Here is a 67492-nt window from a genome sequence, read left to right on the forward strand (position 1 = left end):
CACTAACTTTAATAGTTTTGTCACACTAAAACAAACACATGCATAAACAGACAAATGCATATAAACACTTGAATTACACAAAACAACACTTATACAATAATGTTAGGCTTACTTAATTCTCTTCAACAGGGGCACATAGGGAACACAGGGACCACATGGACCACGTTGGAAACCACAAAAAAAAACACATGTAGACAGGGACTAACAAACAGTCAAAAGTCTAAACATACAAAAATAGTGTGGCCCCTACTACTAGTTCCAACCAACAAGCATAATGTAAAGCTATAAATAAGGACATAGAGACATAGAAGGAGAGAGAGTTAATACCTTTACTTTTACTTTTCTCTGCAATTACAAGAAAAATGGATATTTGGCTTTAGGAACGGAGAGAAGTTTGGGTATTTGGCTCTAGGAACGGAGAGAAGTTTGGGCAGAGATGTGTTTTGGGAAATGTTTGATGATGGTGGCTTCGCAAGAGACAGGCTGATGGTTTCACATTTTTTATGATCGTGGCTTCGCGAGCGAGGGGCTGGAGGGTATGGGAGAGAGGGGCTGGTAGGTATGCAAGAGGGGCTGATTGCGAGGCGAGGCTGGTGGGTACGCGAGAGACGAGCTGCTGGCTCTCGCGAGGCTAGTGGCTACACAAGAGAAAGGGGCTGATGGCTTCGCATGAGAGACTGGCTAGGGTTCAATAGTGAGGATTTGGGGATTTTCAGAATCACGCGCCAGAGGTAGTTGAGAAGCAGTCACGTGATGGTCACATGACAATGTTTGGGGCGGGAATCCACGTGTCGAGCTTCACTATGCCACGTAGTATTATTTTAATTCTCTGTTAGCCACGCCAGCTTTTCCCGTTAGTGGAGTGACGGAAATGACTAAAATAGAACGCATAAATTGTTTTAGGGAATAAAAATGGTAAAAATAAAATGTAGGGACCAAAATAGAAAAACGTCCAAAATGTAAGAAATAAAAGTGCATTTACGCCAACATTTATTGATGATTTCTCTAGATTTACATGTGTAATTAATGAGAAATAAAAATGAATTCTTTGACATGTTCAAATGCTATCAAACTAAAGTAGAAAATCAAGAGGATAGGAAAATAAAAATCCTACGAAGTGATAGAGGTGGTGAATATTTTCCTAATGATTTTTCTACGTTTTGTGAGGAACATGGTATAATCCACCAAAGTTTAGCTCCTTATACACCCCAACAAAATGGTTTGGCTGAAAGATTAAAATAAGACTCTTGTAGACATGGTAAATGCCATGATCTTAAGTGCAGAACTCCCATTTAATTTATGGGGAAAGGCATTGCTTACAGTATGTCATGTGCACAATAGAGTACCTTCCAAGAAAATTAAAGTATCTCCATATGAGTTATGGAATGGAGGGAAACCAATCCTTGATTATATCAAAGTGTGGGAGTGTTTAGCCTTTTATAGTCTGGTTGATCCAAAAATAACAAAGATAGGACTGAGAGCTAAGAAAGTGTGTTTGTAGGTTATACTGAAAATTCAAAGGCATATAGATTATTAGACTAAAGCTCTAATACAATGGTGGAATCAAGAGATGTTGAGTTTATCGAGGATAAATTCAATAAAGATTCCATGGATTCCTTCATACCTACTCAAACACAACAAGGTGACTCTAATCCTAATACTACTTTGGGTGGTAATAAAAGGATTGAAAGTGGTTCACCAAGTGAATAAAGAAAGAGTCAAAGGATAACAAAAGTAAAGGACTTTGGTCTAGATTTCATTTCTTATCAAGCTCAATTGTACCTTGTTGAAGGTAATAGACAAGTGGTCTTAAATAAAATACCGATAGTCTAGAGATTCAGCTTTCTGGAAAGAAGCTGTAAATGATGAAATAGACTTAATATTATCCAATAATACTTGGGTCTTAGTGGATCTACCTACTGGCTCTAAACCAATTGGTTGTAAATGGGTATTTAGAAGAAAATATAATACTAATGGACCAATACAAACCTTAAAAGCAAGGTTAGTGGCAAAAAGGCTTTAAACAAAGGGAAGGAGTAGATTATTTTGATACCTATGCACCGGTGGCTAGGATCACGTCTATTCGTTTGTTGTTAGCACTTGCATCCATATATAAGTTGATTGTACATCAAATGTATGTTAAGACAACTTTCCTAAATGGTGATCTTGATGAGGAAGTTTACATGGAATAACCTAAGGGTTTTGTTCTTCCTAGAAATGAAAAGAAAGTTTGCAAGTTAGTCAAATCTTTGTATGGCTTGAAACAAGCTCCAAAACAGTGGCATGAGAAGTTTGACTCAACAATTTTGTTGGATGGCTTTATGCACAATAGTTCTGACAAATGTATGTATTCTAAATTCTCAAAGGAATATGGAGTCATTGTATGCTTTTATGCGGATGATATGCTCATATTTGGTACGAATATGAAAGGTGTATGTGAAACAAAAAAGTATCTTTCTTCTAAGTTTCAAATGAAAGATTTAAATGAAGTAGATACTATTTTGGGAATAAAAATTAAAAGACATGGTGAGGGATTTGCACTATGTCAATCTCATTATGTTGAGAAAGTGCTTCAAAGATTTGAACATCTTAATAAAAAGGAAGTAAATACACCTTTCGATTGGAGCATAAAGTTGGGTGAAAATACTAGAAGACCAATAGCGCAGCTCGAGTATGCTAGTGTTATTGGTAGCATAATGTATGCTATGCATTATACAAGACCAGAAATATCATTTTCAGTGGACAAACTTTCTAGATTTACAAGTAATTCAAATGTGGATCACTGGAAAGCAATTGGTAGAGTTCTTGGTTATTTAAAGAAAACCATAAGTTTGAGACGCTTTTATACTGAATTTCTAGCTATGTTGGAAGGTTATTCAAATGCTAGTTGGATTACTAGTGTGAGTGATAAAAAATCCATGTCTGGTTGAATATTCACTCTTGGTGGGGGTGCCATCTCTTGGACATCAAAGAAACACACGTGTATTTCTCACTCCACCATGGAATTAGAATTTATAGCCTTGGCGGCAGCAGGCAGGCAAGGAAATGGAATAGTTAAGAAATATGTTGTTAGACATAGAGTTGTGGCCACAACCAATACCAACCATTTCGGTGTATTGTGATAGTGAAGCCACCTTGGGTAGAGTATATAGTAAAATGTATAATGGTTAGTCTAGAAATATAGGTCTAAGACATGATTACATAAGACAATTAATATAATTTGGTGCCATTTCAATTGTCTATGTAAGGTCAAATAATAATTTGGTAGACCCTTTAACCAAAGCAGTGTCTCGAGACATGGTTGGGGAAACATCCATTGGAATGGGACTAAAACCCTTATTTTAAGAGAATCACCAATAGTGGGAACCCAACCTTAAATTGATTTATTCTAAAGAGGTTTAAAGGGGAACAATAAGTTATTGATACGTGGTTAGTAAGAGCACAAATCTTGCGTCTCATTCAGGATGAACTAGTGCAGACTGTTATGATGTAATTGAGGATGAGTTTTACACTCTTAATGAAGTTCATAAAGTATAAATGTCTGTGTAACAAAGACATAAGAAGGAACTCCACCTTTGTGAACATAGAAGTGGTGCCACTTCTAGCAATAGTAAAGGGTTTCTCTTATAAATGTTCACTAAACTGGGAAGAGCACAAGGCCATAATAGTGCTAACAACAGTGGATTTCTAAATGTGTTGTGGATGTATGTGTATGTTGTTTCTGATTTCAACACATAAGAGTTTTGGTTTAAGCACCAAGCCACCATTAACTCAAAACTATGTTGATTTCTTAAACAATTACACTAAGGGAAGGTTTAAGTTGAAAACACCTTCCATTATGCATGATAGAATATCAATCAAGTGAGACATATTATTACAACCTAGTGGGGGATTTTTGTATATATAGGTATATACATGGGTAGGTTGTAATAATGATGTTTTAGTTTGGAGAATATTGTTTCATAAAGTGAAATTCAAGTTCTAGAATTTTCTAAGTGAAAGTTCGAAATTCAGCATTTTCGATCCCTCGAAGCTTTGGCTCGATTGATCGAAAATGGTAAGAAAAAATCCTAGAGTTTCTAGATGTCTCAATCACTGTTTGATTCATGTTTGACCGATCGAAAGTAATTTTCGACCGATCAAAAATTATGTAACAAGATTTTCTGTAGAATTTTCTGGTAATTGTTATAAAGGTTGAAGAGGTTTCAAGCCTTGTTAAAGGTTTTATGAAACATTTTAACTATTCATACATGCCTTTTGATGAGATATAACCCTATGGGTATAAATAGAAGCTTATGTTCACTTAAAAAATAGTAAGTTCAAGAGAACCACAAAAAATCTTGTGGTCCTTCTATAGAATTGCTATCTGTAGAGCCCAACATTTGGTTGTATCCTGATGACAAATTTGCGATAACCCTTTAGCAACAATAGTGTAGGGGCAAATATTGTTTAAGGAAAACGATATAGTGCCTCCAAGTTATCTATTTTCCGTTTGTCTTTTGTGTTAACCTTGCATAATATCCCCAACAGAATTCATTCCAAACCAAGTTTTTATGCAGAAAACCTTTCCTTCCATAATTTCTAGAACTCGAGCATGTGCACGCATGCACATGTATGTGTATGCATGCATGAAGCATGCGTAAACAAAGCTTGAACATGCATGTGCATACGCTATGCTACACATGCCCTAGGGTTTCCATGGTCTTTCTTTTACAAAAATAATTTATTTGGTCCAAAAATAGGTTATATTTTCCATAAACAATTTTCTCAAATCAATTTTCATATGATTGGGTCCTAAACCAACCTTAAACTTTAGAATTCTAACTTCATTGGGGAATGGGGGCTCGAATTGTTAGGGATACAAAATGTGGTGTCTACACCTCAAAACTTTAAGGAGTAAAATCTGAACACTCTTAAAATATAGAGGGTAAAATCCAAATTTTGAAACGTTAGGGTGTAAAATCCAAATTTTAAAATTTCAGGTGTGTAAAATCCAGTCACTCCCAAATTTTAGGGGTGTGATTTGCAACTTATAATAATAATAATAATAATAATAATAATGATAATAATAATAATAATAATAATATTATTATTATTATTATTATTATTATTATTATTATTATTATTATTATTATTATCATTATTATTATTATTATTATTATTATTATCATAAATATGAAAATTTTCTTTATATATATTGCCATTTTTGGTAATTAACCTCCAACATCAATTTTGATGGGTTTGGCTTACCTCTAGTAACTTTTTAACTGGAAATCTTCTTTTCTTTTGAATACACAATGACAAGTAATAGTGAGTTTTAATCTCTACATTTTATTTAGTTAGTAGATGATGTGACAGTTTCTTATTAAAATAAAAGGAGATTCCAGTTTAAAAAGTACTAGAGGTAAGTCAAACTAATTTGATAAGTGCTAGATATATTCAGTTTTTTCAAAAAGTACCTTCTAATGGCTTTTACCAAACTCTTACTTAAAAAAAAAAATCATAATTTCATTAAGACCAAAACTTAGGTATAGTATTTAGGTGTTATTCCTTAAATTTCTATCCTAAAATTCAGTCATGTGGCTATATTTAACTAAAAATACACTTCTATCGCATGAGAAAAAAACTACTTGGTTAAATCTTAAGAGATGAATCTAAAGAACAGCACCTAAGTATTGTACCTAAATCTTGTCATTTCATTAAGCACTTTTAAAACCGCCACTTTTTCAAAAAACTGAACTAAACTCATCCTAAATAAGGGAAATCAAGAGATAGTTTTCCTTATCATTGTGCACTTTTAGTGCGGTGGTTACACCATAAGTAAAATGCTTGTGGGGATGGGGGGAAAGAGCCGAGGTTCAACTCTCTAGGAGGGAGTTTCACATGTATACACACTTAAATTAAACTAGAATGCCAACTTGAAGATTCCCAAAGCAACATCACATATGTGTAGATGTTTTTGTAGCATCCAATTATCTCTACTAGACTTCACAAAAGTGGGAGATTTTGTGCATTTGAGCATGACTCTTTTAAGTTTTAATGAAGGATGTATGCCATTGCCAACATCTAAGAAATTTATATTGGGTATCTAACAAATTTATATTGAGCGAGCTAATGTGAATTTTAAATTGATTATCGTCAATTAAAGACTATTTGAGTGCCTCAAGGATTCAGATTTACGTGTTTTTCTAATTATAAATAAATCTAACTGTAAAGATTGTTTGGTCGCAACTAGTCTTTTAGCATTTAACTAGAGAGACCATTATTTTATCATAGAGTTCGTCCATTTTCCTTACTATCTACAAAGTTGATGGATAAATTGACATGTGAACTGAACTAGAGATAAGACATGCGTTGCTTCGTGTTTCATCAAGCTGATAGAACCGCATCTACACTACAGAAAATTTAGCAAGTGCTTGTCTGGGAAAGCTACTTTTACTGTATATAATTTTTCTGCAACATTTTAAAATTTTATTTCTAATAAATCAATGAAAAATAAGCTTTTCGAGACAAACCGTCAATAAAATTTCACAACAGTTAGTTTTTATTTGTTAAGGCATAGGGTGCTTAACACATTTCTTTTTATGTGTATTTGTATTTTTTTTTTTATTTAGCATTATAATTTTTCTCTAATATAATCATTGTAGAAGAGTTTAACAGAAAAATCTTACAATGCATCCTAAGAAGATCAAATATCGTTGAAATGGTTGTAGGCAATGATAAATGTGGCAAAAGAAGTGACATATAACTTTTACATAATAAATTCTTTATTTCTTTTCATCCTTTCGCTGCATTGCGAATTCAGCCTAACTGGATAATATTGGTATCAGCTAGAATATAAAGAAAGTAGACCTTCCATATCATCTGAGCTCAAACCCCTCTTCTTTACTCCTTCTACAATACGGGGATACATAATGGATGATTCAATACGACTATGATCAAGTCCAAGAAGGTGCCCTACCTCATGAAGTGAAACGCCCATAAAGTCAACTTGATTTGGACCTACGTTAGCACCGATAGTCCAATTCTCATCTGCGTCAAAATGTAGCCTGCCATTTGTTGGAGGCATAGCATGAGCTAATTCGCCACCCCTCCCATCGAAAGGCATACCGTCCCCATGATCACCACGGTGGAATCCTATAATCATGTCAGCATCTCTAACATTATCTGTGAATTCAAATTTGAAATCAGAAAATCTTGCCCACTGTCCGAAACCATATGAGCAACCTGCTTTTATTTCGTACAATTTCAAATTAGGTGTAGCAGTGGATTCAAACGCGTATTTGAGGTTACGCATATAATATGGCCATTTTGGTACACCAGGCATAAATGCAAACTCTGGCTGTGTTAGACTACCATTGATAATATCAGGAACTCCACAACGCGGCAATGACATCTCTTTGATGGTGTCGGTGTCAAGCTTTCCAGTAACATTCAAATGAAAAAATGTCTGGTATGTTTTGATGGCGAACTCCAAGGCTTCATCAAACTCATCATCTTCAAAGTTGTTTGAATCTTCGTAGTTTAAGTATCCATACTTGTTGAGATAGTGCTTGACTTCACGTAAGCCTTACACCCTCTGACCCTTTTGGGATTCCTCTACATCTTTCAAGGACTTGAAAAATTCTGGGATCCGTTTGGCATTCGTAAAACTGACTGATTGAATTACAAGAAATTGAATTAAGAGAACAAGGGAAGCTTTTGAGATATAAAGTAGATTCTTAGCCATTTTAAATTGTCTAGGTATGTATTTGTGATGGGAAAATCATAATAATGTAGTTCATCTTTATATAGTACTACTCCCTCCGTAGATGATGACTAAGAGTAGGGACCCGTCCGACCCGACCCAATTTGAAAGTCTTTTAAGTATTTTTTTATAAATTTTTTATTATAAATATATAAAAAAGTTCATATTATAGATATTTCTCTTATTTCCTTTTCCAATTTAAAACTTTGATCCCTTCTAAAAAAAATAAAACTTTAATTAAATCCTTCTCATTTATGACCCAAACATATTTTATTTCTAATACAAATTTAAATTAAACCTTAAAAGGTACTCTTTTGGCATTAATGACCCAAATTATTTGAGTTAGCCTGTCAAATTTTAGTACATTAAACTTCAATTACAAAACATGCAATTAGATAAATGCTATGTCCACATTATTTTGTGCTTCATGATGATGAAAAAATAAAGAATTTATTACTACTGATAAGAAGTTATTAATATTAATGACAAATAATTATGACACTAATAAAAATAATAACTAAGTAAAAAACTATAATTACTATTGTTATTATTAATAAAAAGGTGAAATCATCATAAGTATAAAAATTTCCTTTATATATATTGTCCTTTCTTCAGTTTTATATTATGTTATTTTATTATATATTATATTCAATTTTGATAACACATATCTGCTTATATACTTATAAATTTAAAATTGATAATGGTAAATGAATTTTTTTTTTTTTTTTGCATAATCATTTTGTGCTTCATGATGATGAAAAAATAAAGAAATTATTACTACTAATAAGAAGTCATTAATAGTAATGACAAATAATTATGACACTAATAAAAATAATAACTAGTCAAAAACTATAATAATAATAATAATAATAATAATAATAATTGTAGGGTTAATGTGCCCAGGAATATGTGTTGGGTTGGCCCAAGAGTATTTGTTGGGCTAAAGGCCCAATCTGAGGACACTGAATGGTCCAAGGATGTGAGAATGTCAACCCACAAAATAATACTAATAGGTAAAGAAGTGATATCTGATCAAGTATATCAAGAAAGTGGTCCGAGGAAGAGTATGTCCTCGGCTATATAAAGCTGAGGTAGGAGAAAGGTTGGTTAACGTCCACAGGCAATAGTCTAGAAGTAACTATAGGTAAAGGTAAGTATGGTAGATATAGAAGATAAGAAGAATGGCAGTGAAAATATCTAAGATACAGCTGTTACCACCGCCACCGCATTGAATGCTCTGCAACTGTTTCTCTGGTCGCATTAATGGGGAAGTGATGCCTCAGCATCAGAGTTCAACCTTACAGCTGCCTCCAAGGACTTCAGGGTAGGTGGATAGGACAAGTATCTAAATTAGTAATCTGATCCATACGTGGAAGATGGGGAGAAGAAGGTAGATAATATAAAAGGAAAAGGAAGATGCTCAGAAGGGGGGATCGGAGAAAAACAGAGAGAAAAAACTGTACACATCACCATCCATAGTTGTAATCTATCTTTGAAAGAGATAATACAAATCATTATCGGCTTGTGTCCGAGGATAAAATTCTTTCATATAAACAGTTCTTTGTGTGTAACGTTGTAATCGGGTCCATCATCTTTGTTATCTAACATCACTAGAACCCAGATTTCAAGCTCACTCTCTACAAATTTCATTGTATTGCGGGTGTATCCCCTTCTCACTGTGGGGCTTAGGTGCAAATTATGACCTTACAATTGGCGCCCACCGTGGGGCATCTTGTGTTTTAGGAAGTTTAGCATTATGGTAGGCTTAGTCCACACTGCGCGGAGTCTATAGGGTCCCAGCATAAGGATCACTCCTTACATCTTGAGCAGAAAAGGGATAGAGAGGGCAGTGTGCATACAACACACACTAGTAGGAGTCATTCACGAGGTGGAAGTAGAATTCCTTACGAAGAAAATGCTAAGGCCATGCAGAAGGAGATTGACCACCTGAAGAAAAAGTTGCGCCATGAAAGGCAAAAGCGAACTCCTTCCTTTTCTGATCCTTCTTCTGAGGACACTAGAGATGACAGCTACAGGCCCAGGTCAAGAACTCCCCCAGATGAGACTTTCTCCTATAGAGAGGACAATCTGCATGAGCGTGGGGGTAAAAATTCTTTTTCCAGGGGCTTGGAAAATGATGCTATGAGTAGGGCGTTACATCAAATCTCCAAGTCACCCTTCACACGTAGGGTGGAAAAAAGGTAAGCTTCCTCGTCAGTTCACCCAGCTAACATTCACCATTTATAATGGCCGAACAGATCCTGTAGAGCATGTGAGCCATTTTAATCAAAGGATGGCTGTGCATTCCAAGAATGAGACTTTAATGTGCAAAGTTTTCCCATCTAGCCTAGGACTTGTGGCGATGAGGTGGTTTAATGGCTTGAGGGCAAGCTTCATTGATTCCTTCATGAAGCTTACTCGGGCATTTGGGTCTCGCTTTATTGCATGTAGCAAAGTTCCTCAGCCTCTGGATTCGTTACTATCCATGGCCATGTGAGAAGGGGAAACCTTGAAAACGTACTCTGACAGGTACTGGGAAATGTTTAATGAGATCGATGGTGATTTTAACGATGTAGCAATAAGAACTTTTAAGGTTGGCCTTCCTACTGAGCACGACTTAAGGAAATCTCTGACCAAAAAGCTTGTCAGGAGTGTACGCCGGCTCAAGAATCGCATTGATGAGTACAAACAGGTTAAGGAAGATCAACAGCAAGGTAAGGGAAAGGTAAAGGTCATCCCTCAAGAGAGGAGGGATTTTAGGTCGGACAGATACAACAGCAACAAGCCTCGAAGAGATTATGTCGGGCAATCTGGTCCTACCATTCCTCAAGTGGTTAATACTGTGTTTCGAGAACCTGTGCATCAGGTGTTGGAGAAAATCCAGAATGAACCATACTTCAAATGGCCCAATAAGATGGCAGGGGACCCCATGAGGCGTAATCAGAACCTCCATTGCCACTATCATCGAGAGAGGGGTCACACCACTGAAGATTGTAGGACTCTATCGAATCACTTGGAGCAGTTGGTTAAGAAGGGAAGGTTAAATCAATTTTTGTATCGGCCCAATGGGCAGAGAGACCATTCAGGTTTGGTGAACCAGGGGAACACTTCATCAAGGCCTCCTCTAGGTAAGATCAATGTTATTTTTACGGCTTCTAGGAGGACTGGTTCCCGTCCTTCCAGGGTGATGTCTGTAGCATGAACCCTTGCCAAGGATTCTAATTTTGAGCTGAAGAGGACTAAAAGGAATGTCCCACCAATCATAGGTTTCTCGGAGGAAGACAAGCTTGGGACTATCCAACCGCATGACGATGCTTTAGTGGTTACGCTGAGGATAGAGGGCTACGACATGAAGAGGGTGATGGTTGACCAGGGTAGTGGTGCAGATATTATGTACCCTAACTTGTTCAAGAGGCTAAATTTAAAACTTGAGGATCTTACAGCTTATGATTCGCCATTGATAAGCTTTGAAGGGAAGGTTGTCATACCAAAGGGGCAAATTAGGTTGCCTGTGCAATCAGGCCCATAAGTGGTAGACGTGGATTTCATTGTGGTAGATGCCTACTCTCCCTACACGGCCATTGTGGCAAGACGTTGGTTGCATGCTCTGGGTGTCGTGTCCTCAACTCTACATGTCAAATTCAAGTTTCCATCTGGGGATCAGATCGAGGAACTAATTGGAAGTTAATCTATGGCTAGACAGTGCATGGCTACTGCAATTCTGCAGTAGCCTGGGTCGAAGTCCTCAGCCTCAACTGAGGGGGCCCCATAGCAATCAATGTCTCTGGCCACGCCCAGGGTATCAGCAGTAGAAGAACCTGCATATGAAGAATTAAAGAAGATTCTTATAAACGATGACCCTGAAAAATTCTTTCAGGTGGGAGTTCAGTTGCCACCTTAAGAGAAGGCGGAACTGGTTATGTTTTTAAAGAAGAATGTGGATGTATTTGCATGGAACGCTTATGAGGCCCCCGGGGTTGATCCGAGCTTCATTTATCACCATTTGAATGTCAATCCGACTGTGGTGTTGAGAAGGCAACCACCTTGACACTCATCTAAAGAGCATTCTAAGGCCGTTAAGGAAGAGGTACTCAAGCTCAAAAAGGTTGGTGCTATCAAAGAGGTGTTCTATCCTGAATGGTTGGCTCATACAGTGGTAGTGAAGAAGAAGAATGGGAAGTGGAGAGTATGCGTAGACTTCACAGACTTGAACAAGGCTTGTCCTAAAGATTCTTTCTCAATGTCTCGTATAGATCAGCTAGTGGATGCTATTGTTGGGCATCCTCGGATGAGTTTTTTGGATGTTTTTCAAGGTTATTACCAAATACCTTTGGCTTTGGGTGATCAGGAGAAGACAACCTTTGTCACTCCTACAAGGAATTATCATTATAAGGTGATGCCTTTTGGTTTGAAGAACGCAGGAGCTACCTATCATAGGATGATGACCAAAATGTTTGAGCCACAACTGGAAAAGACTATTGAAATGTATGTGGCTGACATGGTGGTGAAAAGTAAAATGGCTTCTGTGCATGTGGAAGACCTAAATGATACTTTTCAGACGCTAAGGAGGTACAAGTTGCGCCTTAACGCTTTCAAGTGTTTTTTAGTAAGGGACCTGGTAAATTTCTAGGTTATATGGTAATTCATCGGGGAATTAAAGTTAACCCTGTGCAAGTCAAAGCAATTAATGGCTTACAGCAACCTCGGAATCCAAAAGAAGTTCAGAGATTGACAGGGATGACTGCTGCCCTAAACCGGTTTATTTCTCGGTTCGCAGATAGGTGCAGGCCTTTCTTCCAGTTGCTGAATAAGTGGAAGAGATTTGAATGGACCGAGGAGTGTGCTTTAGCTTTTCAACAACTTAAGGAGTATCTTTCACGACCACCTATTATGTCTTGGCCAAAGGTTGATAAAGTTTTGTTCGCGTATATTGCTATGGCTAGTCATGCCGTTAGCTTGGTTCTGGTACAGGTTGATAACAGGGTGCAAAAGCCAGTTTATTACATGAGAAAATCTTTACATAAGGCCGAGATGCATTATTTACCATTGGAAAAGGCGATTCTAGCAGTGGTGCATGCTACGTGTAAACTTCCCCATTACTTCCAATCTCATACAATTGTTATTTTAACTCAACTTCCTCTTAAGTCTATACTTTGGAGTGCTGACTATATAGGAAGGATTGCCAAATAAGGTACCATCTTAGGGGCTTTTGATATCAAGTATATGCCTTGCACCTCCATGAAAGGCCAGGTCCTTGCTGATTTGGTGGCGGAGTTTGTTGAGCCTTCATTGAAAGAGAACGCTAAGAGATTGGATATGGATGAAAAATCAGTTGGCATGATTTCGTGCAAGGAACCTTTGATATGGAAAGTGTATGTTGATGGAGCAGCGAATCAAAGAGGATCTGGTGTGGGGCTAGTTCTGGTGTCCCATGAGGGAATTACTTTTGAGAAATCCTTGAGACTGGGGTTCTTGGCCACCAACAATGAGGCAGAATATGAAGCTTTACTGGTCGGAATGGATATGGTTCAGAAAATGGGTGGAAAAACAGTGCAAATATTCTCTGATTCACAATTAGTGGTGGGCCAGGTGGAAGGAAAGTTAGAGGCTAGAGATCCAAGAATGCAAGAGTATCTAACTCGGGTCAGGTATTTACAATCAAAATTTGAATCTTTTACCTTGTTACATGTCTCCAGGAGTATGAATACCCATGCTGACTCCCTAGCCACCCTTGCGACATCCTCGGCACAAGGCTTACCTTGAGTCATCCTTATTGAAGATTTGTGCAAACTCGCTGGAACGAATAGTGACACCATTTGGATTCATCAAATTGGAGTGGGACCTAGTTGGATAGATCATATAGTGTCATTCCTTAAAAATGATATCTTTCCCGAATAGAAGTTTGAAGCAGATAAAGTACGCAAAAAAGTACCTCGGTTCTAGCTGTCTGAGGACCAGAAGTTGTACAAATGCTCTTTTTCAGGACCATATTTGTTGTGTATACACCCTGAAACAACGGAATTACTTTTGGAAGAGTTACATGAAGAAATTTGTGGAAGTCACACAGGAGGAAGGTCTTTATCTCATAGAGCTCTTACATAGGGGTATTGGTGGCCCAATATGCAGAGAGAGGCACAGGATTATACAAAGTAGTGTGATCAATGTCAGAGATTTGCTCCCAGCATCCATCAACCAAGGGGTGTCCTTAACCCTCTGTCTAGTCCTTGGCCTTTTGCTCAATGGGGCTTGGACATTGTAGGCCTTTTCCTAAAAGCAGCAGGGAATAGGAAGTGGTTGCTCGTTGGCACTGATTATTTCACTAAATGGGTTAAAGTTGAGCCATTGTCAAACATTAGGGATGTGGATGCAAAGAAGTTTGTTTGGAAAAATATTATCACCAGGTTTGGGATTCCTCATACTCTCATTTCAAATAACGGCCTGCAATTTGATAGTAAGGCCTTCGGAAGGAATTGTTGTGATCTAGACATCACGAATAGATATTCCACTTCAGCTTATTCGCAAGGGAATGGGCAAGCCGAGGCTGTCAATAAAGTTATAGTTAATGGGCTCAAGAAAGACTAGATGATGCAAAGGGGAAGTGAGTGGAAGAATTGCAACATGTTTTGTGGACGTATCAAACTACACCTCGAAGATCCACTAGAGAGACACAATTCTCTATGACTTATGGAGCTGAGGTTGTAATCCCTCTGGAAACTGGGTTTTTAACATTGAGGACGAGCTCTTTCGTCCCAAGCAGTAATGACAGTTTATTGGAAAAAGCATAGACCTAGTTGAAGAACAGCGAGAAAATGCCATGGTCCAGTTAGCTTATTATTAGCACAAACTTAAACAAGGATATGATTCCCATATGAAACTAAGGCCACTTGCACCTAGAGATATGCCATTGAGGAAAGTTTTGGGTACTGCTAAGAACCCAGCATGGGGAAAATTGGGACATAATTGGGAAGAACCTTATCGTATCACTTCGGTAGCTGGCAGAGGGGCGTATTATCTTGAAGATTTAGATGAAAAGGTTGTACGACGTCCCTAGAATGTAAATAACCTACGAAGGTATTATTATTAATGAAAAGCATTTCTGTCATCTTCTTTTTGTTGACATTGTGTTACATTGATTACTATTTTTCTAAGTATCAAATTGAAACTAAGTCATGCCTAGCTCCTCGGACCACATACCTTGTAAAAATTTGATATTTTATTAAGTGTTGAACAGAACCTTAGTTATGTCTGGTCCTCGGATCATCTACTTTGGAGAAATTAACACTTCAGTTCTTTTTTCTAAGTATCAAACTGAGACTTGGTCATGCTTGGCTCCTCGGACCACATACTTTGTATAAATTAATATTTTATTAAGTGTTGAACAGAACCTTAGTTATGTCTGGTCCTCAGATCATCTACTTTGGAAAAATTAACACTTCAATTCTTTTTTCTAAGTATCAAACTGAAATTTGGTCAAGCCTGGCTTCTCGGACCACATACCTTGTATAAATTGATATTTTATTAGGTGTTGAACAGAACCTTAGTTATGCTTGGCTTCTCGAACCACATACCTAGTATAAATTGATATTTTATTAAGTGTTGAATAGAACCTTAGCTATGTCTAGTCCTCGAATCATCTACTTTGGAGAAATTAACACTTCAATTCTTTTTTCTAAGTATCAAACTGAGACTTAGTTATGCCTGGCTCCTCGGACCACATACCTTGTATAAATTGATATTTTATTAAGTGTTGAACAGAACTGTAGTTATGTCTAGTCCTCGGATCATCTACTTTGGGGAAATTAACACTTCAATTCTTTTTTTTATGTATCAAACTAAGACTTGGTCATGCTTGGCTCCTTAGACCACATACCTTGTATAAATTGATATTTTATTAAGTGTTGAACAGAACCTTAGTTATGTCGGGTCCTCGGATCATCTATTTTGGGAAAATTAACACTTCAATTCTTTTTTCTAAGTATCAAACTGAGACTTCGTCATGCCTGGCTCCTCGGACCACATACCTTGTATAAATTGATATTTTATTAAATGTTGAACAGAACCTTAGTTATGTATAGTCCTTGGATCATCTACTTGGAGAAAATTAACACTTCAATTCTTTTTTCTAAGTATCAAACTAAGACTTGGTCATGTCTGCCTCCTCGGACCACATACCTTGTATAAATTGATATTTTATTAAGTGTTGAACAGAATCTTAGTTATGTATAGTCCTCGGATCATCTACTTTGGGGAAATTAAAACTTTAGTTCTTTTTTCTAAGTATCAAACTGAGACTTGGTCATGCCTGACTCCTCGAACTGCATACCTTGTATAAATTGATATTTTATTAAGTGTTGAACAGAATTTTAGTTATGTCTGGTTTTCAGATCATCTACTTTGGGGAAATCAACACTTCAATTCTTTTTTCTAAGTATCAAACTGAGACTTGGTCATGCCTGGCTCCTTGGACCCCATACCTTGTATAAATTGATATTTTATTAAGTGTTGAACAAAACTTTAGTTATGTCTGATCCTCGGATCATCTACTTTGCGAAAATTAACACTTCAATTCTTTTTTCTAAGTATCAAACTGAGACTTGGTCATGTTTGGCTCCTCGGACTACATACCTTGTATAAATTGATATTTTATTAAGTGTTGAACAGAACCTTAGTTATGTCTGGTCCTCAGATCATCTACTTTGGAAAAATTAACACTTCAATTCTTTTTTTCTAAGTATCAAGCTGAGACTTGGTCATGTCTGACTCCTCAAACCACATACCTTATATAAAATTTATATTTTATTAAGTGTTAAATAGAACCTTAGTTATGTCTGGTTCTCGGATCATCTACTTTGCGAAAATTAACACTTCAATTCTTTTTTCTAAGTATCAAACTGAGACTTGGCCATGTCTGGCTCCTCGGACCCCATACCTTGTATAAATTGATATTTTATTAAGTGTTGAACAGAACCTTAGTTATGTCTGGTCCTCGGATCATATACTTTAGGGAAATTAACACTTCAATTCTTTTTTCTAAATATCAAACTGAGACTTGGTCATGTCTGACTTCTCAGACCACATACCTTGTATAAATTGATATTTTATTAAGTGTTGAACAGAACTTTAGTTATGTCTGGTCCTCGGATCATCTACTTTGAGGAAATTAACACTTCAATTCTTTTTTCTAAGTATCAAACTAAGACTTGGTTATGCCTGACTCATCGGACCACATACCTTGTATAAATTGATATTTTATTAAGTGTTGAACAAAACCTTAGTTATGTCTGGTTCTCGGATCATCTACTTTGGGGAAATTAATACTTCAATTTTTTTTTCTAAGTATCAAATTAAAACTTGGTCATGCTTGGCTCCTCAGACCCCATACCCTGTATATATCGATGTTTGATTAAATATTGGTTAGAATCTTAATTATGTCTGATCCTCGGACAACCTATTCTTGGATCAACCTGTATCTAACGTGGATTTAGGCACAATTTTGCCGTTCTAATCGCATATCATGAAGACTCCCAAAATAGTGATGAATAGATATAAGTTCATGAGCATCACTTAAAGCATTTGCAACTATATTAAACATATTTGTTGTCTGGATCATGCCTGATTACTTCCTTAGAATTATTAACTGATATGAAAAGTGAGGTGGGTTATTGTACTATTGTGACATATATACTTTTCAGTTACAAGGTGGTTTTGCTAGATTTGGTTGATTAACTAATTTTGATTCATCAGAAAAGAATTATCATTTATGCAGAGGATAAATCTAGGTATATGTCATTGTCTTATTCAATAAGCATCATAGGTGATAAAACAAATATAATGACAATAATATAACAATGGTAAGTCTCAAACACATAAAAGGAACAAGTTGATCTCTTCATTGATTTAAAGTTCTTTGAAAGTACAACTTGCTTGCAAATGCATCAAATAAAAAGAAAGGAAAAAGCTGAAGGGACGAGGATCAATCATGGCTTTAGTTTTAACTTCAGGTTGCCCTTAGGGTCTTTTGGAAGCTGGATTGGAGTAGAGGAGTTAGAAACAATCCTTTTGCCTTCCGGATCTCCCTTTATGGTTATTGGAATTGTCGCCAAGACAAGTTCCAGTGTCTCGTTAGACCCATTTTCCTTGGAAGATTCCTTAGGAGCGTTAGAAGGCTGGGTATCATCATGTCACTCCTTCTGTTGGTTCAGTATGTTCTTTAGTGGCCTTAAATTGCTTAACCTCCTTGGGCTGACCTTCAGTGGAGGCAGGGTCTTCGGCTGTGTTACCTTGTTTGACATCTCTTCCTTGGATGATAGCATCATCCTTGGTACTAGGTGGAGCAGAGGCTCGAATGGCTTCGGGAAAGTAGACATTTTATGTCTTCCAAAGGGCAGAAGAGGCATCAATCCCAGCTCGGGAAAGTGCCTCATTCCATACTTGGAGGCAGTAATGTCTATATACCTCCGAAACTTGAGCTTTGAAGTTTTCCGTAGTCTCCACCACTCTGACCTCGTACCCTTCTTGCTCTGCTTGGTCTATTGCTTTTTCAGCCTCCTCTTTGGCCTTGATAGCTTCATCCTTGGCTTTGTTGGCCTCCTCCTTAGCCTTCTCGATTTCCCTCAGATCTTTTTGGAGGTCCTCTATCAGCTTCTTTGCTACAGCATAGTCCTCGTGCCTGTCTAAGCTGCAGTCTTTGGGTCTCGGCCTGCCTCTCTGCTACTTTTAAAGCAGCCTCTGAGCTCATCTTTTTGCTCTCTACCTTGTTCAGTTTGGCAGTGACCTCTTGTAGTTTTTTGTTTTTTATATCAAGAGTCCTTTGGGCGGTGCTACACTTTATTTCCTCATCCTTAAAGGCTTTGTATGTGCTAATGATGATCTCTTCAGCCCTGTGCGCAGATTGAACTGCCTATATACAATGGTACAATAAAGCAAAAAGTTATAGTTAAAACAAAAATCTAAGTGTAACAGAAAATGAAATGAACAATGATTAAGTGAAATTCTTACCATAGCAAGCTCCTTCTTTAATGTCATGAAGACATTTTGATCCCTCATCTGCCTGAGCTCACTCATGTCATTGGGCAATAGGAGAGCTTGCTCTAATGCATCTGCTACGAAAGAAGCTCTTCCTGCGTCAGAATTCTTGATGGATCCATTGGCGGTAACCGCATGATCATCCATGGTCATTGGGGGAGCCCAAATTGGGGCATATACAGGAGCATGAGTCTCAGTCCATCTTTCTAACCTCGTCTGCATTGTGCGAGCCTGTTTTCCTCTCTTTTTAGGCTCCACATCCTTGGGAAGGAGGTCTTTCCCTCCCTCAGTCACATCCTTCCCCTTATGCTGATCTTTCTTTCTCTTGTGATCAGCTTGGTCAACGCGTTGGGGTTGGGTAGGTGGAGGAGAAGGGAGTTTGAGCTAAGAAGATTTCTCTGGGCCTTTATCCTTTGTCTGGGGAAGTTTGGTTTGAGCTACCTTTTGGAGCTCTTGATTCCCCACCTGGGCGTCCATTACATCTTTAAGGCTTTGCTTAGGCTTACGCTGAATTCCCATTGTGTTAGGGTTGTGAGTTTCTCCTTGTGGATGAGCTGAGAAGGATGTGCCTAGGTCACCAGTTTGACCCTCAGGAGAAAGAGGTTGGTTGAAGACTTCAAATTCGTCATCGGAATCTGAAACTTCAACAATCTCTTCTTCTTCCTTTATGTTGGGTTGAGAGGAGGTTGCTTCACTGGTTGTGTGTTGAGTTGGAAGAGGGATTAGGGGAATATTGTCTGGTATGAGTTGTATGGGTTGTGTGACGAGGGTGCCTTGAGGAATGGGGGTGCCCTCAGGTAAAAGAAAGCCCTCAGCAGCAACACTTATCTGGTGTAAGCGTGGATCTTTCGCTTTCATTATACACTTCGGTGCCTGGAAAGCTGAGGAGATGGGTTTATAGCCAATGATCAAATGCGCTACTCGGAGTTGGTTATCTGTGTGTACGAATACTTCGGCCTTCAATATTTTGTCTAATTTTTCATGATTAACAAGGTCAAAGTGACTAGCGGCTACGTATGGGTCTGCAAAATCGTCGATAAAAACAAGGTTAAGTCAAGTAAATGCTTTTTTATATAAACCTAAGTATAAAAGATAAAACGGTTATGAAGAGTTTATTTGAAGCCAGAACTTCACCTGGTTCCCCTTCTCTCGTCGAACATGGGATGCCATCGTGCCATTCTCCCGACACGATCAAAAAATCTTTTTTCAAACCTTTATTGGAGTCGGGGAGACATTGGATCAACCTAACTTTAGGAAACCTAGATTTTAGGTAATATCCCTGCCCCTTTAATTTGTGAAGATTATAAATCCAGTTCACATCATGATGGGTAAGTCCTAGACCCATCTTTTCGTTTAGTGCATCTATGGAACCCAAAATCCTAAACATATTTGGGGCACACTGGGTAGGAGATAACCTAAAGGCCTTAAGGTAGTCCCTCATAACTGTCCCCATTGGGATTTTCATCCCTCCCTCTATGAAGGCGATCATTGGGATTACTACCTCTCCCTCTCGCCTTTTCAAGTGTCATTCCCCTTCCTTACAGTATGTAAGGGACACTCCCGATGGAATTCTATACTTAGCCTTAAATTTTCTATCTTCTCATCAGAATCTACTAAGGAGGCAAATCTACCCATTTTTGGAGAGGGTTAAAAGTGTTAACGAATAGATAAAGGAAGGCGAGCCAAGGTGAAAGAAATACAGAATAGAGAAAAATATGTAAAAAGGTAATGAGTGAGGAAGTTTGAGAAAACTTATTTTAAGAAGAAACGACCACCTCGGTCTAAATCTTGGGAACTATGAGGGAACGTGTAGACCGAAAAAATTCCCAGGTTCGTTGTATGGATTGTTGAAGTGAGGAGGATGGTTTGACTTGTTGATATTTATATCAACAAGAATTATGAAGTGGGAAAGTTCCCGCCTATGTTCCTATGTAATCCTCAACCATTGGATATGCATCGTGCGGTTGAACATGGGGGACAAGAAGCCGTCATAATTTAATTAGGGGATGCTCCGCATACCGAAAATGTCAAGAACATGCAGTGGGCAGTTCAAGGGACGTCATCATTGTTAGGGAAGCGGTGTGGCAAGTACAAATTAATGAGGATAGATATCGAGATCCTCTTTCCTCTCGAGGTAGCAGAAATGAGAATCTCGAGGGGCTATTGTATCAATGGGCCTAGGAATATGTGTTTGGTTGGCCCAAGAGTATTTGTTGGGCTAAAGACCCAATCCGAGGACACTGAATGGTCTGGGGATGTGAGAATGTCAACCCACGAAGCAATACTAATAGGTAAAGAAGTGATATCTGATCAAGTATATTCAAGAAGGTGGTCCAAGGAAGAGTATGTCCTCGGCTATGTAAAGCCGAGATAGGAGAAGGGTTGGTTAACATCCAGAGGTAATATTCTAGAAGATCCTATAGGTAAGGGTAAGTATGGTAGATATAGAAGATAAGAAGAAAGGCAGTGAAAATATCTAAGATAAAGCTGTTACCACTGCCACCGCATTGAATGCTCTGCAACTGCTTCTCTGGCCATATTAATGGGGAAGTGATGCCTCAGCATTAAAGTTCAGCCTTACAGCTGCCTCCAAGGACTTCGAGGGAGGTGGATGGGACAAGTATCTAAATCAGTAATCTGATCCATACATGGAAGATGGGGAGAAGAAGTTAGGTGATATAAAAGGAAAAGGAAGATGCTCAGAAGGGGGGATCGGAGAAAAATAGAGAGAAAACATTGTACACATCACCATCCATAGTTGTAATCTATCTTTGAAAGAGATAATACAAATCATCCTCAGCTTGTGTCCGAGGATAAAATTCTTTCATATAAACAGTTCTTTGTGTGTGACGTTGTAATCAGGCCCATCATTTTTGTTATCTAACATCACTAGAACCTAGATTTCAAGCCCACTCTCTACAAATTTCATTGTATTAGGCTTTTTGGGCCTATCCCCTTCTCACTGTAGGGTTTGAGTGCAAATTGTGACCTTACAATAATAATAATTGTTATTGTTATTATTAGGCTAAAATCCAAAACTCACCCTTAAGTTTTACCATCTTTCATTTCAGTCATTTAAGTTTAAGTTTGGTCATTTCGGTCCTCTAAGTTTCATTCATTTCTAATTAAGTCTTTATCCGTTAATGTGCTGTTAGTTTCTGCCGTTAACTTCTTCTTTTTTTATTTAATTTTTATATTTTCATTTATTTCTTACTTTTAGAAAAAAAAAAAAAGATAATAATAAAAAATAAAATAAAATAAGCCAAATGAAATCAAGGAGGCATGTTAGAGACAAAGTGAATGACAAAAGGACTTGGCAGACTCCTCAAAATGACCCTCCAAATGCCTTTTTGACCTTCGTTACGGTTAGGTGTAACCGTGTAAGTCACTCTCTCTATCTATCATAGTGAAGCATAATTGATTTTCACTTTGCAAAATTGGCGAATGGAAAGACCCATTTGAGGAAGCACTTGTTGGCAGCCAAATCTGAAGCACTTGAAGAAGAAGAAGAGGCCTCAAGTCTCCAATCTTGTCGCCAGTGGCAAAGGTGGCGTTGTTCTGATTGACGAAGAAGACAAACAGAGTAAGATCTTCAAAGCCTTAGCGTAGGCATTTTCTTTGGCTTCTCTAGACAAAGTTGCTGGGATATTAGTCATGAGCTCGGGTTACAATGTCGATGACCCGTCCATGAGCTCGAGTTCGAGCTCTGGAGAAGGATCAGATCAAAGTTGCGACACTACTGAGCTTGGGAGGTCATCAGATCGATTTGGTGAGGATAAGGATGAAGTGTTGGCGGAGACTTTGTCGAGGCAGTATTGTAGGCCTTTTCCTCTTCCTCTCCATCTTTCCCTCTTTACCCCTCTCGATCTCTCACTCTCTCTCTCTTTTCCTCTCTTTCTCATTCTTGGTTTCTTTGAACATTCCTATAATCAACTTTTTTTTAATTAACATTTTTCTAAAATTAAGAAATAAATAAAAATTAACAATTAAATTAAAAAATATATAAGTTAACAGCAAAAACTAATTGCACATTAATGGAAGACTTAATTGGAGAGGAATGAAACTTAGAGGACTGAAATGACAAAACTTGAACTTATAGGACTGAAATGAAAAATGACGAAACTTAGAGGGTGAGTTTTATATTTTTGATTTATTATTATTATTAAGAAGGTGAAATCATCATAAGCATGAAAAATTCCTTTATATATATTGTCATTTTTGGTAATTTGCCCTCCAACTACAATTTTGATAAGTTCTAATTAAACACTTAACTTTTTCAAAAAGTACTTTCCGTTATGATAATATTTTTATGTAATTATCACATCCTGTGAAAAAACGTATTTTACTTATAATTAGGTAGATCTAAATGGATTCAAGAATATCATGATGTATTTTGAAAAGGTTTTTCAAGTGGTAGTATTGAGGACATGAAAACTACTCAAAGAAATAGGTGATGAAAAGTTAAATCTGCAGGTCCCGATATCTAACTCGACACCTTTGATCTATGGAGATTTCATGGACCTTAATAGTTGTCTCGATCTATCGAGCTAACAGATTTCAGAATATAGCCTGCAACCTTTGGATTCTAATTGACTATTGTTTGTGGGTTTGTATAAACCTAATAAGAAGAGGAGAAGTACCATTATTAAAGAAGAAAGTAGGAAGTTGAATCTAAACAAGTCAAGAAAATTCCCTAAGCCTAACCAACACAAAATCAGACTTGGGAATGGGGGCAATTGATTAGTCCAAAAAAATTATTAAAGTCATCGATTAATATGAACGACCTTGCATCATTAGTAGACCATCATGGAAAAAGATGAGTAACCGCTCAACACATTCATAACGACCATCAAATGTCTTAAACTCTCATCAAGATTATAAAAAATAATAATAATAAAAAAAACTTTACAATCAAAGTAATAATCACCCTAATTTATGTACAACAGCTACCTAAGTCACCTACAAAAACGACAATCTATCTCACTAGCTAAGGTATGTCAAAAACTATTACAAAATATTACAAAACACTCTTTATATACGAAAGATATGGGCTGATACTAACTTAAGCATCAGAGGCTCTCCTACTGGGCACAACCCAATGGTCTCTTCGATCTATCTCTCCTTTATCTTGCAGGTTCTACAAGATCGTCTAATGCTCTATATCGGACGAGTGACCCAATTGACGATTTTGGCATCATCAACTATCATGTTTTGAACCTTTTCAACCTTAATCTTAGTTTTGATGGGAGTGCTTTGACCATGGTCATTTAAGATGAGTCATTTTGATAGAGCTAGCTACATTTGGGAATGACAATTAATGTACAAATAGGCAATTGTCTGTTGCACAATAATGGATGTCATTTGACAATATGTACTCTATATAAATTATAGAGAAGTATTCTATAGTATGCAGAGACTGAAACTGTTGACTATATGCTTCTTTAAAGTATCAAGACAAAAGCAAAAACAATTGATTATTTTGGATACTCAAGGTTCCAAACACGTATCAAACATGATTTTTTAGAGGAAAAATAAACTTTCATAATTGTTATATCACATGCAATAACTATGTGAGATAAAATTTAGGAATTGAGATCAGAACATCATCATAAGCCCAAAAATGTTCAGATTGGTAACTCATTCATTAAATACTAACGGGACAAAACTATTTGGTATGAAGCCTATGTTTGGTTCTTTAATAATATGTGTTTCAAACTATCATATTAAAGTTTACCTGTACCCGTCTTTTTGGGTACTTTCATGGTCATGGCAACATATGGCAGGACTCTTGGTATTAGCCCCAAAATGGAAATTTTCATTAAATTCCATGTTTAATTTATTAGAGAGATCGCCAGACTTATAGAGCAGTCTCAAGTGTCAACTATTATACATGGATAGAGATGTGGTGTCACATACCTTCAATCTCCTTTTTAATAGGATCTTCTTGACGAGTTCTCAATCTAATCCCCGAAAATTTAAGAATATATTAATATATATATATATATAATAAAAACTGGAATTAACATTGTCATTAATATGATTGGGTATGGATACCATAGGGCATTTGTTTGTGCCATTAATGTCTTTATAAAGAAAATATTGCCATTAATTTTCATAACTGGTCATTAATTAATATTCATCTACCGATGTATTTTTTTCCTATTTTGCATTTCGAAATGATGATGCCAAAAGAAAAACTAAAAAAGAGACATTGTTTCATCTCTCTTCATTCCATCATTAATTTTGATTTTAAAATCATATTATATTATATTATGCAAATTTTTCAACTCCTATGCATCTATATAACGTGTATATAGAGAGGTTTAAAACTTGTGTTGTATATCTAAGAGTTAAACTCTTTTGGATATATACCACTGTTAGTTTCTTTAAAACCTTCTCTTCTCTCCCCTTACGTGTGTGTGTATGTTAAAATACTTAATATTCTCAAAAGAAAAAACAGTGGGTTAATCCCATATTGGAAAATGAGTGTGAGTTATAGAGAGGTTTAAAGTCTATCTTGTGTATCCAAGAATTAGGTCATTTTGGATATACGTTACTATTAGTTTCTTTAAACTTTCTCCCCGCCCCCTTCTGTGTGTGCGTTAAAATACTTAATATTCTAATAAAAAAGTCTTTGTAAGGAAAAACTTATTTGTAGGGAAAAAAAAAGTTGGCATGAACAAAATGCATCTTGCAAAATTTGTTAAAACATTTATTATTACTTTATTCAAAAAAGTTGATAAGAACAAATAATTTGTTTCCCCTATCTAGAATAGTATTTTTTATCCAAAAAGTTGCTATAATTTGATAAAGTTACTAGGCGTAATTACAACTTAGAAAAAATTGTTGCAATTTAGTGAAACTATTTGGTGGCTTCTAAACCCTAATTTTATGTTTAAAATTTATTTATTTATATTTTTATAGGGAAGCAAATTTTTTAAAAAAAAAAATTATAGTAGAATTTTAGTATAAATAGAATTTAAATTTGTTAAAATTTAAATGATAAATTTTAATATAAATTAAAATATTTTAAAATTTTATCCGTTAATTTGAAAAAATATATTCTAACAATTAATAAAATTTTTATTTAATAATTAATGAGAGTAGTATATAACTACCAACTACATTCTAGTTTTTCTATCACAAATACAGACCTAGACAACTTAAAATGGCTAAGAAACTACCATATTTTTCAAAAGCTTCCCTTCTTCTCTTAATTCAACTTCTTGCAATTCAATCAGGTAGTTTTACAAATGCCGAACGGATCCCAGAAATTTCCAAGTCCTTAAAAGATCTAGAGGAATCCCAAAAGGGTCAGACGGTGCAAGGCTTACGCGAAGTCAAGCACTATCTCAACAAGTACGGATACTTAAACTACGAATATTCAAACAATTTTGAAGAAGATGAGTTTGATGAAGCCATGGAGATCGCCATCAAAGCATACCAGACATTTTTTCATTTGAAGGTTACGGGAAAGCTTGACATCGACACCATCAAACAGATGTCAATTCCGCGTTGTGGAGTTCCTGATATTATGAATGGTAGTGTAGCACAACCACAGTTTTCATTTATTCCTGGAAAACCAATATGGCCATTTAATAAGCATAACCTCACATACGCGTTTGTATCCAGTACTGGACCTAATGTGAACGTGCACCAAATGAAAGCAGCTGGCTCATATGCTTTCAGAGAGTGGGCTAAAATTTCAAATTTCACATTTGAACTCACAGGTGATGTTGGTAATGCTGACCTTATTTTAGGATTCCACCGCGGTGAACATGGGGATGGTCTTCCTTTCGATGGGCCCGGTGGCCACTTAGCTCATGCGTTGCCTCCAACAAATGGCAGGTTGCATTATGATGCAGATGAGAATTGGACTGTCGGTAACACTGTAAGTCGAAATCAAATTGACCTGAGGGGCGTTTCACTTCATGAGATAGGGCACCTTCTTGGACTTGGTCATAGTCAGAATGAATCATCCATTATGTATCCGTCTATTAAAGAAGGACAAAAGAAGAGGGGTTTGAGCTCAGATGATGTGGACGGTTTACAATCTTTATATTCTAGCTCATAACAAATAATATCATGCAAGGGGAAAATTAAATAAGACAATTAGGTAGAGGTGCAATATGTACTGTGGCTACATTTATGCATGAATTCGCTATGCCGTGACAGGATGAAAAGAATTCAGAATTTATGTACAAGTTATATGTCACTATACTAAACTACGTTAATTCATCATTTTTTACAACCATTTCAAAGATTTTTTTTTATTTTTTTAAACCAGAACCATTTCAAAGATATTTGGTCTTCTTAAGTTGCGCTAGCACTATACGACTTTTCAGATTATTATTATATTCTGCTATGATTATATTAGAGAAAAATTAGAATGCTACATAAACCAAATAAATAATTAATTAAAAAATAAAAATGTGGCAAGGCAAATAGTCTACTGTCGCACTAGCACTAGCACTATACGACTACTGTTGCAACCAAACTTTGTTTACAGTTTTCTTTATATTTAGAAAATCATGTAAATCCGAAACCCCAGGAACTCAAATAGTCTTTAGTTTATGGTAATTAATTTAAAATTCATATCAGCTAGCTCAATATAAATCTCTTAGATAACCAATATAATAAATATGGTAAAAGTGCAAACTATAGCAATGCAATAATACTTTTTGATTTCATCTTTCCTAGTTTAGCAAGACACATTAGGAAAGAGGAGCAATGATAAAGCCTCTCTGTATTTTTCTTTACTAACCAGTATGAAGTTTTCAACTTTGTCTGATATCTAGTGTGGTATTCTTGTGAAATGTACACTGAATATATGTTTAATGGAATTTATCTTTCATCCTTCTCTTGAATGATTTTATATGTATAGGCATTAACGTAAGATTAATGATTTTCCAATCATGGATTTAAACTTGAATTCTTTTTTTTATTATTTATGTGATAGACAAAAACATTTAACTGATTGCTCTAAGTAGCATCACAGGATCCTCAATGTCCATAAAGAAATTTACTGTTGAAAAATATATTCATTACCTTTCTTTAAGCATAAATTTCTTTGAAATATTCCTCAAAATAAATAAATAAATAAATTTCTTTGAAATACTTAAACTTAATTTCAAAATTTTAAAAAGGCAATTGAATAACTTCTGATTTTGAGGCCTAAATTAACTTGAGGTTTTAAATCAGAGGTGTTTAACTTCTGATTTGACTACACCTTTTTTAAGGTCCAAAATTATGATATAAAAATAACTTTTGGGTTATTTTTTGAAAAATGCTAGGATTACAACTTGTTTACGTGACAAGTTGTAAGTGGTAAAGTAAAACTAGTGAGTCTATATGAGTCCACAACTCTATCACTCATAACTCATTATGTGAATAAGTTATGCCGCTGTAGGCTGTTGTGGCAAAAGTCAAGTCCTTAGCATTACTCTTTATTTTTCTTTTAATACTCAAAATTAATATCTTTAAATTTAGCAGAAAAGCAGAAGTCGATAGTTTATTTTTTATTATATATATATATATATATATATATTTCTCTCTCTCTCTCTCTCTCTCTTCAGCAGTTCTCAACGGCAATGCTTAAGGGTTTGTTTGTTTGGAGGTGAAACAGGGAGGATGGAAAACTTTGGAGAGAAAATAGGAGAGAAAACTTTTATGGAGTGTGTTTGGTTGGGTGAGGAAGAAAGAAAATAAATGATGGGGTCCAGGTATTTTCTCCCCTAGCCCACCAAAATATTTTCTCTCCAAAATGGAGAGAAAACTAAGTGAGGATAAATATTTTCTTGATTGACAAAAATGTCCAGTACATATACACACACTTCTTTAAGTTGCCTTTATTATTATTTTTTTTCTCAATAACGTTGCTTTGGCTTATATGTTTTTTTTTTCTTTTTTTCTTTTTTTTGGGCAACTATGTTGCTTTTTTTTTTTTTTTCCTTCTATGGGGCAGTTGCCTTGTCTTTTTTTTCTTTTTTTCCTATTCTTTTTTTCTTCTTTTGATTTTCTAGGCCTGGGCGAGATTTTTTTTTTAACTAGTTGTGATTTTTTTTACATGATTTTTATTTTTTTAATAAATTTGGGTGATTTTTTTTGTGGTTATTTGTCACTTTTTTGTTTTAATTGAGTATCATTCTTTAATAAGGGTATATGAGTAAATTTATTTAAACTCATTTTTTCCATCCCTCTACTTTTTCACCTCAACCAAACAAATAGGAGAGAAAATAAAATATTTTCTATCCTCTCACTTTTCCACTCTCCTACTATTTTCTATCCTCTCACTTTTCCACTCTTCCAATCAAACGGTGTTAGAATATCACCCTAAACCCTAAACCAACAATGTTAACATTAGCATTATAACGTAAGGTTCATGATCATGTAGGGTGGGCAGTAGGTGGATATAGGCGTCATAGAAACTTATTAACAATGTAAAGAATATTTGAGGAATCTTAGTTTTTACTTTTCAACGGAAGCAATATCTCCCTTTTTTTTGGGGGGGGGGGGGGGGGGTTTGTTTGTATAATAGTCAAAGGTTTGTTTAATGATTCCTTTCAATTGACATAAGAGTTAACACGGGGGCATGACAGCATGGGTTGATAGTAAAGCCTAATGGCTTACCACCAACCTGTTATCCACTTCCACTTTAGCCTCATAAGTAACATATGGGCTTCAGGTTTCCCCCATCTTCTAACAGATGGATGGCCAAGACTTGCTAGATAGAGGCAATTGAATTGGGATTATTAGATAACGTACCAGGCACCACACGGGTTTGAAGAGAGCGTTTCCAGCTTCACCATTTTGATACTCTTAGTGATATGAAATGCCCAAGAAGCGTGACTGAAGAAAATTTCAATCCGGATTGGAGGCGGCATTGAGGTGCGGAGCTCATTGTTGTTGTCGCCATTGGTGATGAGTGAGGCTGTTCATGACAGAACGTCCACTACAAGAAACTTGATTTGTTTTGACCCACATTTTTCAAGGGTTCACAAAACACTGGAAATAAATGCTAATTTATGTGCCCGGCCTGATTTAAAGCAACCTTATTTCGTGGGTCACAAATTTTTATAAGAATCCTTGAAATAAACTACTCCATACAACCGATATTTTAAAGAAAAGCGTGCAGTCTTTGCTCTCCTGTGTGAGCTGGCTTCAAATATCTACCTTTTTTCAACGCAACCCTAACCCAACCCTTAAAATAGATATCTAAAATATTTTCATCCCTTGGGATAGATAGAGATATAAACACACATTTTCATTCTCTCTCTCTCACACTATAGTCATTTTCCATTTTCGTTCAGAAAACTCTCTCAAAAACTCAAATATCAGAAAACTCACTCTCTCACAAACTTCCATTGCTTTTGTACTTTGAATATCGGAATCTGAATGAGCTTCCACTACAAGCTTTTCTCTCTCTCAATCACTCTGAGACTTATATCCGATTCTACTAGGTACGATCTTCTACGGCTTTTCATTTCATTGCATTTCTATAGATTTACTCGGAGAAATTGTTTGCAATGAATAGGCTTTGTTTGAGTTTTTGTTTATTTTAAAAGTTATATTTATTTCAATTGCTTTGAAATTCTAGCTCAATTTGTTAGCTTTGTGGTGGAATTTGAGCTTGATTAAATTTCTTTGGACTCGTTTAGAATCTGTTTGGTTGTTGAGAAATTGTAGGAAAATAAATGAGTTTGTATTGTATCGGTTTTGCTAAGAATTTTTTCGTTGAAAATTTTTAGTTTTAGGTTTTTTTCATTTTTATAATTTTATTGTTGGTGTTTTCAATTGGTAAATTTTCTAGCTCAAATCCCTAACCATTAACTTTTGCTGAAATTTGAGTTCTATTAAATTTCTTTGATTCATTAGAGAATATGTTTGGTTGTCTAAAAATTGTAGGAAAAGAATGATGTATTGAAAAGGATTTTGGGATTGAATTGACTTTGTGTGTGTGTGTGTGTGTGTGTGTGTGTGTTTGTATTCAATTGCTTAAATTTCTAGCTTCAATTGTTAATTTGTGCTGGATTTTGAACTCAGTTGTCTTGTACATTCTGGTTTGATTTGAGCTTAAATTATTGGTTGATTTTGCTATTTGGATTTTGGATGAAAAATAGTAAGTAAAGCTTGAATTTTTAGGTTCTATGTGGAATGATTAAGTCCTGGAATTTGATCTAAAACTTGAATTTCTATAGCTAAGGATTTATTGCATTATTTAGATCTACTTGCTCGATGATGATTTTGGGTTTTAATTATAGTTTAGAATGGAAGTATTCAGGGCTTTAGATTGTGAATTTTGAATCTTTTAAGGATGATAAAAAGATGTTTCGATACTGTTCTTTATAGCCAAATTCTTCAGATTAGATTGATGTTATTTATACATCACTGACTTGATGTGAGAATTCGTGTGCTTCGTATTGCCAATGTGCTATTAGTAATGTCTTTGATTGTGTTTGCAAAGCCTTTTTCATGTGGAGGTTCAAACCATTTGTGCAAAAAGAACCTGCGGGGCTTGAAGGCCATTCGCTTGATTGATCATAAAGGACTAAGAGGCATTGGGAGAGGAACAATAACTTACTGCTTGTGTTATAGTAGTAAGAATTCATATTGCACTAGGAATTTAAAAAATACAATATCTATCATGCCTATTGTAGTATATAATGTGTAACTCAGGTTTTTCACTCTGCCATCTTGCACTGGTGATTTGCGCTGAATGAAGTCCTGTTTAATTCATTTAAGTCAATCCATTGGTTTCCAGATGGGAGCATCCAAGCTTGTACAAACCCTCTTGCCTCAAGCACATGGAGGAGGTACTACTTAGTTGGAACCAAATCTATTTCTCATTAAGGATCAGTTGTAATATAGGTTTCCCCAATGGATACATTGATTTCTCATTAAGGAGACAATTCAAATCAGATAATACAGTTACGTAAGCTATTTCAGTGCAAGTAGATTCATATGCATTCTGTTTCTCTTTATAAGTTATTGTGCATGTTTTCTTAAGCTATTTGATTGTACTTATGATATTAAATTATAATTTTGCAATAGAAATGAATAAGCTTTTTCATTAATATGTGAAGTTCCTTTATTTATCATTTACTGTTAATTTTTCTAGGGAGAGTCTGAAGCTCATTCATCATGAGAAATTCTCTTTCACAAAAATATGGCTTTTAGCTACTCAATTTGAGATTCGGCAATTGAATCTCAAGGCTGCACTACAGATCCTATGTAATGCAATTGAGTTTAAGTATGTACTATATCATATTTTTCTGGAATGGAAGATTGCAAAACCAAAATTAGTTTTGAGGGAGTTCTAGAGTGTCTAAATTAGATTATGAGAATGTATTATCATAGTGATGAAATAACAATTCCTTCAAACCTTTGGGGCACATGCAACAAAAACTATTGGAGGTATGTCGTGTCATAAATTTTGGAAAATTGTCCTTTTTCCCTTTTTATCAATGTAAATCTAAAATTTACTCTGTATGGGTTGTCAATTATGATCTGCATCATGGTTGTTGTTTACTCTGTATAGGTGTATTAATCTAGTTAATATGTATAATTTGCGTTTTATGGCCAGCAAAAGGTTATTCCATCTACATAAAAGACCCCCCTTTGACTGTCACACCTTCCCTACTAGAGAATGAGTTCAAGAAGTTTAATACAATGTTTGAATTTTATGCCTCTTGATGTCAATTTTATTACGAATCATGCTTCAAAATTTCTGCGTCTTGGTTCAAGCTTGCCAAACAGTGTAAGATAAGTTTTGGTGGTATTTCACTTGAATGAAACACATAATAGTCCTAATATTAGTTTTGTTTTTTGTTGTGGTATTAGGCAAGATAGTGGTGTCCTTGTCCATTTCATTAATTTCGAAAATGTATATCAAATACTGCTTAATTTCTCCATCATTTTCAAATTCATGTTGTCCTTTAATTTCAGTGCAGATGCCAAGTGTGTTGCTCATGGCAACATTGCCCAATTTTCCTATAGTATGTGTCAATTCTCCGTGCTCCTTCTCCCTTCCTTATTGAATTAGAAACTTTTTTTCTAGGATTTATTGAATCAAAATCTAACTTAAGAAAACTCTTGGTTTCTCTACATTTCTCTAATTTTCCTTTCACACATTTCTCAGAAAACTCAAAGTTTTATGGTGGTACTTGACAGCCAGTCTTTTAGCTACTGAACTAACAGAAGATCATAGTCCAAGTAGAGATGATGAAAGAGCTCGAATTGAAGCAGTTGGTGGTATCGTTGTCACTCTTTGGGGTAAGCCTTGGGTCAATGCTGAACTTCCTACGTCCCAAGCCATTGGTGATGTGTACCAAAAGAGGTGAGGTTGTGATGTACTTTTAATGTTTGATTTTCTCCTTATGGATTGTTTGATGCCTTACTTTTTCCATATGGATTATTTGATGCCTTTTTTTCTCCAATTCTGTCCATTTTTTCCCAGACTGTCAAGTACTTCAACAATGAAGCTTTTGAAGCTAATCAATATGATGAGTACTTAAAGAGTAAGTTATCTGAGTAGTATGGTAGTTATTACATGGACGCGTAATTATCAATTCATATGTACTGGTTTTAAAGGGTTATAGCCCACCTAGTTCTAGGATAGTTAGGAATCAAGAGGCTTAGTTGCTCTGCTGCCTCATGGAGAAAACCTTTATTCCTTCTTCATTGGCTGTATAATGCAGTAAATAATTTGGGCAACCTTCAATTGGATGGGCAATGACCCAACTTGTAGGTTGTCTTTTGTGTGCACAATGCCAGCTAACTGGGTGGGCTGAGTTTGGGTTTCCAAAGTGGAAACCTGTGTTTTTGATGGTTTAGAATAAATTTTTCTCCTGTGGGTTCAGGTTTAAGAAGGGGCTTCCTATCTCAATCCTGGTCTGTTGCCACTCCTACCCTAATTGGGACTTGGTGATCGCTCCTCCTTCATGCTTCTAATAGTTTGAAATGATGATTTTATGTGGCCAACCACCAAATTAATTTTAATATGGTTTAGGTGGTTTTGGATTTCTTTATTATTTATGTTCTTTTTAATCTCTTGCCTTCTTAGTCCCCCCTCCCCCCCCCCCCCCTCTTTCTTCCTGATAGTATGGCAAAAGTGCAAGTTATATCCTTTCATTTAAAGCATTTTCATTACAAATTTACTCTAATTGAATCTTAATGCTGTTCTATTGCTGTTGGTGATTCAATTGCTCAGGGTATGAAGATGCTGCTTTCAAAACACAACGTAGCCTTGCATATTTGAACTTCGGCCAAAATGTAATATTTAGCATAGCTCTTTCAATAGCTATGGTTTTATGTTCAAATGGAATTATGAATGGCGAGATGACAGTTGGTGATTTGGTAAAATATGTTCTTATATGCTTGTAATGAAATTTATATTTTTAGAAAGGATTGGCTGATGGTTACACTAATTATGGATAAATGTCATGGTGCAAGACATGGTGAATGAACTTCTCTTCCAATTATCTCTTCCACTGAATTATCTTGGCAGTGATTACCGTGAGACCATACAAAGACTTGTTGATATGAAGTCCATGTTTCAGTTGCTGGAGGTATTTCTCAAGGAACTTCCTACAATTCTCTTGCAGTTTAATTATCCTAGGTTTTATAGTTTGTTTGTTGTTGCATAATAGGTCTGTTAGTTTGGATTTTCTTTCATCTCAATATGTGTTATTTCCTTGAGAAAATGACTTGTAATTTCTTCATAGGAGATCAAGATTCATTTTTTCATATGGACTTCATTGTATGACAATATTTCAATCAAACACCTCAACCATTTAACAAGTGCATGATTAATTGGTTTGTCTATTTCCTTGTAGTTCTTAATGCAAGGGAAAGTTGGTGGCTATGCATCAGTCTTTCAAAAGTACCAAGAAAAGGCAGAATCCTTTATGTGGGTTTTTATTTTTTTTTAAAAGAGAAAAACCTTATTTTGAGGGTTGGGAGACCCTCAAAAAAAGGTTATTGTTATTTTATCCCTTCTAAATTTTTCAAAGGTTGCCTGTTCTTGATAAAGATGAAACATTTGTTTCGAGGGTCATGTAGACTGTTGAAATTTCGGTTTCAAGGGTCTCCAAGGCCATAGAAATTTCTGTTTCGAGAGAATTTGTTTCAAAGGTCATCAAGGGTCAGTTAAACCCTCAAAATAATATCTTTTGAGGGCTTTTAATACTTCTTTCTAGGGTTTTGACCCTAAAAAAAAATCGACTTTGTTGTAGTGGTCGTTGGCGTGAACCCATCAAGCCGCGGCGGTGGTGATGGCGAGTTTCTCTTCGCTTTCTTTCTCATGTGCTTTTTTCTTGCCATTGTTGGATTTGGATTTGTTAGGGTTTTTTTTGTTACTAGGATTATTGGTGGGTTTTTGTCGCTGTCAAGCCACCGCCATCGAGCTGAAGCAGATCTCTCACCATTGCCGGCAACCTGGAATGAACAAGATGGAAAGGTTTTGTGGGTGATGACACAAAGAGGTTTGGGTTTCAGCAGGTTTATTTGGAATAGGTTTTTGATTTTTGATCGGTGCACTTTGTGTCAGTTTGGGAAGTGCGTTTTGCGCATTTCTTAGTTCACATGTTTTTTTTTTTTGGATTCTGTATACTGTTCACAGGACCTACAAGTACTTTGTTTAGCAAATTTTTCTTTAATATTGATCTTACGGCACTATTTACATATTTAAAAATTATTTTACTACAATATTTTTAATTTTCAGTTTTCAACAATAAGCATTATCCAAAGACACCATTTATTCGTGGTTTTTAACAATTTTGTTTGTGAATTATGGATTTTGGGAGTGCCCACTTGAGTCGCCAATAGGCAATAGCCATGGTGAATCGTCCCACACAACTCACGTGCCACCAAGGCTCCACACGCACCAGTTTGCACTGCTAGCCTAAATCATGTTTCTCCATGCGGTGACATCTCCTCTACTTATGCCATGAGTCATTTGTATCTTGTCAATGACTGTCTGCTAAACTAAGATGGATGAAATTTTATTAGACACGAATTTTAAAGAGTGTCTCTCTGTGTCCTTGCTTCCATTGAGATGTATAATCATGGGATGTCCTATTGAGTGAAACCAGATCAGTAATGATGTAGTTTTGAATTTATTTGGAGATCAACTTAAAACGAAATGATTTTTTTTTTTCTTTATGCCACAAGGATCTACCATGAAAGTTATTTTGGAATGAGTTTTTGATTTTTGGTAATGGGCCGTGTAGCGGATGGTTTTGTGTTTTAAATTTGGGCTAAAGCGTTTTATGAGGTTGATTTGGCAAAAACAATACACATCAGTACTCTACCTCGTCACTTAACAGCTAAAACAAATTGAGAGTGTAAATAGAACTAAATTTCAAGATATAAAATCTATTTTATCAAACATGAGGTGCAAAATCTAAACAACTTCAAACTTACACCTCAGATATGTACTCTGCAATTTATCCTAATAAATTCTTTATGCTAGCCACTGTAATTTTCCCTTTCCACGATAATTTGGTTTCAACTTAAAAACAAATTATAATAGCTGACTCTTCCCCCTAACCGAAGGATATTGTTATCAGCTACCATATAAAGTAAGTAAACCGTCCCTATCATCTAAGCTCAAACTCCTTTTAATTTGTCCTTTAGCAATACCGGGATACATAATGGCTAGTTCATCGCGACTATGATCAAGTCCAAGAAGGTGCCCTATCTCATGCATTGAAATGCCCACCAGGTCAACTTGATTTGAACGTATGCGATAAGAACTGTCAGACCAAATTTCATCTGCATCGAAATGCAGCCTGCCATTTGTGGGAGGAAACGCATGAGCTAAAGCGCCACCAGGCCCATCGAAAGCCTTACCGTCCCCATGATCACCTCTGTGGAATCCTAAAATAAGGTCAGCATGTCCAACATAATCTGTGAATTCAAAACTGAAATCCGAGAAATATGCCCACTCTCCGAAAGCATATTTGACAGCTTTTTTTACTTCGGTCAAATTCACATTAGGTATAGCACTGGATATAATCGCGTATTGGAGGTGATGCTTATAATGTGGCCATTTTGGTTCACCAGGAATAAATGTAAACTGTGGATGAGTTAGACTACCATTGACAATATCAGCAACTCCACAACGCGGCATTGACATCTGTTTGATGGTGTCGGTTTCAAGCTTTCCAGTAGCCTTCAAATGGAAAAATGTCTGGTATGTTTTGATGGCGACCTCCAAGGCTTCATCAAACTCATCTTGTTCAAAGTTGTTTGAATCTTCGTAGTTTAAGTATCCATACTTGTTGAGATAGTGCTTGACTTCACGTAAGCCTTGCACCCTCTGACCCTTTTGGGATTCCTCTACATCTTTCAAGGACTTGGGAAATTCTGGGATCCGTTTGGCATTTGTAAAACTACCTGATTGAATTGCAAGAAGTTGAATTAAGAGAAGAAAGGAAGCTTTCGAAAGATACAGTAGATTCTTAGCCATTTTAAGTTGTGTAGGTCTCTATTTGTTATGGGAAAACTAGAATGTAGTTGGTATGTTTATATAATACTCCCTCCGTAGATGACTATGAGCAGGAACCCGCCCGATCTTGAAATCCTTTTGAATCTTTTTTATTTTCGATTATAAATATAAAAAAGAAAAATCTTTTATATGTTCCATATTTTATTTCTAATTCAAATTTGAATTAAACATTCAAGGAAAATTTATTGGCATTAATGACCCAAATTATTTTGAGTAAGCCTATCAGATTTTAGTGCATTAAACTTGAATTACAAAACATGCAATTAACCCACCAATCAAAGCCAATTTGATTTCTCTACACACATGACTGAATTCAAATGGATTGATTTAACAAAGTTATCAAACTTTAATGAACTTACGACTATAATGAGTGATTGAAAAATAGTTTTTCACCACCGCACATCCTTGGTGTGATGGTTACTTCACAAGTATAAGTGCTTATAGGGTGTAGAGGGTAAGTGCCGGGGTTCAAGTCTCCAGGAGGGAGTTTCACACACATATACACTTAGATTAGGTTAGAACAAAATTTCTATCTTGTATAAAAAAAAAAATACTTTTTCACTATAACAAGTGAACTTACCACTATTCGTATGAGTGAAAGAATATTTTTCACTCATACAAATTTCATGTTTTAGAACTTAAAGACTAAGAACATGTTTGGTAAATTGTAATAGGCACTATACTGTAATAGTATTCCTATATATGGTTTAGCTACTCTTTAGTTTGATAATGTTTATTACAATGAATAATCATTTCTTATGAATAATTATTCTTCAAAATAAGGAATAAATATGCCTCTATAAAAGGACTGTAATATCTATTCTTTTGTAGATGCAATAATTTCTAAAATCAATATATTTCCAAATTAACAAACTTTCCATATATACGTAATAATTATAAAAATAAAAAATAACTCATCTCTTTCTCAAATTTAAAAAATATAATTTTTAAGAAAATATAATTGTATGAGTAAGATATTTCCTAAATAAATCTTTAAGTTGAATTCTAATGTTACAATGCACAACCAAACTTATGAATAAGTTTAGTTATTCCATTACAACGCATTTTATTCCATGTAATAAAGATTACAATTCCTATTGTAATCCTCATTTAGAGTTTGTTTGGTACACTGAATTTAGATTACATTAAGAATAGTAATTTTTATTACTGGGAATAAAAGAAATTGTAATAGAATAACTATTACTATTCATAAGTTTTGTTGTTACATATGAAAAGCTTGTAAAAAATTATGTATAAGGAAACTTTATATTTTTGGAAATATATTAATTTTAAAACCTATTATATGCACTAAGGAATAACTATTGCATCCACTTTAAAGAGGAATAGCTATTCTTCAATTTAAAGAATATTTATTCCAATGTAATAACTAATTCATGTAATAAATATTCAACCAAATGACCGAATTGATATTATACATGAATAATTATTCCATTACATGAACTATTACAGCATACCAAACGTACCCTCAGTGTATCAAACGTGCCCTAAATAGTTGTGCTTAGAGTATTAGCTAATCAATCACCTAAGCATAATCATTTAGTCATAAATTGCTTTATAGTGGTTTTTTTCTTTTGAAAATTATTTAATACTTTGAGAGTACCATAAATACGTACTATTTTACATGAATTGTGGGTTATATCATGAATAAGGCAAATTACAAGTTACCCACCTATAGTTTGACCAAAATTTAAGTTACCTACCTGTGACTTGAAATTTGACATTTTACCCACCTGAAGTTAACTCAGTTAAAATTATGTATAACTCACCTCTATTAAAAACTAGACTAGATATGTAATTTCCTCTACCTCTATGTCTCTCTCCTCCAAAAACACAAAAAATATAAAAATACAAAATCAAATAAGATCAAAACTAAGGGGCTGTTTGGTTTTTTTTTTTCATCACTCATCACTCCACACTCAATTTTCGTCACTCACCACTCATCACTTAAAATACCCCAATTTCTTATACCCCACCCGTTTGGCACATATTTTCAACTTCTAATCACTCAAATTTTTTTACTTTATGTGGGACCCATACCTAAGCAACTATTAGCCTACCCACCTCACCCTCATTCCCCCACCACCACAGTCACAGTGCCAAAGTGCAACCAAAGAAGTACAAATAACAAAAACTCTCAACAATTTAACACTACCTAAAGCAACTCATCACCCCAAATTCAAAACTTCATTCATACTTATTTATGATTCACCACCAAAAAAAAAAAAAAAAAAAAAAAAACTGTCTAGAAATAGCAAGATCCATCTCTGATCTCTCAAACAATCACACTCACACTCACACTTTTCAAGCTCCTTGCAACTCAGTGTGTGGTAATCGCTGGAAGTCCCACTCGAAGCCCGTCGACGAGTCTAGTCATCCATCTCCGTCATTGCAAGACTCTCCGGATGCTCCTTAACCGCATGGACCGGCGATTCTCTCACCGAAACGACTCGCCGTTGGAGATGGACTCCAATCCCAAGTGAAGAACAGAAACCCAGTGAAAATGAATGGAAAAAAAATGCAACCAAACCCAGTGAAAAAAAAAAAAAAAAAAAAGAGCCCAAGCCCAGAAACCCAGTGAAAAGGAATGGAGGAAAAAAAGAAAAGAACAAATTGCAACCAAACCCAGAAACCAAATGTGAAAAGGAAAGAAAAGAAGGAGAGAGAGAGAGCCCAAGCCCAGAAACCCAGTGAAAAAAAAACCTTTGCAACCAAACCCAGAAACCAAAATGAAAAGGAAAGGAAAGAAAAGAAGAAGAAGAAGAAGAGAATAGAGAAAGGTGTGTCCTAGACCTAGCGTGAAAGACAGAAAAAGAAGATAACGTGTGTTGGAGAGAGCAAAAGGTCTGACCGTGGATCCCCCAATGTGTGTGTTACAAAAATGTCATCATAACTTTATTTCCATAACTTGAAAATACCTAAAATGTGTTTTTAGCTTCCATAACTCATTACTCAAAAATCAGAGAATTGAGTGGTGGAAACAAAAACTGGAAACAATTCCAAACACACTTCTCAACCATGGGACCCACATATTTTGAGTTATGGGTGATGGAAATTGAAAATCCAAAGAGCCCCTAATCCTGCGGAACAATTGCATCATGGATTTTAAACCACAAGTTGCCAACTTAAATTTTGGTCAAATCTCAAGTTAGTAAAGTGTCAAATTTCAAACCATAGGTAGGCAACTTAAGTTTGGTCAAACAATAGGTGGATAAGTTGTAATTTGCCCCCATGAATAAAATTAATAGGATCCATTATTATATAAGAGTATGTAGTACACATTTACGGTACGCTGAAAGTATTCTATAATTACCATTGTTTCCCTAGTTTGGACTTACTACATTAACATCACTAAATTTAAATTTAAATTTGTTTTAAAATTTATTCATTTCAATATAGATAGCAGAGTCTCTGTTTGCAAACCATTGACAGCTCTTTCAAAAAAAAAAATTTATTTGGGTACAAATTCAATCACTCATTAAAAACTTGAATAATGTTAGAGATACAAACTATTTTACAAAAAATTTTACAAACTGTTGATGTGATGAGTGATCGTTGGTAAATGAAAATGTGATATTAATGATGAGCTTAGATGAAAACTAATAAAAGGTTAACCATATCAGTAGTTTGTAAAAATATTGTAAAATAGTTTGTGGCAGTAGCAAAAAACTTTCCTACTAGAAATGACAGCTTAAATATGAATTTAAGAGTTTAATGGAAACTCATTAAAAGATTTCCTAATAGAAATATTGACTTAAATTTCAATTTGAGAGTTTAATTCCAACTCATTAAAAACTTTCCTAATAGAAATGTCAACTTAAATTTGAATTTAAGTGTTTAATTCTAACCCATTTAAAACTTTCCTAATAGAATTGTCAACTTACATTTAAATTTAAGAGTTTAATTCCAGTGGAAAGATCCTATCTTTAGTGACCTATTTAAAGCATTTGCATTTGCATTTACCAAATTGATTTTTAGGATTTAGATTTAAAATCCAAACATTGACTAGCCCTGTTCGATTTGGAAACACAAAATAAAAACTACTGTGGGGAGTAAAAGGACCTAAGTGGGCATATGTGCCTTTGGGCTATAGCAAGGAGGGCCGACCTGCTCTTGAGCTAAGAATTTATTAGTACTGCGAATCGGCCCACACGCCGAGGGTCCGAGAACACATCCGAGGGTAAGTTTCTCCTCGGATAGACCCAAGAGAACTCGGAGCTTCACTACGAAGGTCAAGGCAGTATTCCGGAAAGACTGTTGGTTGAAAGGGGGAAACCCTGAACCTTCTAGATACACCGGTGTTAGAAAAATACCAAGAGCAAAGGTTGCCACCTCCACATTAAAGACTCTGCACCTACCTCCCTAGCCGCATTAATGGGGAAGTGACCCCTAAACAGTAGAACTGAAACTTCTAGCCACTATTCAAAGGCACTAAGAAAAGAAATATCTAGGGGGGAGGGTGTTTGAGCAACACGTGGATAAAGCATCAGAAAAAGAAGTATTTAAGGGGGGATTTAGAACAAAGAAGGGGGCAGATTTTTGTAATCTTTTAAAAAAAATAATAATAATAGAGAGGTGGTTCTCGGCTTACGTCCGAGGAGGTCTATTTGCAATTATCGTTTGTTATTTACAAGTGTTTGTAACTCTTAGCTTGTTATCAAGTTCTCAGTACCTCTAACCTAGATTTCAAGCCCACACTCTACAAATTTCATTGTTTAAGGCTCATTGGGCTTGAGCCCGTAGTTGTCTTTGGGTCCAGGTGCAATTGTGCACTTACAATTGGCGGCGTCTGTGGGAAATCTAGACTGGAAGGAGCTGGGATACTATGGCAGGCCTAGGTTCTCACCATGCAGAATCATAGGGATCACAACCGGAGGATCTTTTCGAGCGTCTTGAGCGTCGAAGGGATCGTGAGGGAAGTGTCCATACAGAATACCCCGGGGCTAGCCATACTCATGGCGCGGGTAGCACCACCCACGAGGATGGTGCTAAAGCCATGCAAAAGGAGATCAATCGTTTGAAGAGAAAGCTTCGCCGCGCCAGATGTAGGTCTTCACCGTCCTCATCTAATCCTTCCTCAGAGGAGGTCCGGGGAGGTAGTTACAGCCCAAGGTCATGCTCACCCTCCAGTGCAATGTCCTCTTGTGAGGAGGACAACCAGCCAGCTCGCAGACGCAAGAAACTTCCCTCTAGGGGCTTGGGGAACGATGCTATGAGCCGGGCGTTACACCAACTCTCCAAATCTCCATTTTCACGGAGGATTGAGAAAGGGAGGCTTCCTAGGAGGTTTACCCAGCCCACCTTTACCATCTACAATGGCCGGACCGATCCGGTGGAGAACGTGAGTCACTTTAACCACAGGATGGCGGTGCACTCTCATAACGAGACCCTGATGTGTAAAGTTTTCCCCTCTAGCTTGGGACATGTTGCTATGAGGTGGTTCAACAGCCTTAAATCGGGGTCTGTAGGTTCATTCGGGGAGCTAACTAGAGCACTCGCTTCGCAGTTTATCACGTGTAGCAGGGTGCCTCGCCCATTGGACTCGCTGTTATCCATGACCATGAGGGAAGGGGAGACGTTGAAAGCTTATTCCGACCGATATTGGGAGATGTTTAACGAGATAGATGGTGATTTTGATGAGGTGACACTCAATACCTTTAAGGTAGGTCTTCCTACTGATCACGATTTGAGGAAGTCCTTGACCAAAAAGCCCGTCCGTAGCGTGCGTCGCCTCATGGATCGTATTGATGAGTACAAAAGAGTAGAAGAAGACCAACAGCAAGGAAAGGGTAAGGAGAAGGTTATCCCGCAAGAGAGAAGGGATTTCAGGTCGGAAAAATACCACAACAACAAGCCGAGGAGAGATTACATTGGGCAGTCCGGCTCGGCAGCAACTCAGGCCGTGAACACTGTGTTCCGAGAACCAGTACACCAATTACTGGAGAAAGTTCGTAAGGAGCCCTTCTTCAGGTGGCCTAGTAAGATGGCAGGAGACCCTGCGAAGAGGAATCAGAACCTCTTTTTCGCACCATCGACGTGGGCCACACTATCGAGAATTGTCGACCCTTTGGAACCACTTGGAGCAACTTGTCGCTGAAGGAAAACTGAAGCAGCACTTGTGTCAACCTAGCGGGCAGGGCAATCAATCCGGCTCAAACAATCAGAGGAATAATTCATCTCGGCCGGCGTTAGGAACAATTAATGTTATTTTTGCTGCACCTAGCAGGACCGGCTCAGGTCCCACCAGGGTGATGGCAGTTTCACATCCTCAGGCCGAGGAGTCAGGCTGCAAGCCGAAGAGGTTGAAGCTGAATTTGCCCGTCTTGGGATTTTCCGAGGAGGATAAGTTAGGGACTATCCAACCTCATGATGATGCTCTTGTAGTTACTCTTAGGATAGGGAATTATGATGTAAAAAGGGTGATGATTGATCAGGGCAGCGGTACAGATATCATGTACCCTGATTTATTTAAGGGGCTAAGGCTGAAGCTGAAAGATCTTACTCCTTATGACTCGCCACTTGTAAGCTTTGAAGGAAGGGCCGTTGTCCCAAAGGAACAGATTCGTTTACCCGTTCAATCCGGCTCAGAAACGGTTGAGGTGGATTTCATTGTGGTCGACGCGTACTCCCCATATACAGCCATCCTCGCCAGGCCATGGCTGCGCGCTCTGGGAGCTGTCTCCTCTACCTTGCATGTTAAGGTTAAGTTCCCCTCTGAGGAATATGTTGAAGAGATCCTCGGCAGTCAATTGGTGGCCAGGCAATGCATATCGGCCGCAGTGCTTCATCAGACAGAAGCTGAATCATCGGCTTTGCTCATCAAGGACTCATAGCAATTAACAGCCCCTGATGCACTTGGAGTGGTGACAGGAGAGGAGGCTCATTGTGAGGAGTTAGAGAAGTTTTTGATAGCCGATGACCTAGAGAGGTTCTTCCAAGTCGGCATACGTTTGCCGCACCAGGAGAAGATGGAGTTGTTGGAATTTCTGAAAGACAATATTGATGTTTTTGAGTGGGATCCTTATGAGGCTCCAGGCGTAGATCCGAGCTTCATTTGTCATCGTTTAAATGTCAACCCTGCCATTGTTCTGAGATGGCAGCCACCTCGACGTTCTTCCAAAGAACATTCCGAGGCTGTGAAGGAAGAGGTGCTCAAACTCAAGAGGGCTGGGGCTATTAAAGAAGTTTTTTACCCCGAATGGTTGGTGCATACGGTTGTGGTCAAAAAGAAGAACGGAACGTGGAGGGTATGTGTGGACTTTACGGATTTGAACAAAACCTGCCCCAAGGATTCGTTTCCAATGCCGCGTATTGATCAGCTCGTAGACGCCACTGTCGGACATCCTCGTATGAGTTTTCTGGATGCCTTCTAGGGTTATCACCAGATTCCATTGGCAGCGGAGGATCAAGAGAAAACGGCTTTCATTACTCCAACAAGGAACTACCACTATAAGGTCATGCCGTTTGGTTTGAAAAATGCTGGGGCTACCTACCAAAGAATGATGACCAGAATGTTCGAACAGCAACTAGGGAAGACCATTGAGGTATATGTGGATGATATGGTGGTGAAGAGCAAAACAATACCTTCACACGTGAAAGATCTAGCCGACAGCTTCCAGGTGCTAAGAAGGTACAAGTTGCGCCTTAACGCCTCAAAATGCTCTTTTGGTGTGGGGTCTGGAAAGTTATTGGGATACATGATTACTCATAGAGGCATAGAGGTAAACCCAGCGCAGGTTAAGGCTATTCAGGATTTGCAGCCGCCTCGGAACCCAAAAGAAATCTAGAAATTGACCGGAATGATTGCCGCACTGAACAGATTTATATCTCGGTCAGCTGACCGGTGCCGCCCTTTCTTCCAGTTGTTGAACAAGTGGAAAGGGTTTCAATGGACCGAGGACTGCGTGTTAGCTTTCCAACAGCTTAAGCAATATCTTTCTCGGCCACCCATTTTGTCTCGCCCCGAGGCAGACGAGGTCTTGTTTGCTTATCTGGCAGTGGTCGTCCACACGGTCAGCCTGGTTCTCATAAGGGATGAAAGCGGGGTGCAAAGACCGGTCTACTACGTTAGTAAGTCTTTGAATGAGGCCGAGGTGTGCTACCTACTCTTGGAGAAAGCACTTCTGGCCATAGTTCATGCCACACGGAAGCTTCCTCATTATTTCCAGTCCCACACTGTGGTGGTTCTAACCCAATTGCCCCTCAAGGCGGTGCTACGTAGTGCCAACTACTCGGGCAGGGTGACAAAGTGGGGAACCATTCTGGGGGCCTTTGACGTTAAATACAAGCCTCGTACCTCGGTGAAGGGCCAGGTCCTCGCTGACTTGGTGGCAGAGTTTACCGAACCATTGCTAGAAGAAATTCTGAAAGAAGCACACATGGATGGAAAATCAGTTGGTGTTATCACGGCCGCAGCACTTCCGACTTGGAAAATGTATGAGGATGGGGCAGCTAATCAGAGAGGGTCTGGTGTCGGACTTGTCCTGATATCCCCTGAGGGAATTGTCTTCGAAAAATCTCTAAGGCTATCATTCTCGGCTACTAATAATGAAGCCGAGTACGAAGCAGTCTTGGTGGGCATAAACATGGTACATAGGATGGGTGGAAAGGTAGTCCATGCGTTCTCGGACTCTCAGTTAGTGGTCGGCCAGGTCACGGGGACCATGGAGGCTAGGGACCCAAGAATGCAGGAATATTTGGCCCAGGTCAAGCTTCGGCAATCCGAATTTGACTCCTTCGTCTTAGCTCATATTTCTAGGAGTGGAAATACCCATGCAGATTCATTGGCTACGTTAGCAACGTCTTCGGCTCAGGGTTTGCCCAGGATTGTCCTCGTGGAGGATTTACTGGAGCCAACTCTTACCGCTGTTAATGCGGCTCGCATCCATCTAATAAGGCCTGGACCTAGTTGGATGGACCCGGTCGTATCTTTTCTTAAGAACGACATCCTTCCTGAGGACAAGTCTGAAGCAGATAAGGTACGTTGAAAGGCGCCATGTTTTTGGTTGTCTGAGGACCAGAAACTATATAAATGATCCTTCTCAGGACCGTACTTGTTGTGTGTGCACCCTGAATCAACGGAAGCACTTCTGGAAGAACTGCATGAAGGGATTTGTGGGAGCCACACCGGGGGAAGATCTTTAGCCCACAGAGCTCTGACTCAGGGTTATTGGTGGCCCAATATGCAGAGGGAGGCTCAAGATTATACTCGAAAATGTGATCAATGTCAGAGGTTCGCCCCAAATATTCATCAACCTGGAGGGGTTCTCAACCCTCTCTCCAGTCCTTGGCCTTTTGCACAGTGGGAATTGGATATAGTGGGGCCATTTCCGAGAGCTACAGGAAACAAAAGATGGTTGCTCGTGGGGACGGACTACTTCACTAAATGGGTCGAGCCTGAGCCCTTAGCAAATATCAGAGACGTTGATTCCAAGAAGTTTGTTTGGAAAAATATCGTCACTAGGTTCGGAATACCACATACGCTTATATCAGACAATGGCGTTCAATTTGACAGCAAGGCTTTTAGGAAGTATTGCGGTGATATGGGCATCATAAATAGATACTCCACCCCAGCTTATCCTCAGGGAAATGGGCAAGCCGAGGCCGTTAACAAGGTCATAGTTAGTGGGCTCAAGAAAAGGTTGGACGATGCAAAAAGCAGGTGGGTGGAAGAACTCCCACATGTTCTGTGGACATATCGGACTACACCGCGCAGGTCCACGGGAGAGACGCCATTCTCTATGACTTATGGAGCCGAGGCGGTAATACCTCTGGAATCCGGTTTTCCCACCCTGAAGACGAGTTCTTTTAGCCCGGAGAATAACGATGGCCTCCTGGAGAAAGGTCTTGATCTACTTGAGGAACGACGCGAAGCAGCTATGATCCAAATGGCTTATTATCAACAGAAGCTTAAGCGGGGATATGATGCCCACGTGAAGCTAAGGCCACGTGAAGCTAAGGCCACTTGCACCTGGGGATCTTGTACTAAGAAAAGTTGTGGGAACTGCTAAGAACCCGGCTTAGGGTAAGCTAGGACCAAACTGGGAAGGTCCCTATCGCATTGTTTCAGTAACTGGCATAGGGTCGTATCGTCTAGCTGATCTAGATGAAAGAATTGTACAACGCCCCTGGAATGTAAATAACCTTCGAATGTATTATTATTAATAAAGTGTGCTTTTCTTAGTTAGCAGTTCAAAGTTATAAATATCTCAGGGGTTTACGGTTACTATTCTTAAGTGTCAAACAGAAACTTGGTTAAGTATGGTCCTCGGACCACAAACCTTGTGGAAATTGATGTCTTGTCATTTGTTAAACAGAATCTTAGTTATGTCGGGTCCTCGGACCTTCTACTTTGGGGAAATTAACATTTGAAGTTACTATTCTTAAGAGTCAAACAGAAACTTGGTTAAGTATGGTCCTCGGACCACAAACCTTGTGGAAATTGATGTCTTGTCATTTGTTAAACAGAACCTTAGTTATGTCGGGTCATCGGACCTTCTACTTTGGGGAAATTAACATTTGAAATTACTATTCTTAAGAGTCAAACAGAAACTTGGTTAAGTATGGTCCTCGGACCACAAACCTTGTGAAAATTGATGTCTTGTCATTTGTTAAACAGAACCTTAGTTATGTCGGGTCCTCGGACCTTCTACTTTGGGAAAATTAACATTTGAAGTTACTAATCTTAAGAGTCAAACAGAAACTTGGTTAAGTATGGTCCTCGGACCACAAACCTTGTGAAAATTGATGTCTTGTCATTTGTTAAACAGAACCTTAGTTATGTCGGGTCCTTGGACCTTCTACTTTGGGGAAATTAACATTTGAAGTTACTATTCTTAAGAGTCAAACAGAAACTTGGTTAAGTATGGTCCTCGGACCACAAACATTTGAAGTTACTATTCTTAATATCTTGTCACTGTTCTTATTCTTATCACACGTTTTGTGGAAATCAGTATCTTAACATTCATTAATTTAGATCTTAAGTTTTATATCTTTAAGTGTTAAGTAAATTTTTGTAAGGAATGGTCCTCGGACCTTACATCCTACTAAAAGCAATACCTCAGATTACAAAGGTTTAACCATCATATGAGTTTTCTAACTAAGGCATTGTTTAATATTCAAACTAAGTTATACAGCTGTTTTGAAGTTATAGTTGTTTGATTGGTGGAGTTAGACTTATTTATCCTATTCTCCCTTTAACTATTTATTAGTGGGAACTTTCATGACAAGCACAAAAAGAATAAAGTAAAACAAATACAACATGAATGAAAGTTGAATAAAACTGTTCTTCATTAATTATATACATCAAAAAGAAAAAAGGGGGAGTACAGAAAGTTCCTATACTAGGCCCTAAGCTATGGGAGGGGGGTCTTGGAGGGAGCTGCTGCCAGCCTCAGTGCTCTTCAGTTCCAGCTCAAAGGTAGACAAGACTTGCTTCCCTTTGTCTGTTGAAGGAATGAGGGGCTCCACGTTTTGAATCTGCTCCTTCTCGGCACCATCACACTCGTCCTTCTCTTTATGGGAACCTTCAGGTTCTCGTAGGATCGTGAACAAGTTCTTGCACCATAGGAGGAAGGGCGGAGAGGCGCCAACGTGAGGGTCTTCAATTTCCCCGTATGTCTAGGGGAAGCCAATGTTCTCGGGCTTCCTCAGCTCTGAAGCTTGAGGAACCCCCGCCGCATTCATGGCCTCTCCCCAAACCTAATCGACAAGATTTCGGCACAAGGCCGCAAAAGCCTCCGTCAACAGCTTCTTGCGTTCTAGTCACCCCCTCCCCGATAGCTGGCCTTCTTCGCGGCCTCCAGTGCTTGCTTGTGGGTGCGAGCCTCCTCCTTCATTCGCGTAAGCTCCTTCTCCAAGTCGGAGCGTGCCCGTTGGGCTAGAGAGAGCTCGTTGTCCTTTTGGCGAAGAAGCTTACGCTGCCCCTCCACTCGGGTCTCCATCGTCTTTGCCGTCTCGGCACCGTCCTCTCTCTCTTTTCAGTCGGCCACTCGCGATGTGATCTTCCCGTTTTCTGCTAAGGCCTGGCCTAGAGACCTTTCTGTCTCCTGCCTTAGCTCTTGCTCCATTCCAGCTCGCTTCCGATAGTCCTCCACAAACTTCTCGGCCGCAAAAACTTCTTGGATGGACTGCGAAAATGTTAGGAGGTTAAAATTGGTAAAGTGTCTGCAAATGAATCTAGAGTATAAGTGTAAAGTGGAACTTACCAGAGCTAAACCCCTTTTTAATGAAAGGAATAACTGAGGCTGGCCCATCTTTTCCAAGGTTTCCATGTCCTTGGGCAGCAGAAGAGGACACTCCAACACCTCGGCCAAGTGGTGGGCGTGGCCTTGCTGGACTGCCCTAATACTGGAGTGGCAGGGAATTGGTGCGCCGTCCAGTCTTAAGTCAGGAGACCAGGTAACCGGTGCTCGGCGCACTTCGGCCATGTCTCTGACCTCCCCACTCTCGACCGAGCGAGCCCGACCTTTGCCCTTGTCCAGCTTCTGCTGCTGGGCTGGTTGTGGTTGTTGTCGTGGCTTTTTCTGCTTCTCACCACCAGCCCCCTCGGCATCCACCTTCCTTTTCTTCTTAGGGTCGTCGGTGGGAGGCTTGGGCTCGGTTAGAGGAGGGGGTGGTGGCAAGGCTGGGGGAACTTGGGACCCCCTCGTTCCCTTTTTAGCCACTCTCGCGCCTCTCACGGTCATAAGGTCCTTGAGCTCGTCCATGTCTTCCTCAATGGAGCTGTCTTCTGGATGTGCTAACACCAGGCCCCCGATCCCAGAGGTCTCGGCTGGCTCCTCTTCCTCGTCGGAAAGAACAACGAACGGGTTTCCACGAGGTCGTGGGGCGTCCTCGAGTTGGAACCTATCTATCTCCTCGTCCAACGTGTTCGACGAAGACACCTGCTCCTCTGGGATAACTGTTGCCTGAGAGTGCGTGGCGAGGGGGATTGCCGCAATAGGACGACTGTACAGAATGGTGTTGGGGTCGTCAGGAAGGTCATGGCCGGCCAGGAAGTGTGGTCTGGCTACGTGAATCCTCCTACGCCTCCGGTTGCCGGCAATAATGGCGTTTTCGATCTCCTGGAAGTCCGAGGAGATAGGTCGTACCCTAAAAACAAATGAGCCGCCCTAAGTTGCAAGTCTGCACTTACGAACACTTCTGAGCGAAGCACTCTGTTCAAATTTGCAACGTTGCAGTGGCTCAAGCGTGGGCGCACAAGTTGTTTATCTGCAAAGAAAAATGCCAAGGACAGACGAACATAATCAGACCTTTAAGACAAACAGTTTATAAATGCATATGAAATTCTAAGATACTTATATAGAGTTATGGGGTGGGAAGTTAGGTCCTAAGGTGTCGCACCTGGATCTCCCCACTCAACTGGGCAGTGGAGTCCGTCGTGCCAGTTGCCTGAGACGATGAGGTAGTCATCCTTCATGCCTTTATTGGACTTGGGCAAACAAGAGATTAACCTAACTACGCTAGAGCGGGATTTGATGTAATAACCTACTCTAGTGAGTTTATGGCATTCGTACATAAAAGCGACATCATGCCAGGTGAGGTTCAGACCCATCTGCTCGTTTAGAGCGTCGACGCTTCCTAAAACTCTAAAAACGTTGGGAGCGCACTGATCGGGGCACAACCGGTGGTTGTGAAGGTACTCCCTGGTTACGTTTTTCATTGGGAGGGTCATCCCACCTTCTACGAAGGCGACCATCGAGATGATGACCTCTCCGGTTTTCCTAGAACCGGCCACGGCTTCCGCCGGGCAGTATTTTAAACCTGCGTCGCTAGGAATGTGATACTTAGCTCTAAAACCTTCCATCCCAGCGGCGGTATCAACTAGACACTTAAATTTTCCCATTAAAAAGGAACGAAAGACTAAGTTCTAAGAGGGAGAACAGTTAAAAAAGGAGCCGAGGATAGGATCCAAGGAGAACGGGTTAAGGAGAAAGAATAAGCACTTACAGAGTTGAAGTTGTGCGAATTTCCATGGATTTTTTGCAGACAAAAGGTGATTACTGATGTTTTGATGGGATTAGCCTTTGAAGAAATAAATGAAGGCGCAGGTTCCCAAAGCGTCACGATGTGCGGGAAGCGGTCTCGAAATTACAATTGTCCCGCCCAAATTTTCACGGAGTAACGAGGGCCGTTGGATGCTCATCTCACCATTGAACGTGGGGGACAAGATGTAACTTACGGTAATAAGTGCGCGCGTTTTTGAAAATAAAACCGCCAAATGGCATCCTCTGGAACACGAAACGGTCTTCACACGCACGGTTATTTACAAAACGTTGTGGGGTGAGTTCTCGTTGGATCAAAACCCTATTTTTCTCCTCGGATGTTGAAAAATAGAGTTTTGAGGGGCTATTGTGGGGAGTAAAAGGACCCAAGTGGGCATATGGGCCTTTGGGCTGTAGCAAGGAGGGCCGACCTGCTCTTGAGCTAAGAATTTATTAGTACTGCGAATCGGCCCATACGCCGAGGGTCCGAGAACACATCCGAAGGTAAGTTTCTCCTCGGATAGACCCAGGAGAACTCGGAGCTTCACTATGAAGGTCAAGGCAGTATTCTGGAAAGACTGTTGGTTGAAAGGGGGAAACCCTGAACCTTCTAGATACACCGGTGTTAGAAAAATACCAAGAGCAAAGGCTGCCACCTCCACATTAAAGACTCTGCACCTACCTCCCTGGCCGCATTAATGGAGAAGTGACCCCTAAACAGTAGAACTAAAACTTCTGGTCACTATTCAAAGGCACTAAGAAAAGAAATATCTAGGGGGAGGAGGTTTGAGCAACACGTGGATAAAGCATCAGAAAAAGAAGTATTTAAGGGGGGATTTAGAACAAAGAAGGGGGGCAGATTTTTGTAATCTTTAAAAAGAAAAGAGAAATAATAGAGAGGTGGTTCTCGGCTTACGTCCGAGGAGGTCTATTTGCAATTATCGTTTGTTCTTTACAAGTGTTTGTAACTCTTAGCTTGTTATCAAGTTCTCAGTACCTCTAACCTAGATTTCAAGCCCACACTCTACAAATTTCATTGTTTAAGACTCATTGGGCCTGAGCCCGTAGTTGTCTTTGGGTCCAGGTGCAATTGTGCACTTACAACTACCATATTTGGTCATTTCACTTGTCAACATTTAAAAACTACCATTATTAAGCAAGTAGTACAAATAGATATGCAAAAAGAATATGAATTACACATTTGTAGCTGAATTGGCATGTGCTAGCATATTGTAATTATATCTTAAAAAAAAAATTTATTAACCTAAGAAAAGGGACCTGACCCAAGTCCTAAAAATCCGCCTGAGACCCGACCTGGCCCAGGCCCTGAATTCGAGTGAGCAGATTTTTGGGCCACAAAACCCAACCCGACCATTCTCATCAACAATTAACGGATAAAGCATGCAAGGGGTTAATGCGTTTTACATTTATAGTAGTGTCAATTTCATGGGGTTAAAACACAAATATTAATGCAATTTTAATCATAATGCGTTCAATAATCAATATTAAGGTGTTTGACCAATAGGTTTATATATATATATATATATATATATATATATATTTATTTATTTATTTATTTATTTATTTATTTATTTATTTAATATTCTCAATATAGAGAAATATAACTATTACAATAAGCTTAAGATCACAACATACTTCTTAATTGTTGATGAGATATTGTATTAATTGTAAATGATAAAGCTGTGTCAGTGTCTTACTAATGGAACTATATGAGAATTGATAATAGCTTGTTAACTGATCAGTAGTTATAAAATGTATGGTAAAATATATTGTCTTTGTAGGCTTATGTAGCACTATTGTAAAGGTTAATATAGTTTGGTATAACTAGCCTTTGAGCATTTAACTAGAGCGACTATAATTTAAGATTACTGGCAAAAGATACAGACTGGGGATGTTCTAGTCTTCTAGATTACCAATTTACCATTAATAAAAATCAGGTTATCCACAACGCGGAATTGTCATTTGCTTGACGGTGTTGGAGTCAAGCTTCAATTCACAGTAACCTTCAATTGATAAAATGTCTGGTACGTTTTGATGGCAAGCTCTAAGCCTCATCATTTTCAAGGTTGTTTGAATCTTCGTACTTTGAGTGCACAAACTGGTTGAGGTAGCGTTTGGCTTCATGTAAACTTGCACCTTCTGAGCCTTGTGGGATCCCTCTAGATTTAGTTCTTTCAAGAGGGTTGTAAAATTCTTGGGTCCCCGCTGCATTTGTAAACTTCATGCTTGAATTACAAGAAGATGAATTTAGAGGAGAAGGGAATCTTTATAAATATAAAGGAGCTGCTTAACCCTTTAAAATTATATAGCATTTGTCGCTATCAAAACAATATATGTGAGGTAAAAGTCATAGACTATAAGACCTCTTCTACCATACACTATCTTGTAGCGGAAGTAAATAAGCATACCTTGGTTGAAATAAGTATACCTCTAGCTATAATTGTTTTTAAGTGCTTTAGAGAAAACAAAACTCACTATAAGGTAGAGTATAGATAAAAGAGGTCTTATAGTCTATAACTTTTACCTCACATATATCTTTTTTATGGAGACACGGACCATATATATAGGCTAGACTAGGGACCCTTTTAGTTTAAGATTTAACTCTTTTTCCATCAATGAGTTTAAGCAATTGCAACTCTATGGTGTTTACCCACCATAAGAGTTATACCAAGTGAGAGATACATATAGAATGTTACACTTAACATGTAACTCTCACAAATAAAAACCTTAAAAGACATGAGTTTTTCATCTATCTTTCAAATGTTGACCACATAAATTCTTGGATATAATCTTTCATTCTCCCACTTGGCCCACGTGACATTTAAATAAATAAGAAGTGATATTCACTTTAATATATACATGATATTACCCACATCAACTAGTTGTGAAATGCTCTTACTCATATAAAGAATCCAATACTTGAATCATGGCATAATAGCCTCAATTATAACAAGTACTTCCTTCCACGTAATCACCTCAATTATAATAATAAAGGATTTCATTACATTGTGATACAAGAAAGGAAATATTCATTATAATTAAAGTTATTACCACTATAATTTATGTATTAGATTCTTTTTTTGAGTGAAGGCATTTCACAAGTAGTTGACATAGGTAATATCATGGTCATATTAAAGTGAATATCACTTATCAAGTCATTTAAATGTCATGTGAGTCAAGTGGGAGAATGTAAGATTATATCTCCTTTAGGAGAATTTATGTGGCCCACATTTGAGTGATAGATGAAAAACTCATGTTTTTAAGTTTTCTATGTACAAAAGTTACATGCTAGGTGTAACATTCTATAGGCAACTCTCAATTGGTATAACTCCTATAGTGAGTAAATACCAAGGAGTTACAATTAGTTAAACTCCTTGATGGAAGAAGAGTTAAATCTTAAACCAAAAGAGTTTATAATCTAGCCTATATATATAGTTTGTGTCTCTATCAAAAGGATATATGTGAGGTAAAGGCCATAAACTAGAAGACCTATTTTATCTATACACTATATCTTGTAGTGAATCTTCCTTTTCATAAAACACTTAAATACCTATGGTTAGAGGTATGTTTATTTTCTTCCGTTGCTCTCTAAATTTTTCTTATATTGGCCTCTATTTGTGATGGGATAACCAAAATGTAATTGTATTTGTGGCAGTCCCTCATTCCCACTGTGATTGCATATTAACCACAATAATTTTTGTTTTCACAATCCACAACAATGCCAAATAAATTTACCTCCACTTTGTTAGGAAAATTATAACTTCATAATCAAAGACAATTTATTTGTTGCAATTTTAACAATGCCAAGTAAATTTACCTCACTTTGTTAGGAAAATCACAACTTCATAATAAAAGAAAATTTATTTGTGTTAGAATTTCTTTGTCTCTCCCTTATGTGTGTGTTCGTTTCTAAAAAAACAAAAACAAATATATATATATATATATATATATATATATATATATATATATATATATATATATATATTTGTTGCTTACCAAAACTTGCATTAAACTAGATCAAAGCTTTGTAATAAAGGCCACCACATTTGATATGAGATGGTTATAATTCCGAACTTGTTAGTTGTTAGTACAGAAGATAATAAGCTAATATAATAAAAATTCAAGCCCATTCAAATCAAACAGCTCACTACCCAGGCCCACTGATTTGCACCCAAAACAAGAACAGAAATCCCATAAAATGCACGATATCAAATACAATATAGTATATAACAAAAGAAACACAGACAGAAATCCTAAAAATGCACGATATCAAATACCATAAAGTAGCACATCAAAAAAGAAACACAGAAATTTGAACAAACTAAGGCCCTACTATTTCATTTAGAGATAGAAGTACATTGACAAAAGAAAATATCAACCACAACAGGGATTTTAAGAACCTTTCGGCACCTTTTTCTCCCAAAAAAAACAAACAAACAAACAAAATGAACCTTTTGGCACCCTGATCAAACTCATCATCACTTATCCTTATTTTTTGCCTCCAATTTCACACTTCTCAGTCCAGAATAGCAAGATAATTTCTATATCTATTATTTCAAATTAAAAACACATCCCTAAAATTAAAATTAAAATTAATAAAAAAAAACATTTTCATTATAAAACAATCACATTAAGCACGTTAGAGCAGCAGTAAAAAACTCAAGTAAAAGTTACCTAATCCATTTCCTCTTTTTTTTTTTTTTTTGAGGGGGAAAAAAATTACCTAATCTTGAACATGAAAAAACAGTCATTCCTATTCATCAAAAGAATTTACCACAAACACAAAGCAAATCAAATTAAATTCTTCATGTAGTGACGACGAAACATATATTAAAGACAAAACAAAGCGAATCGGAAAGTCGAAACAACAACAAATGAATTTCATTACAAATGCCTAGTAAACGCTTTATTACTAGAAACATAATAGGAATACAAGCTCACTTTAAAATCAAAATAGAAGCATGAATCATGAATGAGTGACAGAAAATTGTACTTTAGTAATTCGAGCGTTCTGTATTTGAAACTTTCTGTAAGGATGTGTGAACAGTACTTGGTGTCGTGAATTTTCAGTGTGCGTGTGACTCAGTGATTGTGTACAGTCTACAGAGATGAGGATGTAATCACATACAGAGGAACCGAAATGAGAAATTATGAGAGGTTTGAGTTTTAACTCGTTGGTTCTGTATGGGTACTGTTCTTGGCTAGCTGGATCTTCGGGTTTCGCTTCTCTGTTGTCCATCTTCGTTATTGCCTCTGAATCAATGTATGTTAGACAGAGAATGAAGGAGAATAAAATCTAATTATTCCATTATATATATATTGAAAATTCTTAAATTACATTGCACTGTAAGATTCATTGCTATTGACAAAAGAAATCTGTATAGTATTGTACAATTTTCAACCTTTTTTTATACAAAATTGTACAATTTTAAACCTATACTATAATTATCCTATATTTATAAAATAAAATAAGATAACACCACATAATAAGCAGGAATTTGTACATAACATACATGTATTAAATTATCAATACACTTTCTCTTCTTTTTTTTTTTGAGAAAATTATCAATACACTTAATTGTAATTTAATGGTACGTTACAAATATTGAGTATTTAATACTCTTATTTATCATATTTGACCATTTATTTTCATCTTTTTGAATCCATGGATCTAAACGCAGGGTGTAAATGATTATGGTGATAAAATTTGAATTAACATTTCCATTAATTAATGATTAATGTCTTTATAAAGAAAATATTGCCATTAAAGTTGTGGGAGGAACGAATCTTTCCCTAATCAGGTATTGTTCGCTTTGGGAATGGGCCAAGGAGCCGATGCCACCTTCACGAATTTGTTCAATCCCACATCAAGGAGAGACGTCTCCCACCCTTGCTTAGGCCAAGTGCTTATAAGGCAAGGGTGGGAGGCGTCTCTCCCCGATGTGGGATTGAACAAATTCGTGAGGGTGATATCGGCTCCTCTACCCATTCCCAAAGCGAACAATACCTGATTGGGGAAAGATTCGTTTCCCCCACAAAAGTTTCATAACGGATCATTAACTTTCATTTACTAATTTAATACACAATAATGATAGTATTTTATTTCCAATTTTGCATTTCGGAAAAATGAACAGGGTGCTAAAAGAAAAACTAAAGAAGTGACATTTTTTCTTCTCTCTTCATTCCACCATAAATTTTGATCTTAAAATTTAAAAAATAAAAACCATTTTCATTATAAAACAATCACATTAAGCACGTTAGAGCTGACGTAAAAGCCTCAAGTTACATAATCTTCAACATGAAAAAACAGTTATTCCTATTCATCAAAAGAATTTACCACAAACACAAAGCAAGCAAAATTTAATTCTCCATGTAGTAACGATGAAACATATATCAAAGCCAAAACAACGTGAATCGAAGAGTCAAAACAACAACAGATGAATTTCATTACAAATACCAAGTAAACGCTTTATCACTTTTAAGTCCAAATAAAGTGAGCAGAATCCAAATAAATTTAAACACTCTAGAAACATATAATAATATGAATATATAAGCTTACTGTAAAATTAAAATAGAAGCATGAAACATGAAAGAGTGACAGTAAATTGCACAGTGCACTGTGGTAATTAGAGCGTACTGTATTTTGGGTATTGTAAACTTTCTAAAAGGACACAGTTAAACAACAACCAATGAGGTCTATGGATTTAAGTTACATAAAGTGTAACTTTACAAGAATTGCATATTTTTAGGTCATAAATTTCAATTAGATCTAATGGTTAAAATATATTAACTATCTATTTCATTATTAGATATTTATTACTTGTCACACTAGCTAACTAAATTAATGGTAAAGAGTATTATATTGCTTTTTTTTTTCTCTCTCTCCTTAATTAATTTATCACTAACCTTGCACAAGTGCTATTTCTAACTTTCTGAGTTGCATATCTTCTTTAGCCTTATTCTTTTATAATATACCACGACTATTATGAGATGTATCTTTCATAGGATGCCAAATAAGCCCATTGTGCTTCTTATCCAATTATGTATTCTTTATATTTTCTTCAACTTAATTAATTTATCACTAACCTTGCACAAGTGCTATTTCTAACTTTCTGAGTTGCATATCTTCTTTAGCCTTATTCTTTTATAATATACCACGACTATTATGAGATGTGTCTTTCGTAGGATGCCAAATAAGCCCATTGTGCTTCTTATCCAATTATGTATTCTTTATATTTTCCTCAACTCTCTTTTTTAGAAAGATATTTTCCTCAACTTGGTTCAATGGAAATACTATTATTAATTTCATGCTAATTGGAGGATATTTACCATTTCATTTATAAACTCATTTTTCATACATTATTTCAAACTATAAAAAGTTGAATTTAAACAATTGATTGATGACATGACTATTGATATTTGATCACCTTGAAATTTTTTAAACATGGAAATTATACGAAGATTATATAATCCAATAATGGATTTGTCAAAATTAGCATCATATTAAAAAATATTAAATGGTATAACATTACTTAGAGTTACACCATGTGTAATTTAAACTAAATCCTATATATATACATATATATATATATGTGTGTGTGTGTGTGTGTGTGTGTGTGTGTGTGTGTGTGTGTGTGTGATGGGATTACACTTTACACAAGTTTCTTCGTGAATTCATGGTCACCCTCTTAATGAAACTCTCTTTTATATCAATTTGTTGGTGAATTTGTTTAACTAGTTGCTAACCCGTGCTATGCACGGGAACCTACTTATTTATGAGGTAGACTAAAATAATTGTATAAAATATTAAATTGATTAAGAAACTACACCATTGCATGATTTGCTCTTGTATGACTTCAATTCATGTTACAATTTAATGAAAAAACCATTGCTTGAACGTGCAATGGCTTACAAAAAATTTGTTACACAGTTATAAATATGGTGAAAAAATAACTCAAAAATTCAGATATTGGCCCTGTTTGTTATATCATTTCAAACTCACTTTTTTACATTTTAAACAATATTACACACATTTCCACACACTTTTTCACCCACACGTATTTCAAAAAACTACAAAAATCTCATCTCAAACTACTCTACCAAACACCCCCTAAAAATTCTGAAAAACCAAAATATATTAAAGAATCAGATAATTCACTGCTTAAAAATTATTAAAACAAAACAATATATATATATATGACTAAACAATAGAGAAATATAAAAGAAAGATGTGTTACATTCAAAAAAAGAATCATGGCTATAACTATTGAAAGGAATCAAAAGATTTAGGACCTACAAATTATAGATAATATATATATATATATATATATATATATATATATATATATATATATATATATTGCGCATTATTTGCATGCTCAATTTTTATTTTATTTTCCATCTTTTCGGCTACGGTTGATTCCTTTTCTTGGTTTTCTTTTCCTAGTTTTTTTTTTAATTGCCACTTTCTAGCAAAACTTTTGTATGCGTCGGTCGTATATGCCTTTTGTCTCATTGACAAGGTAGACCCTTCAAGTGTAGGGCCCACTTGTCAATAAGATAAATGTCTTATGCGCCCGACACATGATGAGATACATTTTCCACTTTCTACTATTTTAATGGATTAGACACAAAAGGCTCCAAAATGATGTGGTTTTGAGAATTTTTGTTTTGTCCAAAACATTGTCATTTAGTTAATTCACACTATACTATAAGATAAAAGTTAGGCCTAAAAGTCGTAAATGTGCAATGTGTTTACACTAAATTGCAATTTTTTATATTAAAACAAACAACTTATTTGTTTTTATCAACTACGGTTATTTTTTTTCTCAAAAAAATTATCATCAGTGCTTTAACAAAACTTGCAACCTATGTTCATATCAACTTCTTTGTTTTTTACATTTTCAACAGCTTAATCGTTCTTATCAATAACTAGTTTAAAAACTAGATTGAACCGTCCAGTTCATCAAAAAATCGGGTACTAATTCGGTTCAATTCTACTAAAGCCGGAAATACAACAAAAGGTGAATTTAACCGGAACTAGACAGTTCAGTCAAAGGAATCATTGACCGGTACAGTTCGACTAGTTATGGAGCAGTTCGCTTAAAAGATAAAACACTAGAACGCATCAATTTTGACTATAAATAGCAAGGGTCTGAAGTCTGAACATCAGTCATTGGCCTTGACCGTATTTAACCACTGATCTGAACGATAAAGCATAGAAAATAAAAGAAGAAGATTAAAAGTAGCTGGAAAAACATTACCAAAACTCTCAACCATGAGATTTTAGATTTAGTAATACAGTGATGGTAAATTACTTCACCCTCTCTCAAAAATCAAAACCCCCAATTTCATTATAATCACCAACTTAAGGTGCAATTCTCAAATATGAAGATTTCCACTATTTACTAATATTGAATAGAGTAAAATGCAATTCATATTTAACCATTGACTTATTTTTTATATTAGATATTTAGTTATCATTATAACTTATAAGTAACTTTATTTATATATTTATATTTTACATGCAACATTTATACTCAAATATATTGATAACTAGATATGGTTCATGACATTTTTTTTTCTTTTGGATAACGATAACATTAGTGAATCATAAACTTAAAAATTTGGGAACTATTTTAACTTTTATCAATGAGTATCTGTGTTTATTTGTTCTCTTATTTTATTAAAAGAAATATAAAGACAACATAATCAAATTTGTTATTTTTTTGCACGTCGAAAAAAAAATACGTGTTATAGCAGGTTGAACCAAACACAAAAAGTTTGGGTACAGATCATATATTTTGTAACTTGTTTTGGACACGTTTTTGACCCAATTCCGACTGGGTCGAATTCAAGCTCTTAACTTTACTAATCAATTTAACCCTTTTGTCAGATTTTCACATTTCACTATTACAGAGACTTAAGCACTTATACAGAATGAGCAACCTGCAGGAACATAAAATGGGAGAAAGGCATTAATCCTACTAAATCTTAACCATGCACCACCCCCCCCCCCCCCCCTTCCCCCCCTCAAAAGAGACTACGAATGCGTTTGGATTCAACTGAAAAGGGGGCTGCGTTTTGCGTTTCAAGCCTTTTTTTTTTTCCAGCCGCAGATGTTGACCAAGTCTTTCGTGAACAGTGCATCCGTGCACTGTTCACGGACCCACAAATTTTACTTTTCAGCCACTTTTTCATTAAAAATGGGTCCCGCGGTACTATTCACACATTTTAAAATTATTTTGCTACAGTATTTTCAGTTTTCAGTTTTCAATTTTCAGCAATAAGTTCTATCCAAACAGACCCTACATATCTGGTAAATGTAATAATTTAGCATATCAGGGAACATTAAGTATTTGGCGTCCTCATAGTACATGTTGTTGTTGGGAATTGGGAATTCACACACCTTAATTCAAACCTAGATCCTCATCTCCCTCATCACCAGTATCATCTTCACTCAGCTCAGCATGTTCCTCAAGTGAGACATTGGAAATTAACTCCCCAACCTTGTTTTCTTCATTGGCTGTAGCTTTGGCTGAACTTTTAGATTTATCTTTGTTCATCTGGTGGAATTGAGGGGGGGAAAATTAAACAATAAGGAAACACGTGCAGTACAAAAGCATAAGGATAAAGGGAACAAGTACAGAGCACTCTTATTAGCATAGTGTCTCTTTTTCTTTTTATAAGTCACACAAGAAGCAGTAGATTACCTTTTAAAAAAAAATTGGTGAGTTTCACATGCACCTAGTGGGCTTAAGTTTTAAACCCATGACCTTACCCTTCATCCCATTATTATAGAAAGAGAAAGTGTCAATTGAATTAGCTCATGGGAAGTAACAAGCAGGTTTTGAACCCACAACCATATTCTCTACCCATTCTTCTGTAAGAAGAAGGTATGATTTAAGATAGAGGTAAATAGCAATAGTTTTTATTTTTTTATAAGTAGTCATTAGCAATAGTTGAACCCTGTAATAAGTAAAGTACCACGGCACGGGACAGGATCTAATCCAAAACTATGCACATGAAAACAAGCTCAACTTGGTAAGAACTAGAAGTATATGTAAATAGAACAATAACTGGACAAGGAGACACAATTAGAGATACATGTAAACACAGAATAAAATGCGCAGAGAAATGACATATATTATGTAAATGCAAGAACCATATCAATATGGTATTCATAATGCAAAATAACATTCAAAGTAAACAGATGATGTGTCATCCTGAACCTGGGAGGAAATTTGGCCGACCAGGCAAAAAAGATAGCAATTTACAACTTGTATCTTATCTCTTGTCCAATAAAACAGACAAGAAAGGAGTACAGTCATCTTAGCCTCACTATTAGTCTAAGATTTACTAAGCTGATCAATGAGGAGGCTGCAATTTTCCAGGAGTCTAGAAAGCTGCTTATTTTCCTACTCTCTATATATCACATGATTAAGTATTTTCTGAATGCCTACATTAATTAGCTCAATTAAGAGTCATAACAAGAAGGGTCTGAAATTCTAAAGTTAATTTCCCTAACACTTATCAAAAACATGTTTCCTTTCCACTCTTCTTTCTGTGGAAGGGGTCCTAGTAAGTTCAACACATAGTTAATACAACTGCCAAAAATAATCTAGAAGTTTTAAAACGAACGAGACATTGTCCCGTTAAGCTGAGTATCGTGAAAATTAGTCTCTTGGAATATGTTGCTGTGTATGATCAAAATTTAGAAGCTACAGCATGATTACCTATTTCTCAGTATAGCATTGATGATAAAAGGATTTTATGAATAACAAAAGGTAGATCCACATCATAAAGTGTGTTGATTTTAAACTGTATAATATATAGGACCATATAGGATTTCATTTCTCATTACCTATATACAATACAAGTATGAAAGAATGAAAGAACTGAACGGATCAAAAGTGCATCTGAGCCTTATAAAAAAATATCAAATAGCTGAAAAGCATTGCTTTAGAGAGCTTACTGCACGTAGCAGAGTCCTCCGGTCTCTTTCTCGAGCATTCTTAATGGCCTACAACAAAATCACCAAATCCATTAGCTTTTAACACACAAAACCAAGCCTTATCTGCACAATTCATACAAATCATTTGACAGTGGGGAGGAAATAAAATAAAATAACAACCTCGTCAAGCAACTTCTGCTCGGCCTCTACTTCTGAAGAATCTCTACAAGAACAAACACCAAATGAACAAAATTTCATACACCCAAAAAATAAATAATAAATATAAATATATCAAAGCTATAAATTTTTCAAACAAAACCTTCCGACTATACGACCCACACGGCAACGGCATTTTGCGCATACACTCTGCTCCTTAGCACAACCTACATCCACATCAACCCAATTCCTAAATTCTAGATTAACCAAAACCCAATAGCACAAAAAAAAAGGGGCTCAATAACAGATTAAAGCCAGATCTAACTTTGCCCAACAAATTACTAGCCAAAAAAAAAAAATCTTTGCCCAAAATTCAATTCAGTCCAATTACTTTTACTTTTATTCGATGTAATCTTTTACTTCTATTCTAACCCCTCTAAAGGAAGTAGAAAACGAATAAAATTTAGAACTGAAATGAATAAATCAAAAGTTATAAGACACTTGAATCTTGGGCAAAATCAGAGAGTGCACTCTGTAATTTAGCACCAAAAAAAAAATGTATTTAACAAAACAAAGCAGAGCTACAAATGGCCTATTTGGTAGTATATTCCAATACAAATTTCAACAAACTTCAAAACATGCTTTACTATTTTCAATTGTAAAAGCTTTGATTGCGAAACACAAACCAGGACAGAGATTATGGTAAGCTTGACGAACGGCGCGTTTGGAACATCGTTGACTGCCACAAATATTAATTCAAATTGTGATGTTATTGAAATCTAAAATCAACTATTTCCCAATATACTATATATGAAGACAAAGAAGAAAAAGAAAATACCATTTGGCAGGTTCGGTGAGGGACTTGTATTTTCCGTAACGGCGTTTCCATTCGATCTGCTCTTTACAACGTAGGCACACGCCCGTAACCTCGGACAACGGCCTAAACCTTCCGCCGACTTCCTGTCATAATATGAAATACCTTTTTCCTAAGTAAAATGTTTTTCCAGAAATGGGAATTAAGAAAGAGAAAATTCGATTATTTGTTGTAATACCGTTTCGTTGATCTTGACGCCGGCGTTGGGTTTCCAGGCGAATTTGTTTTGGTGCTTTGGGGGTCCTTGCCTGCTGCCCATTTTTTTTGGGGCCGGGGGGGGGGGGGGGGGGGGGGGGGGTGGTGTTGGGCGGTGTTTCGTTCGCTGAGTATATATAGTGTTATTTATGAGAGAGGTTTTAGTCCGGGGTTTTGATTTTAAAGGATGACCTAATCGTGTTGCTAATTGCTGTAGTATAAACGACACGACGTGTCGTTTCCTTATCAGGCCCCAAATTTCCTTTTTCTTTTTCTTTTTTGAGAAACAGGCCCCAAATTTCCAATTGAGGGTTTTTAAAAGAAAAATGCATGCACACAATTTTTTCACAATAAATTATAAATGGTGAGTTGTTATTAGTTGTTACGGATAGATTTAAATTAAAATTAGTAACAACTTATCACTTATGATTTATTAGCCTCAAACCCGTGCGATGCACGGAAAAATTATTATAAATTAGACAAATTCTTCATTTCTTTTTTTTTTTACTTTAATTAAATATCTCATCTTTTTCTTTATATTTTGAGAGTTTAGTATAAAAAATTTGTATAATATACTTGGAAACAGGGATGACAATATTTGGCACGACACAACTTTTTACGAGTTAGTATTTAGTGTAAAAGAGTTCGTGTTAATCAGGTCAACACACTTTACCTAATTAATAAATAGGTCAGTTTTGCGTTGACTTGCTTAACCCGCAATCAATCCAAAACAATCGAACTTATATAAATAATTGTCATTATTTTTATTTAAAACAAATTTGAATTCTAAATATAAGTAATAAAATACTAATTTTACTTTTATCCAACATATATAAGAATGTATTGTGTGAGGAAGGTGGGTCTAGGAGTACATATTTATATGCAGATTGGGCCAGAGGCCCAATCCGAGGACATTAAGCAGTCCGAGTATGGGTAAACATCTTACTAAGAGTCTGTGTTAGTTAATAAAGAAGCGAAGTCTGACTGTGGTCATCCGAGAAGTTGGTCCAAGGAGGAATATATCCTCGAATCAACTAAGCAAAGGTTGGAATGTGTTATCCACCATCCAGAGGCAACGTCCCATGAGATTCTGTTGATAAGGATATGCGTCATAGGGGTATAGGACAAAGGAAATCCATGAAATATCTAAAGAAAAAGCTGATGTCACCGCATTGAATGCTTTGCAACTAACTCTCTGGCCGCATTAATAAGGAAGTGATGACTGAGTAGCAGGGCTCAGCTTTATAGCTATCTTCAAAAGTTTCAAAAAGGAGCTGATGGGACAAGTATCCTACCCGAAAATTTGATCCATACATGGAGGGTAGAGAGAGGAGAAAAGGAAGTATAAAAGGAAAAGGAAAGCCCTAGAATTGGGGGATTGAGAGAGGAAGAAAGAAAATACTGTAGACATAAGAATACTATCCGTAATCTGTCTTTAAGAAAGAGAAATATAAGATCCAGTCTCCTCGGCTTGAGTCTAAGGACAATTTTCGTTACACAAACTATCTCATCCGTGTCATATTGTGATCTAACTCATTATCTTTGTTATCTAAAACTCACTAAAATCTAGATTTCTAACCCACTCTCTACAAATTCATTGTATTGGGCTTTGTGGGCCTATCTCTTTCCTGTTTTTGGGCTTAGGTGCAAAATTATGTCCTTACAATTGGCGCCGTCTGTGGGGATCTGGTACTTTAGTAGGTTGTAACATTATGGTAGGCTCAGGTCTACACTCTGAATCTTGTGTTAGGGACATATTTTTATATAATTCGCATATCTTTTGATAAAACGCACTTTACTTGTATTTGGGTAAATCTAAGTAGATTCAAGATAATCATTACAAGTGATTAAACTGCAGACAGATTACTCAAGAACTACTCAAGAAAAGTGTAATCTGTAGGTCTCGATACCTCCTCGACAGAAGCTCGATTTATCGAGATTCATTAAAGCTCGACAGATGTCTTGATCTATCGAGCTTACAGATTCAGTTTATAGCCAGCAACGTTTTTATTCTAAAAGGTTATTTGTTTATAGGTTTGTATAATTCTTATTGGACTAGGAAAGCCCAAGGTTTGTGTAAATCTATTAGGAATAAGAGAGCCCATTAAGCTCCTATTTAAAGGAGGTGGAAAAAGAAAAACCTAACCCTAGAGAGCTTCATAATGTTTTCTTTTTGAAACCTTAACCTCCTCTTACAGAAGAAAGAGTTCTTGCTGCGTTTCTTGTACGCCTTTGGGTTATGTAACCAAGCAAAGTCTCTTGCACCAACATTGAAGATCTTATTGGTGTTTCTATGTGAAGCTGTTGCAAATTAATTACAACAATCAAAGGGTTGCTGTGGAATTAGTCACGTACTAGGATTCGTGCAAAGGAGTAAGCCGCATATTGGGATCCGCACAATTGGTTAGTCACGTACTAGGAGCTGTGCATTGAAATGAGAGATTGTCACTACAAAACAAGTCTAATGGGGTATTGGGGTAAAGGTTCAACTGTAGGTTGCTAGAAGGTACTGGGATTCCTTTACTTGTAACCGCTTGTTGTGATAATAGTGAATTCTCGAGAGTGGTGACCTTAAAATCACTCGGTGGGGTTTTTGCCTTGGAGGTTTTCCCCATTCGTAAACAAATTACAGTGTCAAATTTTTTTTCCGCTGCACTTTAGTTTATTGGTGATTTGTTTATGCTACCATGCGTTTGCATGTTAAATTGATTAATTAATTCAACTTGGCTAATTAATCAATTAATCCATCACAATGGGTCAATAAGTTTTTGACCTATCATCTTGAAAGAAATAGGGACCGAAAGGGTAGTGTTCATACTGCCCACACTAGCAAGAGCCACACAAAGCGGAAGCAGAGTCTCTCATAAGGAAAATGCTAGGGCTATGCAGCGAGAGATTGACCGTTTAAAGAGGAAGTTGCGCCACAAACGGCGAAAGCAAACTCCCTCCTTTTTTTACTCTTCTTCTGAAGATGGGGATAGCAGTTACAGGCCCAGATCAAGGACTCCCC

The 67492-nt window shown here is 36.9% G+C and overlaps 5 protein-coding genes and 1 long non-coding RNA gene across 8 annotated transcripts; 3 read left to right on the plus strand and 3 right to left on the minus strand.

Annotated features, from left to right (window-relative positions):
* Positions 1 to 6826: 6826 nt before the first annotated feature.
* LOC142631006 (metalloendoproteinase 2-MMP-like) lies at positions 6827 to 7729 on the minus strand. Its single transcript, XM_075805069.1, has 2 exons — positions 7585 to 7729; positions 6827 to 7497 (listed from the first exon to the last, which is right to left on the minus strand). The coding sequence occupies exons 1-2, from the start codon at positions 7727 to 7729 to the stop codon at positions 6827 to 6829; spliced, it is 816 nt and encodes a 271-aa protein (XP_075661184.1).
* Positions 7730 to 10286: 2557 nt separating this feature from the next.
* On the plus strand, positions 10287 to 10949 carry LOC142631016 (uncharacterized). The gene has a single exon (XM_075805079.1). The coding sequence runs from the start codon at positions 10287 to 10289 to the stop codon at positions 10947 to 10949; it is 663 nt and encodes a 220-aa protein (XP_075661194.1).
* Positions 10950 to 25940: 14991 nt separating this feature from the next.
* On the plus strand, positions 25941 to 26846 carry LOC142631033 (metalloendoproteinase 2-MMP-like). Its single transcript, XM_075805093.1, has one exon. The coding sequence runs from the start codon at positions 25941 to 25943 to the stop codon at positions 26844 to 26846; it is 906 nt and encodes a 301-aa protein (XP_075661208.1).
* Positions 26847 to 31251: 4405 nt separating this feature from the next.
* Positions 31252 to 34112, plus strand: LOC142637879 (uncharacterized). Of its 3 annotated transcripts, none has more exons than XR_012844926.1 (6): positions 31252 to 31368; positions 31533 to 31584; positions 32717 to 32766; positions 32910 to 33107; positions 33228 to 33288; positions 33981 to 34112. It is a non-coding gene; the product is annotated as an uncharacterized LOC142637879 (long non-coding RNA). The 3 variants fall into 3 exon arrangements; XR_012844928.1 differs by lacking the exon at positions 33981 to 34112 and adding an exon at positions 33631 to 33752; XR_012844925.1 differs by lacking the exon at positions 33981 to 34112 and having other exon boundaries at positions 33228 to 33540.
* A 2223-nt stretch (positions 34113 to 36335) lies between these two features.
* On the minus strand, positions 36336 to 49240 carry LOC142631040 (metalloendoproteinase 2-MMP-like). The gene is made up of 2 exons (XM_075805108.1): positions 49066 to 49240; positions 36336 to 37168 (listed from the first exon to the last, which is right to left on the minus strand). The coding sequence occupies exons 1-2, from the start codon at positions 49238 to 49240 to the stop codon at positions 36336 to 36338; spliced, it is 1008 nt and encodes a 335-aa protein (XP_075661223.1).
* A 12354-nt stretch (positions 49241 to 61594) lies between these two features.
* LOC142605867 (uncharacterized) lies at positions 61595 to 64559 on the minus strand. The gene is made up of 7 exons (XM_075777298.1): positions 64466 to 64559; positions 64252 to 64373; positions 64100 to 64152; positions 63577 to 63640; positions 63438 to 63480; positions 63279 to 63326; positions 61595 to 61869 (listed from the first exon to the last, which is right to left on the minus strand). Exons 1-7 carry the CDS (start codon positions 64544 to 64546, stop codon positions 61714 to 61716), a joined length of 567 nt encoding a protein of 188 aa, XP_075633413.1. The 5' UTR covers positions 64547 to 64559; the 3' UTR covers positions 61595 to 61713.
* Between the last annotated feature and the right edge of the window lie 2933 nt (positions 64560 to 67492).

This window comes from Castanea sativa, chromosome 1 (genome assembly GCF_040712315.1).
Source record: "Castanea sativa cultivar Marrone di Chiusa Pesio chromosome 1, ASM4071231v1".
NCBI classification, from domain to species: Eukaryota; Viridiplantae; Streptophyta; class Magnoliopsida; order Fagales; family Fagaceae; genus Castanea; species Castanea sativa.

Excerpts from the sequence above, each read along its gene's own strand:
- LOC142631006 (XM_075805069.1), bottom strand. The coding sequence starts at position 7,729 with ATGGCTAAGAATCTACTTTATATCTCAAAAGCTTCCCTTGTTCTCTTA. Across the intron at positions 7,498-7,584 it reads TGTAGAGGAATCCCAAAAGG|ATGATGAGTTTGATGAAGCC; the intron begins GTCAGAGGGTGT and ends ACAACTTTGAAG.
- LOC142631016 (XM_075805079.1), top strand. The coding sequence starts at position 10,287 with ATGTTTAATGAGATCGATGGTGATTTTAACGATGTAGCAATAAGAACT.
- LOC142631033 (XM_075805093.1), top strand. The coding sequence starts at position 25,941 with ATGGCTAAGAAACTACCATATTTTTCAAAAGCTTCCCTTCTTCTCTTA.
- LOC142631040 (XM_075805108.1), bottom strand. The coding sequence starts at position 49,240 with ATGGAGACCCGAGTGGAGGGGCAGCGTAAGCTTCTTCGCCAAAAGGAC. Across the intron at positions 37,169-49,065 it reads GGCCAGCTATCGGGGAGGGG|GTAGTTTTACAAATGCCAAA; the intron begins GTGACTAGAACG and ends CAATTCAATCAG.
- LOC142605867 (XM_075777298.1), bottom strand. The coding sequence starts at position 64,546 with ATGGGCAGCAGGCAAGGACCCCCAAAGCACCAAAACAAATTCGCCTGG. Across the intron at positions 64,153-64,251 it reads CTCACCGAACCTGCCAAATG|TCAACGATGTTCCAAACGCG; the intron begins GTATTTTCTTTT and ends TATTTGTGGCAG. Across the intron at positions 63,641-64,099 it reads TTACCATAATCTCTGTCCTG|GTTGTGCTAAGGAGCAGAGT; the intron begins GTTTGTGTTTCG and ends ATGTGGATGTAG.